The sequence below is a fragment of the Protobothrops mucrosquamatus genome, unplaced genomic scaffold (assembly GCF_001527695.2).
Source record: "Protobothrops mucrosquamatus isolate PMUCROS unplaced genomic scaffold, P.Mucros_1.0 scaffold860, whole genome shotgun sequence".
Classification (NCBI taxonomy): domain Eukaryota; kingdom Metazoa; phylum Chordata; class Lepidosauria; order Squamata; family Viperidae; genus Protobothrops; species Protobothrops mucrosquamatus.
In genome coordinates this window covers 183,849-237,358 of record NW_015387115.1, presented here as the reverse complement: position 1 = coordinate 237,358, position 53,510 = coordinate 183,849, and the positions used below count along the sequence as shown (strand labels likewise).

The 53,510-nt window shown below is 38.8% G+C and overlaps 4 protein-coding genes across 4 annotated transcripts in view; 1 reads left to right on the top strand and 3 right to left on the bottom strand.

The window, feature by feature from the left end:
• The window catches only part of TRAM1 (translocation associated membrane protein 1), a 16,855-nt gene extending 8,525 nt beyond the window's left edge, over positions 1–8,330 (bottom strand). The window contains exons 1-8 of the mRNA XM_015819113.1: positions 8,113–8,330; positions 5,090–5,153; positions 3,513–3,634; positions 3,236–3,352; positions 2,682–2,740; positions 2,305–2,389; positions 1,277–1,347; positions 645–749 (exon numbers count right to left, since the gene is read on the bottom strand). Coding sequence (XP_015674599.1) covers positions 645–749; positions 1,277–1,347; positions 2,305–2,389; positions 2,682–2,740; positions 3,236–3,352; positions 3,513–3,634; positions 5,090–5,153; positions 8,113–8,235 — 746 coding nt within the window. The 5' untranslated portion in view covers positions 8,236–8,330. The remainder of the gene's footprint in view (positions 1–644; positions 750–1,276; positions 1,348–2,304; positions 2,390–2,681; positions 2,741–3,235; positions 3,353–3,512; positions 3,635–5,089; positions 5,154–8,112) is intronic.
• A 3,605-nt stretch (positions 8,331–11,935) lies between these two features.
• LACTB2 (lactamase beta 2) lies at positions 11,936–23,340 on the bottom strand. The gene is made up of 7 exons (XM_015819112.1): positions 23,181–23,340; positions 20,060–20,223; positions 18,309–18,432; positions 16,477–16,655; positions 14,976–15,124; positions 13,578–13,659; positions 11,936–12,378 (listed from the first exon to the last, which is right to left on the bottom strand). The coding sequence occupies exons 1-7, from the start codon at positions 23,300–23,302 to the stop codon at positions 12,335–12,337; spliced, it is 864 nt and encodes a 287-aa protein (XP_015674598.1). The 5' UTR covers positions 23,303–23,340; the 3' UTR covers positions 11,936–12,334.
• A 1,133-nt stretch (positions 23,341–24,473) lies between these two features.
• On the bottom strand, positions 24,474–30,185 carry LOC107290249 (endoribonuclease LACTB2-like). Its single transcript, XM_015819115.1, has 4 exons — positions 30,019–30,185; positions 27,498–27,661; positions 26,278–26,401; positions 24,474–24,606 (listed from the first exon to the last, which is right to left on the bottom strand). The coding sequence occupies exons 1-4, from the start codon at positions 30,138–30,140 to the stop codon at positions 24,474–24,476; spliced, it is 543 nt and encodes a 180-aa protein (XP_015674601.1). The 5' UTR covers positions 30,141–30,185.
• A 10,256-nt stretch (positions 30,186–40,441) lies between these two features.
• On the top strand, positions 40,442–46,675 carry XKR9 (XK related 9). Its single transcript, XM_029284711.1, has 3 exons — positions 40,442–40,734; positions 45,210–45,403; positions 46,047–46,675. Exons 1-3 carry the CDS (start codon positions 40,442–40,444, stop codon positions 46,673–46,675), a joined length of 1,116 nt encoding a protein of 371 aa, XP_029140544.1.
• The last annotated feature ends 6,835 nt before the right edge of the window (positions 46,676–53,510 follow it).

Here is a 53,510-nt window from a genome sequence, read left to right as displayed (position 1 = left end):
CGTGCAAGGGGGGGAGGCCTGGCGACGCTGCGCCCTGCCGGGCGCTCACCGACAGGGCTGGGGGGGCCGAGGCTGCCAGGGAGAAACAGCCACGTGCCGGCAATCAGCCGGAACTGCTGGAGCCGGCCGGGGAAAGCCGCGGCCGGACGGAGAACCGCCAAGGATTGATTGACTTCCGGGAGGGGCGGGTCCCAACTGCCGGGACACTTATAACCACAGGGCGGATGGTGGCTTGCGGCTGGATAACAGGGCGCAGCGGGGCTGGCAGCGGGGTAACAGGGCGCAGGGCCAATGAGGAGCCCTGCGAGGGGGCAAGTCCCATGAGAGAGAGAGAGAGAGAGAGAGAGAGAGAGAGAGAGAGAAGTGCAAGTGCAAGTGCCTCTGTCTCTGTCTCTCTCATGGGACTTGCCGGAGGGCCGTGGGAGGGCCGCATTTATATAGAGCAGGGAGGGCTGTTCGAGGGCCGGATTAAACCGGGCCGCGGGCCGCAAATGGCCCGCAGGCCGGACTTTGGACATGTCTGCAGTATACAATATATACATTTATGCATGCAGTAAGTATTAACTAAATATGAACAATATTTATAGACAACATTTATAATGTGTGAGATGGCATATGTGAAATATAACAGTAGAAGCACGTACCCTTTCTGGTATTTTTCATCACTGAAGTAAAAAAGTCTGGAAATATGGAACAGAAACTCCACAAAATAATGTAACACAAGAAGAACAAGACCAAGATGGGTCAAACTATAAAAAAGAAAATAAATTAGCACCAGATGCTAATTGGCAAAGAAACAAAAGATCTTTAGAATTATGTTTGTCATAAAAATGCATCTTGAGAACATTTGGTACATCCAGGATAGAACACCAACCTCAAATTCTCAGACGCAACTGAAGGATAGAAACTGGCGTTGTCCCATCCTCCCCGTGAGTTGTGTAAAGAACAACATACATCTATTTGCATGGTAGGGAGAAAGTAGAATCCAAGAATGGGTAGTTGCCAAGGTCTCTCTTTCTAGAGACCTCTGCTATTGCTATGCTATCTATTAAATGTGGGATGGAATCCTTCTAAACATTGGCACAACATATTGAAAATTGATATGTACTTTTATAGCTTAATTTGTCTTCTGAACTATGCTACAGGAAATATTGCAAGATGACCTATAATGTATCATTGGAGGCACCAGTTTTCTACTTTACTTATTACAAATTATTGGACTGTATCCTACAAATTACTGGACTCCCTGCCCCAGCAAAATAACAATGTCACTCACTTTAACAGATAAGCTCCAGTGATATGGAAAAGATATAACCCAATGTAAACAAGCTGGCGAGGAATGTCTTCCTATGAAAGAGATGCAAGCTTATGAATTTTCCAAGAATTCTTATCATATTCAATTAGTTTTCATAACTGTGTTTCTTATCTATGATCCTCTCTAATTGTCAGCCCCAAAGGTTGCAGAATATGCTGTTTGGGAATTATAGGAATTGTTGTCCATTATCTAGGAATACTTAGAAAAATAATAAACTTATCAAGTTACTGCAAAATTTTCTGATCAATAAATCCTCTCTTTCTTGCTTACTATTGTTTTTAATGGAAAATACCATATTTGTTAGTGATATAAAACGCTTAACTATTCCATTACTGCCTAAAAATAATCTGTTTAATTTATGTAGTGATCTTTAAAAAGGATACTATGACAGGGTATATAACATGCTAAGTTGTAACAGTTTATTTATTCATGTCTCAGTGTACTGTATGAAATCAGCCCAAAAGCTTTACTAAAATAAATGATGATGTCACCCACTCACAAGTTCCAGGACAGGTAAATTTATAACTTAAGTGCCATACTGTAACAGCTCTTACTTCAAGAGTCCAAAACTGAATATGGGTTAGGGTTAGAGAGTGGGGAGAGACTTAACATCAAACCAGAATATTAGAAGAAGAAGAAATTATGGAAGGTTCATTTCCTGGTTCTTTAAACTAATCAAGAAATTGTTTCTCAATTTGAGAAGCTGCTCGAACTGGCTGCAGGAGCAGTGAAGAGAGGCAGATTTGGATTGGCTGAAACAAGAAGCAAAACCTTCCAATTACTGAAGTAGGAGAAGAACACAAGAGCCTGAAGTTACATATCTAAACCTTACTTTCTGACATTTTTTCAGATTACGAGCTCTATTTTAAAGGTATCTTTTTTTTGCAAATCACATAGACATTTCTGCTTCTTCTTGTCTGAATAACTATGCTTATTATTTATGTATTTATTTGATAAGCTTATGGACAAGATCTTAGAAGCAAACTTACTTTTTTTATCTTTTGAAAATAGAATTCTGGAAAAGCATGAAACCAGTATGCCATCTGTGAGATATAAAAGAACTTCATTTGAAACCTGCAGAATACAAGATGTAAAAATCAAAATTAAAATTTACTGATTATTTCATATAAAAACCTCTGAGCTAAGATTATACAATGGAATAATATTTTAAATTTTTTGGAGTACTTAAAAACTAATGACATAAGATTACTGTAAATGCATTGTTAATAAAATAACTTCTGTTATTTGCCTGAAAATACTAGATATTTTTATACATAATTAAGTAGATTATTTTAATAACTACAAAAGTTAGATGGGATAGATACAAGAAATTATTGATGTCATTCTTAATTAAAAAAAAACTCACGGCATTGATGTGTGTGGATAGTCTCTCCAGAGTGATGTTGGATCTGATACATAGTTTTCCTGAAAATAAGACACAGGAAATATTAAAGTATAGTCCAATGCCCTGTGTATGTTGCTTAACCTCTTTCTAAGCATGGCCAATAGCAGGGAAGGCTGACACAGAAATCTGAGTTAAATAACTTAGCTTAGCATGCCTCAAACTGAACTGATTCCTCATTTTAAACAAAAGTGCTTCTAAAATACAAGAAAGAGAAGCAACAGTTTTACATGAACTACAAATTTCATAGAGCTCAAATTAATGCCAGATGCATATGAGACAACTTCAACAAAAAGTGAACTCCTTGTTGTACCATAAAAACTATCTGAGAACATTTCCTAGCCACAAACATTATCTTGGCTGGCAAGTCTCCATTAACAAACTACCATCCCCACTTAATAATTTCATTTAGCAACATATTTTCTAAGTTTTTTGCATTCTAGGGTTAGCATTTTAAACTTCAGCATCTAATGTCCCAGGAAAGTATTGATCCTCCTTAGATCCTCTGACATACTCACCGACACAAGGATGCTTGTTCCCCAGACGCAAGAGAAAAGATAAAATGCACTGAGTTGTCCAGATTCATTGAATTTACTATGTTTTGTTTTGGAAAAGTGCATTCGCCTGTTAATTTTCTAAAGAAAAAAGTTATCTTATTATTGATAGTTATGATAGTTTAGATAGTAAGTTACTTGTCATATATATCAAAAGTCCATAATGCAAGTCCACAATGCATGCAATCAATCAATTTCTACTGTGGCAGAGCCCATTATTAGTCTAATAAACAATACTTACATCTAACACATATTCTTGAATAACAGCATGTATGATTATTGCCACTAGCATGTAGAAGAAAACAGTAGCCAGATCTTTGATACCATAATGATATAATGTCACTGTATCTGTAGGCTGGTTTTCTGAGAGAAACAAAGAACAATATTTAAGAATGCATTTGTTTTAACCAGCCTCGTTCAATTTATATCGGGAATCAAAAACAATACTTTAGAATGATATCTAATTTTCTTTCTATACTCCAAGTGAGTACAAAACAGGAGTAGCAGTACAGGAAGAACAATGCAGGCAACAGTTTAAAATATTGAGATTAATCAGATTTTCACTATTTTTCTGTCCAAATTTTAAATTCAAAAGCTGATTAGCAAACAGATTTAATTTAAGATGTGATTCCTAAGCTGTAATCTGCAGATACTGGTGGTTCATATGGATTCCCATGTTGATTTGCCAAAGCCCATACTCTGCCTTAGATATGCCCTTCTCTTTTCCTTGGCAATTAGCTGGCTGGCTGACCACTGGTGCAAGATGGAGGTTGAGTGAAGGCAGAAAGTGGGCTCTGGCTTGGCCAGCTAGCTGATGGTGCACTTAACCAGGTCGCTAAATCAGTTGGCCAGAGTCTGCTCACCTCTTAGCTCAAGTAAACCTGTAAGTTCTTGACATACTTTTTTTTTTATACAAAAGTTAGTTTAAAAAGTTTTTTTTTTAATGGAAGACATGACTATATTATACACAAACTCATCATGGGGTTTCTTTTGACATACAAAGGAGAAGGGAAGTCCATGTCTTTTTGGAACATTTAGTGGTTTGTGTTGTAGAAAGTTCAAGCGATACTCCTTTAGGGCAGGGGTTCCCAATCCCTGGTCCGTGGACCGGCACTGGGCCACGGCATGCCAGCAACCGGTCGGTGCAAACAATTGAAGCCCCATCTGCAGGATGCAGGCAGCTTGCAAAACCACACCCCCTCCGGTCTGCAGAAAAACCTTTCTCCATGGAACCGATCCCTGGTGCCCAAAAGGTTGAGGGCTGCTGCTTTAGGGGATGCAAAGCAGATGCCAAGCCCTAGTTTCATACCATGTAAACAAGCTTTGTAAGAGTGCCAGATTTATTTCCACTTCTAGAAAACTGATTCCTTTCTAGATTTGCAGTATGCAATAATATGTCATTTTGTTGGAACTGGCAAAGATTTGCTAGTACATTAAATGCAAGTCAAAATTAAAAAATTAGGATCAAATTGTGGCATCATATTTTATTGTTTTGATGAAAGAACTAATTCTGATTTTCCACAAACCAGGAAGAAAAAAGATGAAATCTCCATCCAAGAGAAGAGGAATGAGCAAAGACTGGAAGAATCCAAACCTCAGAGCCTTTCAAACACCAACCATACTGTACTGAACCAGTTTGATTATATATCTAAACCATTTCTGTGGTCTCATGCCACAAATGGAACAGCATTATCACTTGCTAAACATTTCTCCTGATGTATGTCATTCACATTTGGTTATCTTTCTCTTAAGACACAATATGTTCCTGGTGTATAATAACATTGCAGACAAATACCCAAACATTTATTAGATGATTACCTGTAACAGGAATGGTAATATTGTACTGAAGTGTAACAAAGACAACAGCTGCTTTGGCTGTAACCTGCAATAAAACAATTTGTCTGTGTGATTGCACGGTAAATCATAGGAACATGCTATATTCCTTCATATATCTGAAAAAATACATTTAACTGGCTGAAAAATAATGAACTAGGCTGAGTCAAAAATAAAAGATGACTGGCTAAATGCAAATAAGCATTCTGACATTTTTGGTTAGCCTGCTTACTATTGTTTGTTTGAAGTCCAATGGATGTAAACTTCCTTGGCCAGTTATCTGGTAGGAAACTTTATATCTACAGCAGGGATGTCAAAGTCAATTTCATTGAGGTCTGGCGTCCCGGGTGAAAGGGAAGTTCTCAGAATTTGGTCACCCTGTGGGGCAAAACAGCCACCCGAGATGCCAGGCCCCATACGCTCGCTGCCTCCTCTGCACCAGGCAGGTTCGGCTTCTCGCCAGCTTCGTGCCGCCCGGCCCAGCCTTAGTGCTGTGGGGAGAGCGCCCTTGCTGCCTGCCAAAACTGGGCAGGCTGGGGGCTGGATGGCGTTGCATAGATAATGTTGATTGTCATGCCGTTCGTGGCATCCCCTCCCCCGCAGCCCACCAAGCCAGACATGTGAAGTAGGCGAGGGTCATTTGCTGGCCACTTCCAGGCGATGGTGCATTTCTTCATTCCTCACGAAGAGTGACACCTCCCCAGTGCACCCCCATGGGGCGGGGGCGACGCAGCGGTTTCCAGACCTTGTGGAGCAAAGACTGAATATGTTCCAGCATGGATGGCCACCACAAAATTGTACATTGGCTCCTGGCCGGCCTGGGCCAGGGCCAAGGCAGTGGGGCCGTTCCCTTACTGTTTCCAGGATGGCTTCGCATGCCTCATGAAACCACTTTGCGGGCGGGCCTTGTGTTTGACATGTGTGATCTACAGCATGGCAAATGAGCTATCATCTATAAATCACTGCTGTCCAAGTAATGAAAGTAATTATGCTACCAAATTATCATTTTTTAACCACAAAAGCCTTATTTAAAGCAGTCATTAGCCAATTAGCAATTTAATCAGGATAAACCTATTAGGACATCACAGATAGGCAAAATAATACCAAATAGACTTCATCTTCTGCAACCTCTTCTTCATATGATGAACAAATCCACCAACTAAATTAGTATTATACTGATTAAATACATTTTACACAGTGGTGGCTGAGTTCATACTGAACCATCATTAATTTAAGAATGGATTACTGAATTCAATTTCCTTGCTTTGCACAACAGTGAACCCTAATGATACTAGTTACATTCAGACAAAATTCTGAATTGAAAGCCAATTCATAATCCACAGGATTTTCGGCCTATGAAGTTTGGGACCCCAGCCAATGATTATTCAGCACAAAAGACAGACTGCTATTCCTACTTGAAATTCCAGTTTCACACCTTTCAAGAAGGCATATTTTCTCCATGCTAAAAGTGATCAGAATTAGAAATTTTAAAGTTGCGCCATTTAAGTCCTTTATTATCTTCTGGAGCAAATTTTCTAACAGTGGGTGAAGCTCCAAGGATTTTAACTCCGCCCCACTACCACCGAAAAAGCAAGTTATGGAACTGGGGCATGCTGCAGCTTTTCTTCCGGTACCTGTTTCTACACTCCAGCAGTAACAGGCAAAACTGGATACGTGTCATACCATCCTCAGGGGCGTGAACCAACCCCGCCCCTTCTGATGTGCATCGCGGACGGCTCTCTGTACACGTCACCAATCATTTTACCTTTTCCGAAGCGGAGGGGAGGAGTCGCTTGCCGCAACGCCCCATGGGGTTTGTAGTTCTCCGGCTGCACACAAAAGCCAGCGCCTCTTCTCTCCCCCCTCACCCTCCCGTCAGCTTTGGCAAGGGGAGACGCCTCGCCTGCAGCCCCCCCCGCCCCAGCCCTGCCGGCCCTTCCCGCCCCCAAATCGCAGAGGGGCGGCCAACTCCCCCCGCCCTGACACCGCGCTCGCGCTCCGAGTGCCACGTAACCTATCCGAGACCAGGAACTCGCGCGCTGGAACGAAGCGTGCGCGGCGCAGCGCCTTCTGCAAAACATACATACAACTCTCTTTCCCTTTTCCTCTTCTTCCCTGCCAATTTCGGGAAGCTAAGCACCGCAAGTCGCTGCTGCACGCTTGCTTCGAAAGCCGTTCAATCAATTGTATTTCCCAGGAAAGGGGCGTAAAATACAAATGAGTAAAACAGGCTCTCAGCGTTGTATTTAAGCCCGGGTTGCTCCAGGATACTGCAGCTGCCCCAGACGAGCGACAGAGCTGCAATGGGTGGGAGACCCTCCTAGACGACTCTCTCAGAAACGGTTTGATGAACCAACAGGGACAAGGACACGACCAGCCTACCCATCGAGAAGGGACCACCGCTCCCGCCGGCAGGTGGTTGCGCCTTTGAGTTGCTGTTCTTCCCATCAGCTCGCTACAATCATTGCTGAGCCTTACCTGCCCCCATTTCAGACAAGAACAGGCAATACAAGGAACGACCGAGATGACCAGATATGACCCAGAGGACAGACAGACAAGCGAAGCTGCCCTTCCACATGGAGCCACGGAGTAGGATACGCTCTCCAGTTGCTTATTTTTTCCCCTCTTCCTCTAAACTAGCGACTAGATAGTTCCGACAAAGATTTACGAGCAAGAGACGATCGCTTTCCTCATCAGAATCAGCCAAGCAATTTGTGGTACGGGGATCCATATGATCACACACTTGGGTATCTTTAACACGTATACCGCTTCAGGCACTGCGTTTACCCCACCCCGGCAACGGCAGTTAGGAGAAGCGGCAGCCAAGGAATTAAAGACTGCTACTAGAAATCAGTTCTGGCTTTCCTGGTGTTGACCATTCCCATTTGGTCTCCTCGTCCGTGTCACTCCGAAACATCTTCCCCGCTAACCTCCGCCCAGCCCTTCCTATAGGGGATCCGGCAACCGCGCTGAGGTCTTGCAGCGCTTTGCCTTCTCCCTCCTCTCACCTCGAACATGAGCCCCAGCAGGAAGACCATGGCCATGCAGGAGACGATGTCCGCGTGGTTCTGCACGACGAACTCATGGCTGAGCACGGGAGGGTTCTTGTTAGTCTTCTTGCGGATCGCCATGGCGAGACCCTCCTCGGCCCCTGCTCAACGGCCTCTCCCCTCCGTCCCCTCGTGCGTCTGCTGCGCGGCCCGAAAAGAAAGCTCAGGCAGCCGCTCCGCCCAACTTCGCCTCCGCCTTTACGGGCGACTCTCTAGCCCCAGCGTCGTACAAAACCGCCACTCGTCGTTTCCTGCCCCTCAACTCGAACGGAGGGACCTCGCTCTCTGTGAGTAGTCTCAGGAAATGTAAGATAGCACCCCCTTTCGGATAGGCGGACCAAATCCGGAACTCGCAGCTGATTGGCGGTAGCAAAGACAGGACGAGGCAGCTGGGACAGCTTGGGGCGTAAACGGTAAAAGAAAGTGGGAGGTCCTTTGCCCAGCCCCCTCGCGCGTCACCTCAACGTTCAGGAGGGACGTTAACCAATCACAAAAATGCAATCATGCGGAGAAGCGCGCGCCTCCAGAGTAGTTTTAATCGTCTGTTGTCTGCTGAAGCTGCAGTCTCCCCCATAGTCGTTCACCAGTTGGGTGCTGTCCAAATAGGAATTCTAGACCGTGGTTTTTGAGAGTTGTAGTCTGAACACATCTAGAGGAATCCTGCTCTAATATTCACCAAAGACAATTTGTTCTTCTCATCTTTTCCTTTTATTGAGCAGGAGGTTTTATGCCTACAATTCTTTTGTTAACTTTCTGTCGACCTGGTTCTGTTTGAAAGGGAATCTCATAGGCAGAGTTTCAAATAAAAATCCCAGCCTGTCATACCTTGGGTTTCAGAAAATATGCAAAAAGTCATTGCAGAGATGACTATCATCGGAAAGTAAATATTGCTAAGATCCATTATAAGAATAAAATCTCATTTGTATAGGAATCCAACTGATAACACACTTTGAGTAGACTAGACCAGCATCCTTACTGTACAAAAATTTAAACTTAGAACTTGTGAAGCAAAGCAGTTTGAGCTTATTCAGTTTCCCAGCCCAACTTGAAAGAAGCTTTATAGTAGCTTTTCATTGCCCTCCAAATGTGTGGACTTTGATCTGCAGAATTGTCCACAGTAGCTGTACTTGTTTGGGAGCTGACGTGTACATATTTGGAGAACTCCCTGATTAGAGGAGGTGATTTTAGAGGACAACATTGACATTTTCCTCTCACATTTTCTCTGTATCTTTTCCTTGCTTGTACTTTCTTTCTTTTAGATATAAGCAATGATTTATTTTGGAAGTTGCACTGGCAAACATTTTGGTTAAATGATCCATTCCATTAGGTCCTATATTGGAGGGAGGGGTAGGAAGATGAAGTATAGACAGTTTCTGTTCCTTTCTGAGTTTCTATTTTCTGACTCTGACATCTAAATGCTTAATGTCCTTTTTTTCCTAAACCCAGGAAAAAGTGAGAAAATTTAAAATTTATTAACAAATATAAAAATATGAATTTTAAAAATGAGTTCTTAGATTTCTTTAGTTATGCCTTTAATATTGTGGAAGACCATTTTTTATTTAGTGTGCCTAATTCTTTACATATGTTTAGGTAAGGGAATTATCACCTACTAGGGTACCTTTCAGTGATTTTGCGCTTTCATTTTGACCATGACACTGAACATATCTGAAGGCAATAAGCTGGGGACTAGTAATTAAGAAGTGTGTCCACAAGCAAATTTTTCTTGTGCAGCACTATTTACTTTTCAAATCAATAGAAAAGTATAACTTGATTTCATATTAAAAGGAACAAATGAGATTATGAGTGTTGGTAATCCAAAGCTGAGGCAACAAGATCAGGTCAGGATCATCTAACACTGGGGGATTCATCTTATGGCAGTGCCTGATAGTCAATTAAAGAAATGCGGAAAATGTGTTCTTTGAAAATGACCACAATGCCTAATATCTCTTTATTTTCTTTCAGTGAGCATTCTCCCAAAGCAAAAAATGGCTTAGTGGTTAATATACTGTATATATTAACTTCTATCATTATAATAGAATTTTTCAAAACTAGTTTTAAAATGGTCTCTTTAGATCATTTTTTCTGAAAATTTGACAATTAGCATGTTACCATTCAATCTACTTCTGCCGCCCTTGGGATCAAAGAACACGTAACAACTTTGGATATCCTGACAGAATGTTATAAACATGTCTATTAATTCTAAGCTCAAAATAGAATGTATTTTTCACTTAGGTCTTTTACTATTATGAAGGCTGCAGGACTTGGGTTTGGCTAGTCTAAAGAAAAGAAGAAACAGGGGTGACATGATAGCAGTATTCCAGTATTTGAGGGGCTGCCACAAAGAAGAGGGTGTCAAACTATTCTCCAAAGCACCAGAGGGCAGGACAAGAAACAATGGTTGGAAACTGATCAAAGAGAGAAGCATTAAGGAGAATCTTCCTAACAATGAGGACAATTAACCAGTGGAACAGCTTGCCTTCAGAAATTATGGGCATTCCATCACTGGAGATTTTAAAGAAGAGACTAGACAGTCACTTGTCTAAAATGATATAGGTTCTCCTGCTTGAGCAGGGGGCTGGACTAGAAGACCTCCAAGGTCCCTTGCAGCTTCCATTCCATTCCATTCTATTCTTTCATAGCTAACACTCTCTTTTTAATTCACAAGATACCATATATTTTATTTTTTTTTCTAATTGACACAAGTATTGCTTATTTGCTGTCAGCAGTGTAAGCATGTAGCTCTCCTTTAGGGTTCAGATGAGATGCTTGGTGTAATCAATGTCAAATTTTCACAATGTTCAGTAGAATGCAACTTCATTATTCAAAACACTTAATTCTGTCACTCCATATAACTTATATAAAGACTACACAGCTTGTTCTAATGCCTTACAGGCTTTTCCTAAAGCATTTACCAAATATTACTGAACTACAACTTTCAGCATTTCATATTGCTAAGGAATGCTGAAAATTATAGATCGACACTTCGAAAACACATTTTCCCACATTGGTTAAATTTTTTTGCCATTGTTATGCCTACAAGCTCAGGCATTCATGGTTTATCAGACTTTAAGCCAAACAGACTCAGACAATTCACATTCATAAGTGAAATATGTTTTCTGTGATATGAACATAGGAAGATAATCTAGCCCCTTGCTCTGCTAGATATAAAAAAAGTTTTGATCCTTTTAAAACTGGGAGCAGAGGTTACTGCCATGAAGATATAAAAGTGAGGGCTTTAACACTGCTCCACCATACCTTTTGATTAAATCTTAAAGTTTCCAAAAAGATAGGAATACAGGAAATTTGAAACAGGAAAAGAGATGCTTCAGGGGAGGCCGATTCTGAAGAGATAAGTCAAATATTCTAGTGAGGAATATAAATTTTAATTGTTCTATGTTGTGCTTTTAATGTCATTTTTTCTTCCTTTATATAATTTATAGAATTGAATGATTGTATCTTTGCCTATATCCAGCCACCATGCTTTTCATGCTTTTTTTTGAAGATGCACAGAATTTTATCATTACTGTAATACATGCAGATTTGGAAATTTGCAGGAAAATTGCAGACAAAGTTCAGATCTAAACATTTCATACTTTCATTCAACTGTATTTAAATGAGGTTGAATGTTATATTGCTAGTATTCATTAATCTGTAGAAATCCTATTCTATAGTATTTTAGTCTTTTTCTAGTCAAGTTAAAAAAAGATTCTGAAAAAGTATATAATGATTATAATGATTATAATAATGACATAATGATGACATAAAAAGGGAAACAACTAAATATGAACAAAAATAGTTAGTTATTGTATTTATTATACAAATAACATAGTGGCAATGAAATTACAATGTTTAAATAAAGAAACAAGCTTAAACCCTCATATTGCTGAATCAGGCAGCATACAAATTTAATCAATAATAACATTCCAAATTTCTTTACAAAACTATTCAAATGTCCAAAGGAAGTTTTAAATATTTTGCTTTGAAATAAATAATTCACTTGTTCCTCCCTGAATGATTCTTCCAATCGCTCTCTGACAAGTTATTATTTAATCAGATTAATAATAAAATCCAAGTCCATTTGTGAATGCGATTTATATGCAATTTTGGCATTAAAAATGTTAGTGTTTTTAAGTTCAGAATATAGAAGAGCACTTCTGTCAAACTTGTGTATATGCCATATTTATAAAACACTTTTCCACTTGAAGTTAGGAGAATTTTCATATACTGTAACAGAAAGAAGGATTATAATCAGTAAAACGTCTTTAATGCCCTAACCCAGTGATGGCGAACCTTTTAGAGACCAAATGCCCCAAACCCGGCCCCATCCCCTGTCCCCATCCCACCCGCCCTGCCCCCACCATCCCGCAGGGCCACTCACCACCTCCATGGCCCACCACAGATTGTCCAGGCAGCCCAGCAGCGCCATGGTGGCCACACCACCCACCCGTGCCCCACAGAATCAACTGCGTGCGATGGGGCGCAAGGGTGGAGTCTTGTCCCCACTGTCTGGCTGCCATGTCCTTGGCTGCCCTGCTCCGTGCGGGCTGCGCTTGGGGGCGACTCTCCTCCAGGGGAGCTGCTGGTAAGGAGGGGGCCGTGCGTGGAGGCAGGGCTGGGGCAACGACGCGCGTGCCCATAGAGAGGGCTCTGAGTGCCGCCTCTGGCACGCATGCCATAGGTTTGCCACCATTGCCCTAACCAATAATATGTAAAATATTTATCTTAAAAAACATAAATGCATATACATATTAACTACATTTCAGAAAATCATGAAATCGATGTAGTTAATTTTCATATTTTCTGATGATGATATGCTGAGAAGCATTTTGTTAGATAGTTTTAGTCATTCTTTTAATCATCTTTGTAATATTTTTAACACAAGTTATTTTTTTTCACCAAATAAGAATGTATAAAGAGTATAGGTAGTCCTTAACAACCACTAGTGGGACTGGCCAATTCCACTACTAAGTGACACAGTTGTTAAGTGAGACATCATGTGAACGTGACTTGCCGGCTCCTCCATTGATTCTGCTTGTTGGTAGCCAGCTATTAAGTGTGCAAATTAAATAAACAAAAATAAATGATGGTCATGTGACTGTGAGATACTATGAGGTTTGTAAATGCTCACTGATTGTGGACAGCCCAAATCCTGATCACATGACTGCGGGGAAGCTGTGATGATCATAAGTATAAATATTGTAATTTTTAGCACTGTCGTAATTTTGAACCATTGCTAAACAGGATAGTCATTAAGTGAGAACTACCTGCACTGATCATGAAAAAACAGATATCAAGTTCTGTTTCTAAAAATTACAATATATAAGACACTGACATTTACAATCAGAATTGAACATTTTATCTTTCTTTCACTCCTTCAGTATCCAACAATGTAACTGTTATATATAAACAGTGAAGTTACTTACAAGCTTTCCCTTCTTTTTCTAGCTTCTTCAAGTGATGATGGAGATTAATTTCTGCAGCTGAATGCAAATGGACAGGTGTGTCCTGGAATAAAGCATTCAAAGGATACATATTAACAGAACTTCATTTTTTTAAAAAAATAAAACAATAATGACAACTCCTCAAATTTGGCACAGATTCAAATACTTTTCAGGGTTTTGATGCAAATGGGAGAAATTATTGTCTGATTAATCCCTATTTTAATGAGGGGGGAAGAAGGGAGAATTATTTAGTCCTATCTTTGAGTAAGTTTATTTTTTCCTGGTCATATCATGAACTCTTATTAGAAGTTCATCCTCAATTTCAGACTGCAGAGGAAAATTCATAAAATTTGTGTCAGAGATCTCTGAGTGGTAATTATTCTCCTAATACAATCTTACAATTAAACCATGAAAACAAGAAAATCAAATCAAATCAAATCAAAAGGAACAAACATAACAGAGATAACACAAACCCAGAAAGAAACAAAGAAAAAGAAGAAAAGGGGGTTTCAATCACACTTTTCAAAGGCCTGGGCGAAGAGCCAGGCCTTCAAGACTCTTTGGAACACCAGTAAAGTGGGGGGGGGGGCATTCATATCTTGTGAGGGGGGAGCCTCATTCCAGAGGGCAAGTGTTGCTACAGAGAAGGCACTTCTCTATATTTTGAGTGGTTCTCATTGATTCAGGGACAGAACATTCCTTAGAACTTAGGAACATTCCATGCCCCACCCCAGTGTTCCCCTCCCCCCATAGTGAACCTCTTCCTAGACCACAGTGAAACCAGGGTTAATCTGATAGTTAATCTGGAATAATTTCTTCAAACTGGAAGCAATTTGAGGCATTCAGGACATAGTGTTTTTGTTTTTGTTTTACTTTAGTTGCAATTATTAAAAAAGAAAGGAAACTGGTGTTTTTTTGGGGGGGAAACCATTAGCGAATTTTACAAAAAAATGTGTCTATTTTGGAAGAGATGTTTAAAGTCTGAATAAGGAATGATAGTCTTAATATTTTTGTATAGCTATTAACAGGGCTTTTTTTCTCGGAGAAAAGGTGGCGGAACTCAAACCTGGCCACGCCCTCATCAAACCCTAGGACCGCCCCTTTAGAGAACAGGAATGCAAGTAAAATTTGGGAGGGGCTATTTCCGGTGCGGCCGGCCCGGAAAAAGGTGCCGGAACGCGGTTCCGCCGCGTTCCGGCTGAAAAAAAGCCCTGGCTATTAATACTATGTACTTTCCAGCATACAATCTGGTGCAATAAAGATACATGGTGTTCTTTAGATAAATGCTGTTTTTGCTATGAATCGTTAATTTCTTTTCTATTGCATTGCTTTCTGCACAACTGAAATCTATTTTTAACCCAAACCAGATGCCATCTGTACCTTGTAAACAATTTTCACAAGTTCCTTTGCTGTGAAATACTTCCCAGCATTCTCATCCAAGATGTGGAGGATTTGCTTCTCACGTGCATTTCTATGTAAAATATATTCTTGAATTTTAGCTCTTGCTTCTTTTATTACTGGCCCATGTCCTACAAAGACAACAACAGATGTTTCCTTAACAAAAATTTCTGGGAGAACTTATTAATTAATAGTGCGTACAGGATATTTTTTTCAGAAGAGATTATTTAAAGTGTTCATATTGCAGAGCTAACACAGGACAGCCCAACAGCTTCTAATTTTGTAATGTGTCTCCTTATTTATTGCAGCACCATTCCTCTGGAGTGAGACCCCTAGAGGTCCAGATGTCCCCCCTGCTCCCGACATTCAAGAAGCTATTAAATGCTTTCTTCAATTTATGCCTTGATCTTATAATCACAGCTTTCCTTCCAGGCTTTGAAGGAGGATAAAGAATGAGTCCAACTAGCTGGGATTTACCCCCCCCCCCCCCCGATTCTATGTAGTCTTTGGTTTACTCAAGAGATTTCTATCTTTTTCAAAAAAAGTTTTAAATTGTTAAGCCACCCAGAGTTGTTGGGAATTGGGTGGCTTGTATATTATGTAAACAAAGAAATGGGAATTGTGATAAAAATGCTGGATGTACAAGTCTTTGATGAACTATGGAAAAAAGTACAAGTCTTTGATGAACTATGGAGCCAATTTAGTTATCCTATGGCTTTGGTTCCATCTACATTTCATAATAGTAGGTATGAGGATAGAATGGAGAACTTCTATTCCTTCTGCACCATCTTGCATTCCCAGAGAAAAATACAGGATAAATAAATACAGTAAATGGATGAATTGAAAATGACTTCCAATTTGTTACATCCCGAAACATAATTTTAAAGCAGGTTTGAATCAGACAAAACTTCTGGCTTAGTATTATTATATTATATTCCATTTCCATGATTTCTTTCATACGTTAATTTGGAGGTGCTGAATTCTGAATACGGTTTTCCTTATGGGGAGTTGGGGAGGAGGGAAGGAGAGAGAGAGAATGAGTGTAAAGAACAGACATTTTAGCAGCTAAAGGACTTTTCACAAGTCAAGTAAAAAGAGGATATATTTCATTTACTACGATGGAAATAGCAAATGATATTACAGTCTAAAGCACAAGGAAGCTAAAATAGTGTTTTATTTAAATAAAAAACACCTGAACTCTCCTCCCAGAATGACCACTTTCTATGAAGCTTTATATGTAGATGAAAGTAAAAGATTCTGAAAGCTGGAACATTTTAGCATAGAATATTCTCTTATGGAGAGAGAAAAATTACAAAACATCTTGCAAACAGGAGTCAATAAGAGACACCCATTCCTATTTCCACAGTATCTGTGATTACAGAACAATGAGATCAAAAATCTCTAGGCAGCAATGCAGTGTTTGAGACACTTAATATACTTATGGCGAAGAGTTAATATAATTAATATCAAATGTGTAACTTACCTGGGTATATTAAATCAGCTTTGATTCCCAGGAGCTTATCCAATGACTTCATGTAGTCATAAAGGTCTTCAAACACAGCTGTTCCTTCTCCTAAAATACAGTCACCAGAAAATATTGCATTTTCTTCTAGCAAATGTAAAGCCATGTGGTCATCTGTATGCCCTGGGGTATATAATACCCTGCAAAGTGACAGAAAAGTTAAATGTGATTATACTATTCAAGTCATAAATTGAAGAAAGTTCTTACAGTGGCAAATGAAGATACATTTAAAAAGCTCAGATACAAAATTTAAATGAATGATCCTTATATTGTGTGGAAGCAGAGCTATGAACAATTTTTTCTTTGTAAAAGTATTTTTAAAATAAGGACAAGTTTTAACTACCTATAGCTTAAGATAAATTTCCTAAAGAAACCTAAGGTCTCACAAGGCAGATAAAGTCATTCCAAAGAATCAACCAGGAATAATTTTATGCAAATTGCCATTCACCAAAAATACAGGTGTAGCCTTACCATGTATAGAGGTAGACCTTCACTTACAACAGTTCATTTAGTGATTGCTCGGAGTTACAATAGCACTGAAAAAAGTGACTTATGACCATTTTTCACAGTTCCGAACATTGCAGCATCCCCTGTGATCATGTGATCAAAATTCAGACGCATGGCAACTGACTCATATTTATAACAGTTGCACTGTCCTGGGGTAATGTGACCACTTTTTGCTACCTTTTAACAAAGTCAATGAGGAAGCCACATTCACTTAACAACCCTGTTACTAACTTAACAACTGCAGTGATTCATTTAACAACCGTGGCAAAAAACATAAAATGGGGTAAAACTCAACAAGTGTCTCACTTGGCAATAGAAATTTTGGGTTCAATTGTGGTTGTAAGTCAAGGACTAATTGCACTGAGAAAAGAGCATCACTTAAAGATATTGAGACCTGAGCATACACATATAGGGAAACCCAACTTACTTAGGATTTGAAGAAATTTATTTAGAATGTTGTGCAGAAAATATCAGGAACCAGTAACTCTTGGAAGAATAGTCAAATTTGCCTATAAGAAGCCTTTGTCAACAGTCTGAACTAGGCAGATATCTTCAAGCACATGAGGGCAGTCCAATCAAGATCACACGATCTGTATCGTATGATTACTTCTGATATGTAAAGGAATGGTTATAGTGAATGTATAACCCTCAGTTGTGCAAAACTCATCTACTGTACATGACAAATATTTATACCAAAGTTTATGATGCCACAGAATTGATAGGAAGACAACAGACCCAAAGGAAACAAATAAATGTAGTTAACACACTTTCTAAATATTCATATTTGTGTGACTTGGTACAGAGATAAATATGTGTACTACGGGCATTAAAGGTAAAGGTCTCCCCTGTCCATTAAAGGTAAAAGTTTCCCCTGTTCCTACTCTACGAGGCAATGCTCATCTCCATTTCCTAAAAGGGAGTCACCATTGTCTGAAGATGTGGTCGTGTGGCCATCATGAACACGCCAAGGCTCATTGAATGCTGCTACCTTCCCACCTAGATGATACCTATTTATCTACTTTTGAACTGATAGATGGGCAGGAGCTGGGGCAGATAATGGGAGGTCACCCCTTTGTGTGGCGCTCAGGTCTCTAACCCAGTCTGTCAGCTGAGTCATCGCACCCCCATACTGTATTCATTAAAGGCTAGACAAAACATATAATCTATCTGAACAGATCTCACAAGCTTTTTTAGTTCTGAAATGATAAAATCTGCAAATGAACTGAAAAAAAATCTTGTACATGAAAAACTTGCAAACAACATCAATATGAAATGTTAACGTTTACCTGAGAGTAGCTCCCTCTGTATTTAAAACATCTCCATCTCTTAAGTACGCATACTTCTGCTTTCCTTCTATTACTTCTTCTTGATGTGGGTTACGTGGAAGCTTACTTATGCAATATTCATAACCTAATTTAAAAATTAAACAATGTGTATCATACCAGAATTTAGTTGGAAATTCATATATCCCTTTTTTAAAAAAGTAGTGCGTCCAGATGAATTCAGGACTGAGACACATGGAACTTATGACCATCTCTGATCTTAAACAGACTTATAAAATAGCTCCAAATTATTTCAAAATTTGGAAATTCGTAATACATTTAAAAGGTGGCTTTATGTTACCTGTTTTACTTTTAATGAAAGTTTTTTTTATAAATTGATTTATGTTATGATACAAGTGCAGATCAATCCAGGCAGAACATATGTTCTATGCTATGCATGCTGCCTATTATTCAAATAATTGTGACAACAGCCTCCAGATTATCACTACAATCTAGCAAGTCCCTTGTATATTAATGGTTTGTTTGTTTTGCAATAGCAGCTTCTACAACTTTAACTAGTCCTAATGAAACAACTGTTAAAATACATATTAGCAAACATGCCTGCAAATATTAAAACAATCAATGTTCTTTATTTTGCAAAGAAGCTCCATTTCCTGCCCTCATGAAGAGATTTGAAAAGACCCATTTCTGCAGGATTTTGTAGTAACTTAACTTGAACAAAGTTAATACAGCTGGGAAGAACACTTGTTGCTGGTGCTTGGGAGATCATTCAACTCACCCTAGTAATAATTAATTTAGGTTGGTGCTCACTTTTAAACAAAAATATAACATATACATACTTTTGAGATAAAAGCTCTTCTGTTTAAAATAAATGTTTGACTTTTTACATTCAAAAAGAACAGTGAAAGTTTTCACTCATGTTTATTTTAACTAATTTTTATGTACTTAAATCCACAAGGCTGAGGCAAATGGGTAATGAGATATAAGTTAGTATAATTATCATCTTCTTCCAAATCAGCAAGAGAAAGAAGATGGTATCTTCAGTTTTTATGAATAAATAAAAACAATTGATTTGCAAGAGTCAGGCTTATTGAAGATAAATTCCTTTAACAAAATGGCAAATGTTATATTTTTATAATACAGGTAGTCCTCAACTTATGACCAAAACTGAGATCACAATTTTGTTGCTAAGCAAGGTGGTTGTTAAGTGAGTTTTACCTGATTATATGTCCTTTTTGGCCACAGTTGTTAAGGAAATCAATACAGTTGTTAACGGAATCCAGCTTCCCCCATTGACTTTTGTCAGAAGTCAGCTGGAGAGGTCACAAGTGGCAATCACATAATTGTGGGATGTTGCAACCATCATAAATGCATGCCAGTTGCCAAGCACCTTAATACTGATCAAGTGATCATGGTGATGCTGTGATAGTTATAAGTACGAAGACCGGTTGCAAGTCACTTTTTCAGTGCTCATAATTTTGGATGGTTGCTAAACAAATGGTTGTTGAGGATTATCTGTACCTGATTTTTGCTACCTTTAATTTTGGCTAAGTATACTTACAATTGGTGCTTGGCAAAGTTCTGTCAGAAGCTGTTTCTCAAATTTAATTATTTCCCACCGTGTCTGTTAACAAGCATTTAAGTGCAATGTTTCTAACATCCTTTGTCTATCTACTATATAACTTTTTCAATATAACTCTAACCTGCTTTGTACATAAAGCATACAAATTTTAAAAACTACAGAAAATACTTACCAGCTGGAATCTTTTCACAAATATCTGATATGCCTCCAGTATGATCATGGTGCCAATGAGTTACTAAAATTTCCTGGATGGAAATGTTGAATTCATGAAGTGTTTGTTTCAAACAGCTTATATATTCAGGGATACGTGGCTCTCCGGTATCTATTAGGATCCTTCTATAATAAAACCAGATTAGGCCAAGAAAGAGCTAATTAATAAAAAAAATGATGCTAACAACCTAAAAAAGTGTAATGTGTCATGAAAAGAAATATAAGAACAATTCTTCAATGGAACAGCTTGCTTCCTGGGGGTGTGGATGCTCCATCACTGGAGGTTTTAAAAAATTGCTTGGACAACCATTTGCCTGAGATAGTATAAAACTCCTGCCTTGAGCAGGGTGCTGGACTAGAAGACCTCCGAAGTCCCGTCCAACCCTATCATTCTAGTTCTATTTCTATATCCCATTCCTTTTGTGTAATTTGGAATCCTAAAGAAAATTATATAAGATGCAAATCAATAAACCAATAAATCAAACTGGTCATATATGCCTTTTCAGTTGTCTCTGAGCAGCTTACATACGTTATTTTATATAAAAAATTTACAATAGCCACCCAGAGTCACTTGACAGCGAGGAAAAATAAGTACACTTGTTCAAATACCCAAAAGAAAAATATTTAAGTACTGCTTTTAAAGTATGCTGGAAGAGCGAGATTCCATTGCCTTTCTAAACACAATAAAGCTTGGAGCCATGCACATCTCAAGCGGGATGCTGTTGCAAAGGAGTCTCTTTTAATTTCATAATACTGTACTACACAGCTAATAGGCCTATGAGAAGAGAAATAATGGTGAAAAAAAATCCACTGGAGCAGAAATGTAATTAGGTGAACAAAAGAAACGGTACTTTATAATAAAATGGATCAAAGATGATCCAATAAAAATGTAATAAAGAGAAATTTGTCCACAGAAGGGGAAAAATCTTTTGCCAAGAGCAAAAGAAAAAGTGACAAGCTAAACGAGATTCCAAGTAAAACTTATATTGCCTAAGAGGAGAACTAAACTGTAATAATCAAGATTCAAGACAGAGCTGTGTAGAAGAACCAGACACATGCCCTAGATAGCAATCATTGCCAGATCTCTCTAACTGCATCATGATGTCTAGCTGTTTTTAAATGGCATTTGTGCCTGAGATTGCTGTCATAAATATGAACCAGTTGCCAAGCATCTGAATTTTGATCACATGACCACAGTGATGTGACAATGGTTGTTAGTGTGAAAAACAGTCACAAGTCACTTTTTTCAATGCTGTTGTAACTTAAAATGGTCATTAAATGAATGGTTGTAAATCGAAGACTACCTGTAATTTAAGATGAAGCTCGCATGTTATTAATTATTCCTTCTCGTTTTATTCCATTCCTCCAATGAATGTGGAATAGGAGGTGTGTGGAGTGAAGTGCCCCCCCCATGCACTTCATAACCCCTTCTCCCTATCTTGAACCGTCACTTCGGGTATTTCTAAACATGACTTCTCTTCTACATCGGTAATCTGTGAACCATGGTATTTGCTGACATGGTAAAGCACCATTTCAAGAGTCAGCCCAACTGACTGATCAAAGATGTGCAGCTTTTCTGTGCCTGCAATCTCTTAGTTGAGGAACTTGACAGGTGACTAAAAGAATCTGCCCTTACTTGTCCAGTAAATAGAATAATAGTTATTACATTTCAAAGTCAAATATTAAACATCAACTAACAACAAGGGGAAAAGGGAAAGGGAATAGCAAAACAAAAGTGATTAAAAACAATACAAACATGTTTATAACAAACAGGGCTTTTTTTCTCGGAGAAAAGGTGGCGGAACTCAAACCTGGCCACGCCCTCATCAAACCCTAGGACCGCCCCTTTAGAGAACAGGAATGCAAGTAAAATTTGGGAGGGGCTATTTCCGGTGTGGGAGGGGCTATTTCCGGTGCGGCCGGCCCGGAAAAAGGTGCCGGAACGCGGTTCCGCCGCGTTCCGGCTGAAAAAAAGCCCTGATAACAAAGCTGGCCCACAAATCTTAAAAGTTGTCAACTTTGAGAAACGTTACTCTATGGGAAGGGAAAGGTAGAGTGTTTTTCTTAACTCGTCCTGCAAACAGCACAGCTAAGCCTTAGAGCAGCGGTTCTCAACCTATGGGTCGCAACCCCATTTGGGGTCGATCGACCATTTCACGGGGGTCGCCAAGCAAGGCTGTCCGCCATTTTTTTTCCCCTTTTCCGGCGGGTGCTTTACCTCCCTTGGGCTGGGCCAGCTGGTGGTCGGCCTGCTCCGTCTCTGCCGCTTGCCAGCTATGCCTCGGCTGGCGCAGGGGGCGGAACCACGCATGCGCGGCGCTCCCGGGCAGGGAAAGTCCTCAACTTACGACCGGTTGGATAGTCCTCGACTTACGACCGGTTTAGTCCTCGACTTACGACCGGTTTAGTCCTCGACTTATGACCGGTTGGGGGTCGCGGCATTAAAAAGGTTGAGAACCACTGCCTTAGAGGTTTTGTCAATGAAGCAGAACAGATGTTTGCAAATTTCTGTGAGCTTAATGACCAGAGAACAGCACTTTAATACAGCAATGGAAGAGTCCTAAGCCTGCACTTCTAGGTGACTAAGACCCTGGACTTAAAAAAGGATTTCTGAATAGAGAAGGTCGCATTGCAAAACTGCTAGGTTGCATCAACGGCTTTTACATTTATTTATTTACTAGATCTGTGTGCCGTCCATCTGGTCTAAAGGCGACTTTAAGCGCATACATATAATAATCCGGTTAGCTATGTTTCCTCTGCCCTCAAATGTTTATGGATTTTTTTGGGGTGTGTGTGTGTGTGAAGATATATAAAAAAAATGTTTGTTATTTCCTCTAGGCCCCGCCTTCTTTCGTCACAATACTGCTTGTACAATAAAGAGAAATCGTATGAATTAATAATACTCAGAGCAGCGCGTGAAAAGCAGGGGGGGTGTCAAAATACGAATTTCCGGGTAGCCTTCGAGCCTGGCTTTGCTAAAGGGAAGGGAAAACTCACGCCAAGGAAGCGCGTTGCCCAGCAGATCCCAGAGAGACTACACCGGCCGCCGCGTCTGTCCCTCGCCCGAGCAGCTTCCCACCTACCTGGGCCCGGTTCCCACCAAGTAGGTGTTGGTCCCCTGCAGCGTCATAGGCCCGGGGTTACAGCCCAGGACACGGATCACCCGTGCCGACAGCTTCTCCACTTTGGGCAGCACGGAGAACATCTTCGCAACCGCCTTCGCGGCCAGCCAGACAAGACGGGCCGAGAGAGAGAGAGCGAAAGCGAGAGCAAAGAACATAGAGATAAGACAAAGAGTAGAGCAGGGGTAGTCAACCTTGGCTCTTTTATGACTCGTGGACTTCAACTCCCAGAATTCCTGAGCCAGCTGTGCTGGCTCAGGAATTCTGGGAGTTGAAGTCCACGAGTCATAAAAGAGCCAAGGTTGACTACCCCTGGTGTAGAGTGACAACTTTTGGAGACTTTGTTGGTTTTCTTAGGCCCAACTAGGTAAAGAAACGAAAGATTGCTATAAGTGTAGAATGTAATGAAAGAGTTAACTAGATACTTCCTTAAGAGCAAAATGGGCAGAACCTGCACAGAAATAGGGAATCCAGGGAAGGCGCTTCACAGACCAGCGGGGGAGAGAAGGGCAAGCCTGAGAAGCAGAGCCAGTACGTAGAAGAGAAAAGGGAAGCGCTTTTAGCAAATCATTCTTTACCCATAGGAGAAGTTTGTTTCTAAAATACGTGTTTATAAGAAACTATAAATATCCTACACTATCTATCCTGTAATATTATGGTTGAATAAAATTTTAATTGTAGTCAGCTAGTCTTCTGGCTAAATAAATATATGTTCCCCATAAGATACTATGCAAATGTACTTAGAGGAGATAATTATTTGCGCAATATCAACAATCACTTTATAGTTTATATCTGTATGGTTTACCTAGTAAAATAGAAGTGGTTTGCCCTATTACCCTCTCCTGTGCCATATGAAATGATGCCTTCGGTATTGTTAGCAAAGCGATGCCCAGCATCTTCCTGTGTTGCTGCTGGTCAATAAAGGTGCCAGTTTGCTTTAGCTGGGCAGCTGGGCTGACCTTCACACCTTAGGTGACCCTGTGAGATCATATTATTTTGGTATATATATGCTCCCAGTATTTTTCATTCATTTCTTGCAGCATTAACACACACACACACACAGAGAGAGAGAGACAGAGAGTGAGAGAGAGCCATAATGAGGCAGCCTAGCATTTGACACAGAATTCCTAGCTAAAATTGGGACTATTAGATCTGAGCTACAAAAGCTACACATTCCTCTTGAAGACAAAGATTTAAACTGAATTCAGAAACATCTGGATGGTATTCAAATTACCCACCCAGATGGATATGGTTTCATTTCCATATCTGACAGCCCTTAAANACAGCTGTTCCTTCTCCTAAAATACAGTCACCAGAAAATATTGCATTTTCTTCTAGCAAATGTAAAGCCATGTGGTCATCTGTATGCCCTGGGGTATATAATACCCTGCAAAGTGACAGAAAAGTTAAATGTGATTATACTATTCAAGTCATAAATTGAAGAAAGTTCTTACAGTGGCAAATGAAGATACATTTAAAAATCTCAGATACAAAATTTAAATGAATGATCCTTATATTGTGTGGAAGCAGAGCTATGAACAATTTTTTCTTTGTAAAAGTATTTTTAAAATAAGGACAAGTTTTAACTACCTATAGCTTAAGATAAATTTCCTAAAGAAACCTAAGGTCTCACAAGGCAGATAAAGTCATTCCAAAGAATCAACCAGGAATAATTTTATGCAAATTGCCATTCACCAAAAATACAGGTGTAGCCTTACCATGTATAGAGGTAGACCTTCACTTACAACAGTTCATTTAGTGATTGCTCGGAGTTACAATAGCACTGAAAAAAGTGACTTATGACCATTTTTCACAGTTCCAAACATTGCAGCATCCCCCGTGATCATGTGATCAAAATTCAGACGCATGGCAACTGACTCATATTTATAACAGTTGCACTGTCCTGGGGTAATGTGACCACTTTTTGCTACCTTTTAACAAGTAAAGTCAATGAGGAAGCCACATTCACTTAACAACCCTGTTACTAACTTAACAACTGCAGTGATTCATTTAACAACCGTGGCAAAAAACATAAAATGGGGTAAAACTCAACAAGTGTCTCACTTGGCAATAGAAATTTTGGGTTCAATTGTGGTTGTAAGTCAAGGACTAATTGCACTGAGGAAAGAGCATCACTTAAAGATATTGAGACCTGAGCATACACATATAGGGAAACCCAACTTACTTAGGATTTGAAGAAATTTCTTTAGAATGTTGTGCAGAAAATATCAGGAACCAGTAACTCTTGGAAGAATAGTCAAATTTGCCTATAAGAAGCCTTTGTCAACAGTCTGAACTAGGCAGATATCTTCAAGCACATGAGGGCAGTCTAATCAAGATCACACGATCTGTATCGTATGATTACTTCTGATATGTAAAGGAATGGTTATAGTGAATGTATAACCCTCAGTTGTGCAAAACTCATCTACTGTACATGACAAATATTTATACCAAAGTTTATGATGCCACAGAATTGATAGGAAGACAACAGACCCAAAGGAAACAAATAAATGTAGTTAACACACTTTCTAAATATTCATATTTGTGTGACTTGGTACAGAGATAAATATGTGTACTACGGGCATTAAAGGTAAAGGTCTCCCCTGTCCATTAAAGGTAAAAGTTTCCCCTGTTCCTACTCTACGAGGCAATGCTCATCTCCATTTCCTAAAAGGGAGCCACCATTGTCTGAAGATGTGGTCGTGTGGCCATCATGAACACGCCAAGGCTCATTGAATGCTGCTACCTTCCCACCTAGATGATACCTATTTATCTACTCGAATTTGCATGCTTTTGAACTGATAGATGGGCAGGAGCTGGGGCAGATAATGGGAGGTCACCCCTTTGTGTGGCGCTCAGGTCTCTAACCCAGTCTGTCAGCTGAGTCATCACACCCCCATACTGTATTCATTAAAGGCTACACAAAACATATAATCTATCTGAACAGATCACACAAGCTTCTTTAGTTCTGAAATGATAAAATCTGCAAATGAACTGAAAAAAAATCTTGTACATGAAAAACTTGCAAACAATATCAATATGAAATGTTAACGTTTACCTGAGAGTAGCTCCCTCTGTATTTAAAACATCTCCATCTCTTAAGTACGCATACTTCTGCTTTCCTTCTATTACTTCTTCTTGATGTGGGTTACGTGGAAGCTTACTTATGCAATATTCATAACCTAATTTAAAAATTAAACAATGTGTATCATACCAGAATTTAGTTGGAAATTCATATATCCCTTTTTTAAAAAAATAGTGTGTCCAGATGAATTCAGGACTGAGACACATGGAACTTATGACCATCTCTGATCTTAAACAGACTTATAAAATAGCTCCAAATTATTTCAAAATTTGGAAATTCGTAATACATTTAAAAGGTGGCTTTATGTTACCTGTTTTACTTTTAATGAAAGTTTTTTTTTATAAATTGATTTATGTTATGATACAAGTGCAGATCAATCAAGGCAGAACATATGTTCTATGCTATGCATGCTGCCTATTATTCAAATACCGGTAATTGTGACAACAGCCTCCAGATTATCACTACAATCTAGCAAGTCCCTTGTATATTAATGGTTTGTTTGTTTTGCAATAGCAGCTTCTACAACTTTAACTAGTCCTAATGAAACAACAAAATGGCAAATGTTATATTTTTATAATACAGGTAGTCCTCAACTTATGACCAAAACTGAGATCACAATTTTGTTGCTAAGCAAGGTGGTTGTTAAGTGAGTTTTACCTGATTATATGTCCTTTTTGGCCACAGTTGTTAAGGAAATCAATACAGTTGTTAACGGAATCCAGCTTCCCCCATTGACTTTTGTCAGAAGTCAGCTGGAGAGGTCACAAGTGGCAATCACATGATTGTGGGATATTGCAACCATCATAAATGCATGCCAGTTGCCAAGCACCTTAATACTGATCAAGTGATCATGGTGATGCTGTGATAGTTATAAGTACGAAGACCGGTTGCAAGTCACTTTTTCAGTGCTCATAATTTTGGATGGTTGCTAAACAAATGGTTGTTGAGGATTATTTGTACCTGATTTTTGCTACCTTTAATTTTGGCTAAGTATACTTACAATTGGTGCTTGGGAAAGTTCTGTCAGAAGCTGTTTCTCAAATTTAATTATTTCCCACCGTGTCTGTTAACAAGCATTTAAGTGCAATGTTTCTAACATCCTTTGTCTATCTACTATATAACTTTTTCAATATAACTCTAACCTGCTTTGTACATAAAGTATACAAATTTTAAAAACTACAGAAAATACTTACCAGCTGGAATCTTTTCACAAATATCTGATATGCCTCCAGTATGATCATGGTGCCAATGAGTTACTAAAATTTCCTGGATGGAAATGTTGAATTCATGAAGTGTTTGTTTCAAACAGCTTATATATTCAGGGATACGTGGCTCTCCGGTATCTATTAGGATCCTTCTATAATAAAACCAGATTAGGCCAAGAAAGAGCTAATTAATTAAAAAAAATGATGCTAACAACCTAAAAAAGTGTAACGTGTCATGCAAAGAAATATAAAAACAATTAATCAATGGAACAGCTTGCTTCCTAAGGGTGTGGATGCTGGAGGTTTTAAAAAATTGCTTGGACAACCATTTGCCTGAGATAGTATAAAACTCCTGCCATGAGCAGGGTGCTGGACTAGAAGACATCCGAAGTCCCGTCCAACCCTATCATTCTAGTTCTATTTATATATCCCATTCCTTTTGTGTAATTTGAAATCCTAAAGAAAATTATATAAGATGCAAATCAATAAACCAAAAATCAAACTGGTCATATATGCCTTTTCAGTTGTCTCTGAGCAGCTTACATGCGTTATTTTATATAAAAAAATTTACAATAGCCACCCAGAGTCACTTGACAGCGAGGAAAAATAAGTACACTTGTTCAAATACCCAAAAGAAAAACATTTAAGTACTGCTTTTAAAGTATGCTGGAAGAGCGAGATTCCATTGCCTTTCTAAACACAATAAAGTTTGGAGCCATACACATCTCAGGCGGGATGCTGTTGCAAAGGAGTCTCTTTTAATTTCATAATACTGTACTACACAGCTAATAAGCCTATGAGAAGAGAGATAATGGTGAAAAAAAATCCACTGGAGCAGAAATCTAATCAGGTGAACAAAAGAAATGGTACTTTATAATAAAATGGATCAAAGATGATCCAATAAAAATGTAATAAAGAGAAATTTGTCCACAGAAGGGGAAAAATCTTTTGCCAAGAGCAAAAGAAAAAGTGACAAGCTAAACGAGATTCCAAGTAAAACTTATATTGCCTAAGAGGAGAACTAAACTGTAATAATCAAGATTCAAGACAGAGCTGTGTAGAAGAACCAGACACATGCCCTAGATAGCAATCATCGCCAGATCTCTCTAACTGCATCATGATGTCTAGCTGTTTTTAAATGGCATTTGTGCCTGAGATTGCTGTCATAAATATGAACCAGTTGCCAATCATCTGAATTTTGATCACATGACCACAGTGATGTGACAATGGTTGTTAGTGTGAAAAACAGTCACAAGTCACTTTTTTCAGTGCTGTTGTAACTTAAAATGGTCATTAAATGAATGGTTGTAAATCGAAGACTACCTGTAATTTAGGATGAAGCTCGCATGTTATTAATTATTCCTTCTCGTTTTATTCCATTCCTCCGATGAATGTGGAATAGGAGGTGTGTGGAGTGAAGTGCCCCCCCCCCATGCACTTCATAACTCCTTCTCCCTATCTTGAACCGTCACTTCGGGTATTTGTAAACATGACTTCTCTTCTACATCGGTAATCTGTGAACCATGGTATTTGCTGACATGGTAAAGCACCATTTCAAGAGTCAGCCCAACTGACTGATCAAAGATGTGCAGCTTTTCTGTGCCTGCAATCTCTTAGTTGAGGAACTTGACAGGTGACTAAAAGAATCTGCCCTTACTTGTCCAGTAAATAGAATAATAGTTATTACATTTCAAAGTCAAATATTAAACATCAACTAACAACAAGGGGAAAAGGGAAAGGGAATAGCAAAACAAAAGTGATTAAAAACAATACAAACATGTTTATAACAAAGCTGGCCCACAAATCTTAAAAGTTGTCAACTTTGAGAAACGTTACTCTATGGGAAGGGAAAGGTAGAGTGTTTTTCTTAACTCGTCCTGCAAACAGCACAGCTAAGCCTTAGTGGTTTTGTCAATGAAGCAGAACAGATGTTTGCAAATTTCTGTGAGCTTAATGACCAGAGAACAGCACTTTAATACAGCAATGGAAGAGTCCTAAGCCTGCACTTCTAGGTGACTAAGACCCTGGACTTAAAAAAGGATTTCTGAATAGAGAAGGTCGCATTGCAAAACTGCTAGGTTGCATCAATGGCTTTTACATTTATTTACTTACTAGATTTGTGTGCCGTCCATCTGGTCTAAAGGCGACTTTAAGTGCATACATATAATAATCCGGTTAGCTATGTTTCCTCTGCCCTCAAATGTTTATGGATTTTTTGGGGTGTGTGTGTGTGAAGCTATAAAAAAAAATGTTTGTTATTTCATCTAGGCCCCGCCTTCTTCCGTCTCAGTACAACTTGTACAATAAAGAGAAATCGTATGAATTAATAATACTCAGAGCAGCGCGTGAAAAGCAAGGGGGGTCAAAATACGAATTCCCGGGTAGCCTTCGAGCCTGGCTTTGCTAAAGGGAAGGGAAAACTCACGCCAAGGAAGCGCGTTGCCCAGCAGACCCCAGGGAATACACCGGCCGCCGCGTCTGTCCCTCGCCCGAGCAGCTTCCCACCTACCTGGGCCCGGTTCCCACCAAGTAGGTGTTGGTCCCCTGCAGCGTCATAGGCCCGGGGTTACAGCCCAGGACGCGGATCACCCGTGCCGACAGCTTCTCCACTTTGGGCAGCACGGAGAACATCTTCGCAACCACCTTCGCGGCCAGCCAGACAAGACGGGCTGAGAGAGAGAGAGAGCGAAAGCGAGAGCAAAGAACATAGAGATAAGACAAAGTGTAGAGCAGGGGTAGTCAACCTTGGCTCTTTTATGACTCGTGGACTTCAACTCCCAGAATTCCTGAGCCAGCTGTGCTGGCTCAGGAATTCTGGGAGTTGAAGTCCACGAGTCATAAAAGAGCCAAGGTTGACTACCCCTGGGGTAGAGTGACAACTTTTGGAGACTTTGTTGGTTTTCTTAGGCCCAACTAGGTAAAGAAACGAAAGATTGCTATAAGTATAGAATATAATGAAAGAGTTAACTAAATACTTCCTTAAGAGCAAAATGGGCAGAACCTGCACAGAAATAGGGAATCCAGGGAAGGCGCTTCACAGACCAGCGGGGGAGAGAAGGGCAAGCCTGAGAAGCAGAGCCAGTACATAGAAGAGAAAAGGGAAGCGCTTTTAGCAAATCATTCTTTACCCATAGGAGAAGTTTGTTTCTAAAATACGCGTTTCTAAGAAACTATAAATATCCTACACTATCTATCCTGTAATATTATGGTTGAATAAAATTTTAATTGTAGTCAGCTAGTCTTCTGGCTAAATAAATATATGTTCCCCATAAGATACTATGCAAATGTACTTAGAGGAGATAATTATTTGCGCAATATCAACAATCACTTTATAGTTTATATCTGTATGGTTTACCTAGTAAAATAGAAGTGGTTTGCCCTATTATCCTCTCCTGTGCCATATGAAATGATGCCTTTGGTATTGTTAGCAAAGCGATGCCCAGCATCTTCCTATGTTGCTGCTGGTCAATAAAGGTGCCAGTTTGCTTTAGCTGGGCAGCTGGGCTGACCTTCACACCTTAGGTGACCCTGTGAGATCATATTATTTTGGTATATATATGCTCCCAGTATTTTTCATTCATTTCTTGCAGCATTAACACACACACACACACACACAGAGAGAGAGAGAGAGAGAGAGCCATAATGAGGCAGCCTAGCATTTGACACAGAATTCCTAGCTAAAATTGGGACTATTAGATCTGAGCTACAAAAGCTACACATTCCTCTTGAAGACAAAGATTTAAACTGAATTCAGAAACATCTGGATGGTATTCAAATTACCCACCCAGATGGATATGGTTTCATTTCCATATCTGACAGCCCTTAAACAAAATTAGAATTAGGTTTGTGGAGAATTTCATGGAAGGAACCTCTTTGCCTTGCTCATTTCCATTGGGTGGGTGTTTGGGTACTGTCCCCAGATGTTTTAGAAATCAGTTGCTATAAGATCCCATTTAAATCACCATAATCTTTAAGGACTGCAAGTGTTATGGGCTTCAACAACTGAAAAGTTCGATGTTCTCAACTGTTATTAATCTTTGTAGTTTAGGATAAAGATTGAGAAAACGTCTAATCCCTTGCAACTTCAATTCCCAGAAGGTCCTTAACCAGCAGTTGTAGAGGATTTTGGGAGATGCAGTTCAATGATGTTTTCAAGAGTCTCTCACAGGTTTATGTTGAGGATAAATTCACTGACAAAAAACTGAATATTTATGCTTCTTGGGTTCAAGGTGATTTCTAAGTAAATTGCATAGATGAATAAAAAAAATGTCTTAGCCATTCAAACATTATGCCAAGATATTTATGCAACATGTCCTTGAGAACACATTTTGTCTGTAGATGGCAGTAACAGCACTGCCATAATAAAATTTGTGAGGAAAATTAAATTGCAAAATACCCCCAATATTGTATCTTTGCAAAGCAGATGATTAAAATTTCTGGGTATACTTAAATATATAATATTGTGTGTAGTTAAATTTATATGATTCTTTTTGAGTTTTGTACTGAAACATCATTAATTGTTCAATAGATTTGTAGTATTTTTTTCCAAAGATCTACTGGCAATCTACCACCCGAACTTTAATACTCTAGTTAGCACTGGATTATTACTTCTTCACTGTACAGTGAGATAGCTGTATTACAATGCAGTCCATCCTTGAACTAAGGAATAAATTGCTTTGCCCTATTGGCCAAGAATGAAGAATGGGAGACTAGAATAGAATAGAATAATAACTTTATTGTCACTTTGAATGTACATTAGTCTAAAGAAAAGAAGAAATAGGGGAGACATGATAGCAGTGTTCCAGTATTTGAGGGGCTGCCACAAAGAAGAGGGGGCCACGTTATTCTCCAAAGCACCAGAGGGCAGGACAAGAAACAATAGTTGGAAACTGATCAAAGAGAGAAGCAACCTGGAATTAAAAAGTAACTTTCTGACAGTGAGGACAATTAACCAGTGGAATAGCTTGCGTCCAGAAATCGTGGGCGTTCCATCACTGGAGATTTTTAAGAAGAGGTTAGACAGTCATTTGTCTGAGATGGTATAAGTTCTCCTGCTTGAGCAGGGGGCTGGACTAGAAGACCTCCAAGGCCCCTTCCGGTTCTATTCTGTTCTGTTCTATTCTGCCTACATTAAAATGAAATTTTGTTGCATTCAGCTCTCAAAGGGTCACCACCTCCGATATACACTACATAAATATGACAAAAATAAATAAATATAGAATTATGCATATACCCACATATATGACACAGAGAAACAACAGTCCAGTTCGGGTTATGGTGAGAAAAATGAATTTTGTGAATTTACCAGATGGATGGCTTAGGGCCGGGGTCCCCAACCCCCGGTCCATGGATCAGTATCAGGCCGCAGCATACCAGCAACCGGTCCACACAAACAAGCAAAGCCCTATCCACGGGATGCAGGCAGCACACAAAACCACACAGTCCGCAGAAAAACCTCTCTCCATGGAATCGTGCCCAAAAAGGTTGGGGACCTCTGGCATAGGGAACAAAGCTATTACAGAATCAGGTAGTCCTGCTAGAAATATTTTGAAGCCTTCTCCCAGAGGGGAGCAACAGAAACAGACTGTAAAGTGGATGTGTGAGGTCTCTAACAATGCTTTGAGCTGAAGCACAAAGTGCTTTCTATCTGAGGCATTGCTGCCACCAAACCAGACAGTGATGCAGTTTGTTAAAATGCTTTCAGTTGTGCCTCTGTAAAAAGTGGCTAGGACAGAAGGAGAAAGATGTGCTCTCCTTATCCGATGCAGGAAATGCAGATGCTGGTTTGCATGCTTCACTGAGGATAACATGTGGAGAGACAGTCAGATTGTTGTTCTCGCATTTTTAACCCCTGGACAAAATAAGGAAATTGACTGATGGATTTTTCTTGGGTTGTTTCCTTCCCACTAAAAATCACCTTGCCGGGAAGGAAGAGAACATCAAACTAAATCCTTAAAATGGGTGGGTGGGGGTCTATTTGTCTTCTTGATTAGGTAAAACAATTAATCAGTAACGACTTGCTTCCACAAGTTGTGGGTGCTCCACACTGGAAGTTTTCAAGAAGAGATTGGGCAACCATCTATCTGAAATGGTATAGAGTTTCCTGCCACAGCAGGGGGTTGGGACTAGAAGACCTCCAAGGTCCCTTCTAACTTTGTTATTCTGTTAAGTATGTATGATCACGTAAATCTATCTACCTGTGAAGTTGACAAATATGGAATGTTCTGCACATGTGACTGGTCACACAGTGTTTCTCAACTTTGACAATTTTAAGGCGTGTGGACTTCAACTCCCAGAATTCCACAGCCAGCATTGCTGGCTGTGGAATTCTGGGAGTTGAAGTCCACACGCCTTAAAATTGTCAAGGTTGAGAAACACTGGTTAGAGCATTTCTGAACATAAGCTGTTTTGAAAGAATAGTAAATCCATGTTAAGCAGTAACTTGGCTGATAGGTCATGAGGTTGGAGGAAAAGTAGTAAGAAGTATTAGAGGTGTCTTCTCTCATGCCACTCTGTGTCCCTTCTCCCACGCCTCTGACTTATCAACCTGGCTATCAGCTGTGGAAGAGAGGGAGATGTAGGGTGAAGAGTTGAAAGCTCTGCCTTTAATGGCAGGCAAAAATTATTTATTATATGACTTCTACACTGCCTCAGCATACCATCTTTAACCAACTGACTCTAATCCATCTACACCTGCAAATATAAAAACCAGCTTATACAAATAATATATAAATGTAACATATGAACATAGCAATATATGTCTCAGTTACGTTGGCCATATCACTGGAGAAATCAATTATGTTTGGAAGAGTTAGCAGTAAAAGGAAACCAGGCCATCAAAGAACATGGTGGCTGGACACTATAAAGCTGACATCAGCCAGAGCATAGAAAAACTCAACGAAATAGTGCAAGATCGGAAGATGTGGAGAGACCTGGCCCATAGATTCGCCAAGAAAAAGAGATGACTGAAGGGATAACATCATCGTCATCAGCAATATACATTTATACTATATCAATTATATGTGCTAGGAGTAAGCTAATCCATCATTCATGATCTTAATATGTACCTGTCTAGTGAGCAATCTTCAAAGACCTTCTGAAATAACCAGGATTTAGCTATCTTTTGTATTGGAAAAGGACTATTCTTGCTTTGGGTAGAAAAGAGAGGACCGCAAAAAAGTTCTTTGCTCCCTCTGGCTGAAGGTCTTATAGGTGGGTGCCTTCAGAAAACATTCTGTAGGTATGGACATACAGGTTCTGGTCAGAAAAGGCAGTCTTGAAGATAGCAGATTCCCAGTCATATAGGGATTTATGATAAGAACCACCATATTGCATTTGAAAACAAACTTGAAACTAGTACAGTGCTATCAAAGGTCACTAAAGGTCTAATAAAATGAGTATGTTTGTACTCCCCAGTGTAGGTCAGCACAATACAGCTTCTGTCCCAAACTGGTGTCTAAATCCTGATGATCAAAGATTACATTTTATTTAACTGTTTGTTTGTTTGATTGATTTATGTGGTGCCCATTTTGTCTAGAGATGACTCTAGATCAGTGGTTCTCAACCTTTTTAATGCCGCAACCCCCAACCGGTCGTAAGTCGAGGACTAAACCGGTTGTAAGTCGAGGACTAAACCGGTTGTAAGTCGAGGACTAAACCGGTTGTAAGTCGAGGACTACCCAACCGGTCGTAAGTCGAGGACTTTCCCTGCCCGGGAGTGCTGCGCATGCGTGGTTCCGCCCCCTGCGCCGGCCGAGGCATAGCTGGCAAGCGGCAGAGACGGAGAAGGCCGACCACCAGCTGGCCCAGCCCAAGGGAGGTAAGGCACCCGCCGGAAAAGGGGGAAAAAATGGCGGACAGCCTTGCTTGGCGACCCCCGTGAAATGGTCGATCGACCCCAAATGGGGTCCCGACCCATAGGTTGAGAACCGCTGCTCTAGATAGTCTGCTTCTCTATTCTAGATAATCTGCTTCTTCCTTAGACCTATTTAAATGTTTTCTCATCACCTTTTCAATCACATACTTGCATAGAGGAGATGCAATATATAACAATATATAACTAAGATTCCTGGACTGACTTCAAAGGAGGACGGAAGCCAGAGTGTCTTTCAAGGTAGTTGTTAACTCCTGCTTCTGCAAGAAATTACTGATCACTACTTGATCAGCATTACCTGCTGATACCATTACATGGTATCTTAGCCAGACTAATTGGACACAGATGAACCTTCCAGGTGGCCAGGCTGCATCACAAAGGATCTTTCTTGGTATGCATAGACTTATAGACACTTCTACAAAACATTCCAAGGTGCCACTCCTCCCAATCTATTGGATTTTGATTATCTGGCTTTCAGTTTGGAATTATAGGTATGATTTTATCCATGAAATGACTGGCGTGCTGATCATAAAGAAATTAGAGTATAACAATAACAATAACAATAACAATAACAATAATAATAATAATAATAATAATAAAGTTGGAAGGGACCTTGGAGGTCATCAAGTCCAACCTCCTGCTCAGGCAGGAAACCCTATACCATTTTGGACAAATGGCTGTCCAGTCTCTTCTTAAAGACTTCCAGTGTTGGAGCATTCACCGCTTCTGGAGGCAGGTTGTTCCACTGGTTAATTGTTCTAACTGTCAGGAAGTTTCTCCTTAATTCTAGGTTGCTTCTCTCCTTGATTAGTTTCCATCCATTGCTTCTTGTCCTGCCTTCCGGCGCTTTGGAAAATAGCTTGACTCCCTCTTCTTTGTGGCAGCCCCTGAGATATTGGAAGACTGCTATCATGTCCCCCTTCGTCCTTCTCTTCATTAAACTAGACATACCCAATTCCAGCAACCGTTCCTTATATGTTTTAGCCTCCAGTCCCCTAATCATCTTTGTTCCATACTTTCCTGATAATTCTGAATAGTCCTACTGCCTGGCATTTCATTAATGGAAGAAGGACAAAAAGTCCTTATTAGACCTGAGTTCAGATCCATGTCTGATTATATCCTTCCAGTGATGCTCCAAAGATTTTATCATTTGCAACTCTTCACTATACCAATGAAGGAACCTTCCTTCATTATCAGATAAGGACAGAAATCTCAGGAGCAATTCTATCTAATATCTTTATTGCTTCCTGTATTCCAGAACTCCAGTTCCATCCTAACTTTATCTTACCAGTTTAAAATTCTCCTTTTTATTATCCAAGAGATTAATAGACCCCAAAAAGTGCAATTAATCCAGCAGTAGGCTAGAAGAGAAAGAATATTCTCTCTATATATTTGCAGAATCCTAAGCCTCTTTGTCCAAAACATCTCTTCAGATTTTTTTGAGTCAGATGGGATCCTGAATAAAACACATAATTTAATGAAAAAAAGAATTTTACAAGAAAGATTGATTAGCTCTCACTTTCTGTCCATTTTTCTCTTCATGTTACTTCCTTCTCAGGGCATTAGACATATGTAGAGTTAGTTACGAGGGACTAATGTTTGGTTTAGCTTCTAAGTGGAGATTTTGTTGGACACTTGCAAGCCTTGGGGATCTAATTAGTGTTCTAAAAATTGCAGCTAAAGCACAGCTGAGTTCCTTCATGGAGCAGAGAGGGCACATTTTAGGGAATTAGAGGCCATGAGAAGAATAAAGGCTGTTCCATCATCGAAGTACAATCCAAACAAAAACAGAGCTCAAGGTAAAATTATTGCACCATCAGCAGCAATTTGGAGGATTTAAATATATGGTTAGCTTCATATTTCCAGTGTCACAGATCAGATTAATTTAAGTATCAGGTAATTTCATAACCCAACTACATGTGGGTAGTGCCTGTGGAATTGAGTGTTGCCAGTTTATAGGACAGTTACAATGCCTACCTTGAATAGTTCAACTAGAATACCACTGCCATTAAAACAAACCTAGTTTGCAGAAAAAAGTAAAAAAGGCTTAATTTAATTTTCATGATATAAAAAAAATGCTGAGACTCAAAAAGAGTTCAGAGAAGAACAACAAAGGTTCTGGAGGACTGGAGGATAAAACATATGAAGAATGGTTGCAGGAATTGGGTATATTAATAAAAAGAAGGACTAGGGGTGACATGATAACAGTTTTCCAATATCTCAGGGGCTGCCACAAAAAAAGAGAGAGTCAACCTATTCTCCAAAGCACTTGAAGGCAGGACAACAAGCAATGAATGAAACTAATCAATGAGACAACCAACGGAGAATTAAGGACAAATTTCCTGACAGTGAGAACAATTAATCAGTGGAACAATCTGCTTCCAGAAGCTGTGAATGCTCCAACATGAGATTTTTAAGATGAGATTGACAACCATTTGTCTGAAATGATATAGTGACTCTAACCCTCCAAGGTCCCTTCCAACTCTGTTATTCTGTTATTACGTTATCACAGATGGAATCAGATTAAATGATTTATGAACATAATAATTCAACTAAAGGAATGATTGTCCAATTTTTCTTTGGGTGCCTTTGAGTCGGTGTTGACTCTTGGCAACTGCCTGGACTAGTTCCTGCAGTTTTCAGAAGTTGTTTGCCATTACTTCCTTGCTAGATATGAGAGAGAGAAAGAGTGACTGGTGCAGAGTCAGCTGGCTTTGTGTCCAAGGTGGGACTAAAACTCACAATCTCCCGGTTTCTAGGCTGAAGCCTTAGCCACTGTATGCAAATACCAGATGATTATTTATTTAGATTTGTTTGTCACCCATCTCGTCTAAAGGATCACATGGCTTGTGGATAAAAGCAGTTTCACTTTATATTTTGCCCACACCCAAACCTCTTCTGGGTGTAGACTACAAAGTCCAACTATGCAAAACATTAATAGTTTCTTTCTATTGAGGATATAGAGTTTTCTACTGAAAATGTATATCTACCTGGCAAGTTTTAAGGTAATTTTTTTTTATTAAAATATTGTTGAGATTAATTAACTACCTTGGTGGTATCTAAACAGTTTATTCTGTAACATTATAGAAAACAATTTATACTATTAGGAGGCCTAAAAAACTGACTTCACTGGGTATAAGTCAGATGAAAAAAAATGATCAAAAAAATTATTAATTGATCAAAAGGAAAATTACATTTATCCAGAATATTTGTCTGTGGTTGTATTATCAGGCCAACAATGTATATTTGCTTGATCCCTGATGAATTTTTATTTTTCTCTGTGGAATCTTTATATTGGTTTTCAATGTTAACCACAGAATTACATAATTTTCAATGGAAGTGTAAATATCCACAAAGATTTTTTTTCTCTTGGATTCTTTTCTCCAAGCATTGATTTCACTTTCAACATTTCTGGAATGACATGCATGTTTAGAAATAGCATATAATAATTTACCTTCAAACTGGAAATTTCTTATATTTTACTCAATATTAACTATAATTACTCAATAAGCAACATAGTAGCCTGAGAACCCTTGCAAGGAGCTTTTAATTGTTTGATTTAGAATACCATAGAGTCAATTTACCTAGCAGATTAAAGTCTGGAAAGACAGAAGTGACCATCTCTTTTCAAAGAATGTTTAAGTCAAGAAGGCAGAGATTTATCCAATTCCTTTCTGTATTTTGCTTCAGACCAGTTCTGACTTCAGGCAACTGTCTGGATTACATTGGCAAGATTTTCAGAAATGATTTGTCTTCTTGCCAAGGCTGGGAGAAAGTGACTGCACTAAGTTTATCAAGTTGACTTCCTGTTTCACAGTCTCTCAGTTTTCAACTTCATGCCTTAAGCATTATACCAAATCAAATCTCTTCTGCGTGGCAATTGCAGTAAAATCAATTGGTTTTATAGTACTTAACAATTAAATAGATTTATTAGAGCATATATTTTTATGCAATTGTTAGCACTCAAGTTAAATAATGTCAGGCAGGCATTAGAACATTGAAATAGCCCAACCCTCTAAGGAAAGGGTTAGGCAGATAGTAGAAAGAAGTAGGCAATATTGTAAGAACATAATGTTGCAAAAAAGTATTTCTGGGACTTTCCACTGCCTTAGGGCAGTGATGGCGAACCTTTTAGAGACTGAGTGCCCAAACGTCAACCCAAACCCCACTTATGTATTGCCGGGTGCCGGGTGGGCATGGCCTCCGGGTGGGTGTGGCCCCCCGGGTGGGCATGACTACAGTGTTCATGGCAGATGGGTAGGCGTGGCCAGGGTGGGCATGCCAGCTCGGTGTTGCTCCTGGGGAGGGACGCCTGTGGGGGCCTGGCAGGTTGGGGGAGATCCAGGGATCTCTGGTGGGTGGGGCAGTGGGCAGGAGGCTGGTTCTGCGGGGTGAGGCGAGGCAGGGTAGGGGTGCCATGCCGCAGGGCAAGGTGAGGCAGGGGCAGCTGCTGCCTGACACCATCGGCCTCCGCACACAAAGGTCAGCAAGCACATGGGTGCTGGGATGCATCCGGCCACGTGGGACCTCAGTAAGTTAGCGGGTGGCTGGTTGAAGAGGACGGTTGCCATCTCCGGAGCATGGCACGCGTGCCTACAGAGAGGGCTCCGAGTGCCGCCTCTGGCACGCATGCCATAGGTTCGCCACCACTGCCTTAGGGAATTATGGGAAGTAGAAAAAAAGATTTCCACCAGGACTCAAAAAAGTCTCCAATTTTTCTTTTTTCATCTACTCGGTTAGTGTATTCCTTCTGAGGAAATATCTTCTTGAGCTCAGTTAAAACATGCACATTATTATACATTATCATAAACTTTCATTCCACAAGTTGCTCTTTTATAGCTATTGAAATTGATAATTGTTTTTTATAAACCTCTGAATAGTTACTAATTACTTATTCTTTGCAGGACTCATAAGGAAGAATTAACCTTACCAGCATCTTTTAAACTACATACTGTTACTTTATAATATACTTATGATCCCGACTTTTTAGTTTAACCTGCTGTTTTGACCAACATGTTTCATTCTACTAAGAAAAACATTTTGAATTGTTTTATCTGCAATGGAAGTGGTCAGTCGCGAAAAACAACAAAAAAGATTTACTAAAGTAGATTTTGTTCTTATTATTTTTGGGCTTGTGGTTTATATATTTGATGTTGGAACAGATCTCTGGACGGCAAAGAACTTTTTGTGTGAAGGCCAATACTTGAAGGGCATCCTAATACTGTCCACAGGACTGTTTTCATCAATAATTATTCAGTTTTTCAGTTGTACCTGGTTTAAAGAAGATGAGACTGAAAAGCTTAATTGGAAGTTTTATCTATTCCATTTTTTATGTGGTGGGATTTTTACAAGGTAAGTGCCAAATTTTAACCTAGAACAGACATATGATATGTATAAGGGCATTAAGTGAATTTTTATAGATAGTGGTGATGTTAACACATAATGTGACTACTTGTTGAATTTTTCGCACATTTTAAATTATTATTCCTACCTGTATGAACCAGGTTTTTGTAAATAATTGCTTCATTGAGTTCATAATAGGTTTGGGTAAAGGAGCCACAATACACTTGGTACTTCATTTTGACATCCAAGGCAATGATCTGCCTTGGGATCAAAATGAAGATGATATGCTTGCTTTCACAAAGTGTGGAGGCAGAGCCAATCTGTTTTCAGCTGGTTGCTTTGCAGAAAACCACCAAAGGGCCAATAAAACAGGTTACAGTAGAAGACAAAGGTGTTTGTTGCACTAATATACAAGTAGAGGATATTAGATGTACAGTACCAGAAATTTGTATGTCAGCAGCATCTGAAAGACCATAAAATCACATGTTTCTTTCACTTCTTTTATTTTGTTTTTTTATTCATCCAGTGCTTACATTATTGTTGTTAGAGTTCACCTATTCTGTTAGTTGATAAAAATTGTAAAGGTTTAAAATTAAAATTAAAATCCATGTAACTATTAATACAATATCTATAAGACAATTTATATTTATCTAGCTTTCAGGAAGTAGAATCAAATGTAACTCATCTCCCTTTGTTGTTAGTTGCGAAGTCGTGTCCGACCCATCGTGACCCCATGAACAACGTTCCTCCAGGTCTTCCTGTCCTCTACCATCTTCTGGAGTCCATTTAAGCTCACGCCTACTGCTTCAGTGACTCCATCCAGCCATCTCATTCTCTGTCATCCCTTTCTTCTATTGCCCTCAATCTTTCCCAGCATCAGGGTACAATAAATACATTACTTTATGCAGGGCTTTTTTTCTCGGAGAAAAGGTGGCGGAACTCAAACCTGGCCACGCCCTCATCAAACCCTAGGACCGCCCCTTTAGAGAACAGGAATGCAAGTAAAATTTGGGAGGGGCTATTTCCGGTGTGGGAGGGGCTATTTCCGGTGCGGCCGGCCCGGAAAAAGGTGCCGGAACGCGGTTCCGCCGCGTTCNGGCTGAAAAAAAGCCCTGACTTTATGAGATTCAGCGTAAGGCAAAGTCCAAAACTAATTTCTAAGTTGTAAATTTATCAGTATTTCTGTAGTCAGTCTGACTACAACACAGCTTGGAAAATAACAAGCTCATATGAATGAATGATATAACAGCCTCATTTACTTGACTTATTTTTTCTGGATTTCACAATGGTTAGATGCTAGAGCCAGATGGTTAATGTTTTTGATTGTTTTATGAGAAAAAAAATCCTGCGGGGTTATTCTGCAGGATAAATACATATCCATATAACATGAAAGCAGTGATATTTTGACAGAAGGTAGACTTACCTATTGTTTCTGTCTGCACAGGAGGCATTCTCAAAGCACAGGAATCAGTTCTGGGATGTTATTTCACAGCTGTATTCTTGCTTTTTAGTAATATTTTCTGTTGAAGGAACATTGTTTCTATAGTGGAAGAAAATGGCACTTTCATCTGGTGCAATATAGCATTTCAGATAAACTGTCTTTATCTCTATTTATCTGCTATTACCATGCTGTTCTACCTCTCCACTCTAGAAATGTTCAGAGAGAGTAAGATCTGTATTTCTGAACATTGTTAATTAAAGCCAATCGTTGAAATGTCATAAAACATACAGTCAACACTCTGGCAGCTGCAAAGAGATACTACAGTCTATTTTTCCATATGATGAAAGGCATTTAACTCAATAGTGCAGCTGTTTTAAGACTGAGTAAAACAATGAAAAGCTGGCCATTGCTGGGAATCATATATTTTTTAAATATGTGAATGGAAGAAAGGCCCCTATGCTGATTTAGTGCTATCATTCCTACTTTATGTATTAGTTGGTTTCTCTGCTGTTTCTACCTATGATGCAAAAGCTTTCTTCTTGGAAGGATGCCTAATCAAAATAAATCCAGCTGCCTGCATTATACCTGGGAGCTCTTGATATACTAGTACATCAGCAGAGTCTGATGTAGGGATCAGACTTAGATCTATGGTTTCTCTATTGGCAATCAGACAAACATCTAGCACAAATGAGAAAAGGAGGCATTCCACCTAATAACAGACTATTAAAGTCATTTAACTCCAGAAGACAGGCTTAAGATACAGGAGGATCTGGACAGACTTGAACACTGGCGCTATCTAACAAAATGAAATTCAGTGGTGAAAAAAGTAAGGTTCTACATTTAGGTAAGAAAAACCAAATGTACAGGTACCTTGCTCAATAGTAGTAACTGAGAGGGATCTCGGAGTCCCAGTGGACAATCATTTAAATATGAGCCAGCAGTGTGCTGCAGCTGCCAAAAAAGCCAACACAGTGCTAGGCTGCATTAACAGAGGGATAAAATCAAGATCACGTGAAGTATTAATATCAATTTACAATGCCTTGGTAAGGCCACACTTGGAATATTGCATCCAGTTTTGGTCACCACGATGTAAACAAAATGCTGAGACTCTAGAAAGAGTACAGAGAAGAGCAACAAAGATGATCAGGGGACTGGAGAGTAAAACATATAAGGAACAGTTGCTGGAATTGGGTATATCTAGTTTAACGAAGAGAAGGACAAGGGGGGACATGATAGCAGTGTTCCAATATCTCAGGGCCTGCCACAAAGAAGAGGGAGTCAAGCTATTTTCCAAAGCGCCTGAAGGCAGGACAAGAAGCAATGGATGGAAACTAACCAAAGAGAGAACGTTAGATCTTGATTCCTCTTTGAAGGACTGTCAATCTTGTTAATTGGTCACCTTGTTGGACGGAGGTCTTCGCCACTTACGAGGTTGTGACCTTCAAAAATTCTTCTTTGACCTGTCGGTAAACAGGCTTTACCATATCCCAATGGACGGACTCGTCCCCCAACCTGAACTACTGGAGGTTCCAGGGAAGGTTGAAAAATTATTATTATTATTATTATTATTATTATTATTATTATTATTATTATTATTATTATTAACCATAATATTCTGCAATCAACAGCCATGTGTTTCACAGTGTGATTGCATATTTTTGTTTTTTTGGAACACCAACCTTTCTAGTGTACATTGCAAATAGAAATGGAACACAATTTTCATCTAACTTAGAGATGGAATAACCAGAACTGGTGTATATATAGTATATCACAATAAATGAAGGCCCTTCTGTATGCAAGAGGAATTATATCATTCCTGTGTATATCCCAACGGGGGAAAAAAGGGACAATATGCCTTTAGCAGCTGGATTGTAAAAACAAAAAATTGAATCTCAAGCCTTGTGATGCAAGAAGTGTGAAAGTATATATGTGGATGGATGGATGGGCTCAATTGGAAGGACTCCTTCAGAAGTCAAAAATGCAACCACAGAGCATTGTTTAAAGCAGACTGTTAAATACTTCCTGCAGGTTGTCATTTCACAAACAACAGCAACACAGGAGTTGTTGTTTTTTTTTAAAAAAAAACCAAGTTCCTACTTTATGAGGTGGAAGAAAAGATCCTAAAAACATGTCTGATCTTCTAGCACAGGGCTTTTCAACCAGTGGTACGGGTACCACCTGTGGTACATTAACACCTGGCAGGTGGTACGCGACCATCCTAGAAAAGTGGTAGCGGGGGAGGAGAATGAGCTGAACTGGTGGTAGCACAAGTTTTTGACACCTTGCTAGGCGACTGGTGGTACTCAGATGTTGCCATATCCTAAAAGTGGTACAATGGGTGAAAAGATTGAAAAGCCCTGTTCTAGCACCTCAGTACTGCCATCTATTGGTGATTTATAGCAATAAAGGCAGTATTTGTAATTCAACTCTTCGCATCAAGCAAATATCAGCTAATTCATCTTCCTTTTAATAAAATGTTTGGGATGGGGCAGGGAGAAAGAGTGGTGAAATGGCCATCTGGCCATTCCTGGGATTGCTGTAATAAGAGAAACATCTGTGTTAAGATTTTATTTATTTCATTTGAAAGATGTGTATGGCAGCCTATATTGTTATATAAAATAACTGTGTGGCTTACAACAAATAGATAACAAAACACAAAAATTAAAAGATTTCTAGTAGCTGAAAGGATGCAAGTTCTAATGGTTAAAGGGAAGAGAAATAGAAAGATTGAAGGACAGAAAGACAGAAGGACAGAAAAGCAGGTATGGGCAGTTTTGTATTTCAAGGAAAGGAGAGATTGTGGGTGGATATTTTCTTCCCTAACGGATATAAAAACTTCAAGTTGTGAAAGACTGTATAGAAAAACAACTGGAAGGAAAAGATTTAGGAGCTTTTTCTGCTAGGAGTGGCCTTCTTAAAAGTCTCACTTCCATGGCTGCTTTTTAGTAAAATAAATAAATAAACCTGGAAGATTGATCTATGTCTAATTCTCTATCTATTTAGCTTTCTACTTTAAAGAGAGATTTTTTTTCTCTCATTATAGATACTATTTCACATTAAAGTTTGGATATGAGGCTGTATTTATATCAAACAGTTCCACCACCAACAACTTATGCATCAATGCAATGGCTGATATAAGTATGCTTCAGGTATTTAAAGCCTTCTTGGAAAGCACACCCCAGCTTATCCTTCAGATGCACATTGTGATGGCATCTGACGATTCTTCTTTTTATCAATGTAAGTTTAATCTGTATCAAAAATGCAAAGCAATGCACTTATTTAAAAATAGTTGTCTGCAATATTACAATGAAGATCAACATTATGATTTGCAAAATGTAATAAATTACCTTGAAAAGTAATTAATATATTTTAATATTGTGTAATTAAGTATTAAAATATAAAGCCTTGGTCAATTTTAAAAAAGACTTTATCTGGGATAGACACTTTTACCAATGAGGGTGCCTTTGAGGAAGGAGATTATTGGGCTGGTAGCTAATTCTTAGTTTTCTTCTGCTTTACTTCAGGTACACACAGGCACCTAAAGACTGTTTTTCAAAATTAGCTCAGTTTATTTTGCTTTTGTTTTTACTTTTGTATTGGTTATAAACCACTTTGGGACTATTGTCACCCCAGAAGGTTGCCAATAAATTTTAATAATCATAAATGTCAGTCCTCAGATCAAGGCAACATGAACTATGGCTGAAAATCTCTTCCCTTCGGAAGCCATTTCATTAGTGTAAGTTGATTAGTAGAGCTTTTAGAATAGACTAAGTAGTTCGTGTTCCAGTGTTATCCACCTTTTTTTAAAAAAGTGTTTTAAAATAAATTGGCAACTTTTTTGGCCTGAACTAACCGTCAATATTTTTGTTTTCTTTTAAAGATGTTTCCATCGCTTTGTCTTTCTGCAGCATTTCCTGTGCAACAGTGAACTATCAGATAGTTTTGCGAAAATCTCTGCCTGATAAAAATGAATTTAGTGGGGTATTTTGCAAACTTATATATCTTGTCTATAAACTGATGACATTAACTTCTTGGATACTTACCATTATTTTACTCACAATGTTGAACATTACAGGTTCTATTGTTCTGCTAATTTTTCTTTGGTTTGGGAATCTAAGCTGGGTGACAAAGCAAAACACTGAATTTTGTAAATTTAAAGCAACAGAATATGTTTACAGAATGATTGTGGCAATCATTCTCATTTTTACCTTTTTTAATATCAAGGGAGAAAACACAGCAATTGTCCAGATTGTTTATTATGTTTTTCGAATAATTGTAAGTGTAATTATACTGTGCATATGTGGGTACTGGAAATCATTACTTGATGAAAAAATATATTTGCCAGCATGGATTGTTGCAGCTGTAATCTTCCTAATATTAGGTATTATTTCTCTTATTATATATTATACCCTTTTTCATCCTAGTATTTATTGCACACAAGATGAAGTTGATGGACCAGGAGTAGAAAGAAAAGAACCCTGCAGATTTAGTAAATTCCTGATAGAATAAAGGATGCTAGATTTGGTCTGAAAAAATCTGTATGATTGTTAGATGGCAATATGTAGTTTTGGAAACTTTGGAACAATGTTTAAAAGTCTGATTTTTCCAGACATTCAAACCTATTTTGCTCCTTGACATTCAGGTAAGATCAGTGTGTTTTTCATTAACTTATTTTCATCAGATCTTTTTTCTCACTTTCAGCTGACAACCCTCCTCACAGACTTGTTGTGGAGAAAATAAAAGAAGGGGGTATTATGCATGCTACTTTGAGCCAAGCAAAATATAAATCTAATTAATAAATAATGGGAAGACGATACATAGTCCTCTCAATACTGTCACTAGTAATCTTTGCCTTTTAATGTGAAGATTGAAAGAATGAGTACAGGTAGTTCTTGACTTACAACAGTTCATTTAGTGACCATTCAAAATTAAAACAACACTGAAAAAAGTGACATGACCGTTTTTAACACAATGATTGCCACATCCCCATGGTCACATGATCAAAATTTAGATGCTTGGCAACAAAGTCATATTGATGATGGTTGCATAAATATGGTTGTTTAGGATCACAGGGTCATGTGATCACCTTTTGCAACCTTCTGACAAGCAAAGTCAATGGGGAAGCCAGATTCATTTAACAACTGTGTTACTAAGTTATCATCTGCAGTGATTCACTTAACAACTGTGAAAAGAAAGGTCATAAAATGGGCCAAAATTCATTTAACAACTGTCTCACTTAGCAACAGAAATTTGGGACTAATTGTGTTAGTAAGTTGAAGACTAAGTCGAGGACTAAAGTATGGACCTAGGACTCTTGAATGTCCCCAAGATCCTTTCAGAGACCACAAAATCATTATTTGCCTGCTTATGTTGAAAAATAATACAATTTTAAAATCACATCAACAAATGTAACAAATGGTAGTGTTAACTTATGCATCAATTTTAATTTTAATACAATAAATATAAATAAATACAAACAAAAGCCCTTTTGGGTCTTCCATAATTTTTAAAAGTGGGAAGAGGTCCTGAATGAAAACAAAATGGTTGCAAAAGATTGATCTATGACTTCGTCTGGGAACTCAAGAAGTTGTTTTGCATGTTATTCAATGTTAAAGCCATAATAGCATTTGTTTAGTTTTGCCTACCATGTGTCAAAAACCTACTATATTATATGATTTACAAAATATAAATGTTTTACAAGAGATGGGAACTAATAGTGAACTAATGTTGTAATATTGTATTAATCAGTATTCAATTAGAGGGAATAATATGTGAATATATGGGGCTTTTTGATGCACCTTTTTTAAAGTCTTGATTGTTTTGTGTTTTGTGGGGGGGTTTTGTCTTGGATTTTTTTTAGAGTTTTGTATCTTGACCTTGTTTTGAATAAAATAAAATATATAATAAAAATATTGTATGATTTACAAATTATTGTAGGTGAACCAAGCCCACTGTTATTTATTTAACAAACTATTATTCAGTAATGATGCAGGAATTTTCTCTCTCCCCCCATTGCCTGTTTTATGATTATCAGAAAATGAATTTGGTGAAAGGAACAAAGTTTTCTCTTATGCTCATCAGGATGGAAGATTCCTGAGAATCATTATTTTAAAAATCTATCTGTGGTTTAGTCCAGCCAACTCAAAGATAGGCTTTCCGCCATGTAATTTCTTGATTTCACCACATGAGGGCTCATTTATTAGAACAACGAATAGATAAATACAGTACAGAGCTGTAAATTTACAAGCATTTCTTGCAAACAAACAATAAATCCAAAGTTGTACTGCTTAGGTATTGAAAAAAGACATTTTAATATTTACTGATCATTTTTAATTAATATCAATCTACTTAAATAGTAGCATGAACATGCATATCATTAACAGAAGTATTTCAAATATAAGTTGCCCTTTGCAAAATTAAAATGGTAAAAGATTTCAGAGTTTTTACTCAGCTGTATGTGCACCTTAACTATGTCCACCTTAAAATTTAGCTGCCAATCTGTCAGTGGATTGTGCTTGACCTTGTCATTTTAATCTATCTGCAAATTGAAAACAAATGTATCCCCGCCCCAACTCCAGGTTGGCCATGACATCCTGCAACAAGTATTTTAATAAGTTAAATGAAAGATAATAAACTATTTCTTCCTGTTTTGACTACTGTCAATGCTATGGATGAGGGACAGGATTCCATAGTGTTATTTGAATTACCCTGCTGGGCTCAATTGTGACATCTGGTGGTATTTGTGAGTTTACCCGATCTGTGACAGAGGGCCTTGATTTATGAAGCTGTAATTGGCTTTCCAATAAACATTTGTCAGTGTAATGTACCCAAAGCCTGCTTTATATGATCATATAAAAGAGCACTTAACTTTCAGCAAAGAATTGTCTACCATCAAAAACACTCCATAAAGGATGGAAATTTATGAAGACTTAAGTACTAAAGAGTGATCACTGGAAGGTCAAAGTTCATACTAAATGGTTAAGGCATTGAGTTCTGTGCAGTGGTTATTCTTCCCTTTTTTTACGTGTTGTACCCTAAGTCCTGGATTTGTTTCTTTTTCTTGTTCCTGGTGTGAATGTGACCATATATTTTAAACATAAGTTACTAACCAAATACTTTGTGGGTAATTAAGATAATAAGGGTAACATGGAGGAAGTATATAGATGATTCAATGAAAATAGATTTATTTAGAATTGCAGTTGGCTTTCGTAGACCTGCATTGCATTTCTGGAGGGTGAAGAGTTATATGATTCAAAGCTTACTACTAGCAATAGCTTTTGAAAAGGTCTGTTTGACACTATTGCAGTATTGGTAGACCCTGATTAGGAATAAAGGCCAAGTTAGGCCTAGTCCATGACATGCTCCAAGGCAGTTCTAAGATAATCTTAGATGAGTTTGTTAATAACTTAGTTGAGGGAATAGAAGGGGAACTTATCAAATTTGCAGATGACACTAAGCTGGCAGGAATAGCCAACACCCCAGAAGACAAGCTCAGGATCCCACAAGATCTTGACAGACTTGAACAATGGGCCCTATCCAACAACATGAAATTTAATGTGGAGAAAAGCAAGATTTTACACCTAGGTAGGAAAAACCAAAGGTATAAGTACAGATGAGGCGAAACCTGGTTTAAAAACAGTCACTGTGAGAGAGACCTTGGAGTCCTAGTGGACTATCACTTAAATGTGAGCCAGCAGTGTGCAGCAGCAACCAAAAAGCTAATACAATCCTTGATTTCATAAACAAAGGCATAGAGTCAAGATCATGTGAAGTATTAGTAATGCTTTATAAAACCTTAGTACGACCACATCTGGAATCCTGCATCCAGTTTTGTCACCACATTACAAAAAAGATGTTGAAACTTTGCAAAAAGTGCAAAGAAGAACAATTAAGATGATTAAGGGCCTAGAGACAAAAACTTATGAAGAACGATTGCAGGAATTGGGTATGGTTAGTCTAGAGAAAAGAAGGACTAGAGGTGACATGACAGGAATATCTCAATATTTGAGGGGCTATCACAAAGAAGAGGGGGTCAACTTATTTTCCAAAGCACCAGAAGGCAAGACAAAAACAATGGATGGAAAGTAATCAAAGAGAGAAGCAACCTGGAATTAAGGAGAAACTTCCTAACAGTGAATACAATTAACCAGTGGAACAGCTTGCCTTCAGAAGTTGTAAGTGCTTCATCACTAGAAGTTTTTAAGAAAAGATTGAATACCCACCTATCTGAAATGGTATAGGGTCTCCTGCTTGAGCAATGGGTTGGACTGGAAGATCTCTAAGGTCCCTTCCAGCTCTATTCTGATTGATATCTTAATCATTGCCTAGTAATTTGAACAAGGATCCATGTTTTGTCATTAAAAGTATTTATACATTATTCAAATAATACTAGAACAAATAATCTAAACTAAGGTTCTAATCTAGAATATTTAGACCAATCTTTGATGACGTTACTAGTTTGGGTAATGAAACATCTGCAGGAAAACAAGCAAGCACAGAGAGAACCAAGGACTCCTCAGTCTTTTGCTAGGAAAGTGCAGGTGATAATATCAAGATGTGGCAGAGATCGCAACCCCAGAATTCTCCTTATAATCTCTTTATAAACGTATCAAGGAGAGATCCAACCTACTGTAGAACGAAGGAAACATTTCCTGTCAGTGTGAACAATTAGTAAGTAAAATGGCTTGAAGTTGAAAGTGCTCTATTGCTGGAGGTTTTAAAAAAGAGATTGGACAGTTATTTGTCCAGAATATATAGGCCTCTTGCTTGAGCAGGGGTTGGACTAGAAGACCTCCAAGGTTCCTTCCAACTCTATTATTCTGTTAAAAGAAGGGAGACTGACATATGTTCTTTGCAACATTTCAGAGACATATTATCAATAATAATGCTAATGATTCCAACAGTACAGTATTCAAATGTACCATTGTGTTAAGCATCATAGGCTGTGCAGGGGAAAATATATGTATTTGTATAATTATAACATTCCAAGTTTGGAGAGAAGATGAGGCCCTTCCAGATATTACCATGTCAGTGCAGAAATGTATAAGAGTATTCAGTTAACAACATAGTCAGGAATACCAATTGTGCAGAATTATAGGGAGGAGCATAATATGTTTGGCCAAATTCAGATTCTCTTTCTTGTCAGACCTGCCTGTCAATGCTGGGAGATAGTAGCCATGTGTCCTCACTTCTCCTCCACACTTAAGGATTTACAGCCTCTGTAATAACAGGACTATGGCCAGAGCATAGACCAGGGTGTCAAATTGGCAGCCTGTAGGCCGGATGCGTCACACGCAGGCCACACCCACCCCACCTCTGCAAAGGCAAAAAACATTGCGATACATCACGATACATCACGTGACGTGATCGAGTTTGACACCCGTGGCATAGACAGTGACATAGGATATGAAATATAGCTGCTTCAATTTTCCCAAACAGACATTAAAGCAGATCCCTGGGGAATTTTAATTTACAAAGAAAATTGAATGTTCACCTAGTTATATGCAAACTAATCTTTTTTTTTCTTTCTGGCAAAGGAGCTGCCATAAGAAAAAATTCTCTTGTTCCCTAATTTGAGATGAATGTTTATCCAGACTGCCAGTGGAACTGACCTTGCTTTAAGGATTACTTATTCAGTTATATAACACCGAACACAACAGCCAGGTAGGGCACAGTTGTGAGAAATAATTCCCTGAACAGCATGTAGAACATTGTTTGGATTGGCCTTTCCAAATTTCCAGTCACACTATATGGGTTATGTTTGAGCATATGGCATGGAAGCATTGTTTCTGCTGATTGCGTTCACTGTGGAATCGACTTGCAAAGAGAGCTTTTAGCTAAACACAGAAATATTTAAGAAAAGAAATCCTAACTGACATTTATGATTAGGCATCGCTTACATAAAATGTGATTCAGTGTATTTTGAAACTTTTAAATTGCCTTACACAAGTATGAGCAAAATTCCAATTTGCACAAAATCTGATCATGACAATAGGAGGAAGCCAAAGTCTACCATGGTGGGAAATGCCCAGTCATGTCTTGGATGAACCAGGAGGGGCTCCATTGCTTTCAAAGCTGATTTGAACCAAATTATCCTGTGTTATTTTATAGCAGATGATTTTATCTTCCATTCTTGGTCTGCCTCAATTTATTTCTACTATCCATTTCTAATGAATTTTTGGTAGGGTTTTTTTAAAAAGAAAGAAATATGAAATAAGTTATAGATTTTACACTTAAGCAGGAAAAACCACATATACAAGTACACATTAGGTGCAACCTGGCTCAAAAGCAGTAACTGTGAGAGGGATCTTGGAGTCCTAGTGGACTATCACTTAAATATAAGCCAACAGTGTGTCGCAGCAGCCAAAAAAGCTAACGCAATCATTGATTGCATAAACAAAGGGATAGAGTCAAGATCACATGAAGTATTAGTAACTCTTTATAAAACCTTAGTAAGACCACATATAGAGTACTGCATCCAGTTTTGGTCACCACATTATAAACAAGATGTTTAGACTTTGGAAAGAGTGCAGAAAAGAGCAACTAAGATGATCAAAGGCTTGCAGACTAAAACATATAAAGAACAGTTGCAAGAATTATGTATGGCTAGTCTAGAGAAAAGAAGGACGAGGGGGGACATGATAGCAGTGTTCCAATATTTGAGGGCCTACCACAAAGAAGAGGGGATCAACCTATTTTACAAAGCACCAGAAGGCAGGACAACAAACAATGAATGGAAACTAAATCAAGGAGAGAAGCAACCTAGAACCAAGGAGAAATTTCTAACAGTGAGAACAATTAACCAGTGGAACGGCTTGCCTTCAGTTGTGGGTGCTTCATCACTGGAGGCTTTTAAAAAGAGACTGGACAGCCACTTGTATGAAATGGTATAGGGTCTCATGCTTGAGCAGGGGATTGGACTAGAAGACGTGTAAGGTCCCTTCCAACTCTATTTCTGTACTGTGCTAATGTAATACAAAGTTGTATCCCCAATTAATTCACTTGCTCTCTTACATTGTCTAGTCTGTTCTTTACTTTGCTATTGTCATTAATTGTATCCTTCTCTATATTTTCTCTTCTGGAAGTATTTCCTGATCCATTTCTTTTGTTGATAGTTTGATGAAAAAAGTAAGGTTCTACATTTAGGCAAGAAAAACCAAATGTACAGGTATAGTATAGGGGTACCTTGCTCAATAGTAGTAACTATGAGAGGGATCTCGGAGTCCTAGTGGACAATCATTTAAATATGAGCCAGCAGTGTGCTGCAGCTGCCAAAAAAGCCAACACAGTGCTAGGCTGCATTAACAGAGGAATAGAATCAAGATCACGTGAAGTATTAATACCA

Excerpts from the sequence above, each read along its gene's own strand:
- XKR9 (XM_029284711.1), top strand. The coding sequence starts at position 40,442 with ATGGAAGTGGTCAGTCGCGAAAAACAACAAAAAAGATTTACTAAAGTA. Across the intron at positions 40,735-45,209 it reads TGTGGTGGGATTTTTACAAG|ATACTATTTCACATTAAAGT; the intron begins GTAAGTGCCAAA and ends CTCTCATTATAG. Across the intron at positions 45,404-46,046 it reads CGATTCTTCTTTTTATCAAT|ATGTTTCCATCGCTTTGTCT; the intron begins GTAAGTTTAATC and ends TTTCTTTTAAAG.
- LACTB2 (XM_015819112.1), bottom strand. The coding sequence starts at position 23,302 with ATGTTCTCCGTGCTGCCCAAAGTGGAGAAGCTGTCGGCACGGGTGATC. Across the intron at positions 15,125-16,476 it reads AGCTGATTTAATATACCCAG|GACATGGGCCAGTAATAAAA; the intron begins GTAAGTTACACA and ends TTGTCTTTGTAG. Across the intron at positions 12,379-13,577 it reads AGAAAAAGAAGGGAAAGCTT|TATATGAAAATTCTCCTAAC; the intron begins GTAAGTAACTTC and ends TTTCTGTTACAG.